Source organism: Camellia sinensis, chromosome 4 (assembly GCF_055761805.1).
Source record: "Camellia sinensis isolate YWXY chromosome 4, ASM5576180v1, whole genome shotgun sequence".
NCBI classification, from domain to species: domain Eukaryota; kingdom Viridiplantae; phylum Streptophyta; class Magnoliopsida; order Ericales; family Theaceae; genus Camellia; species Camellia sinensis.
Genome location: NC_138964.1, coordinates 119,503,525 through 119,575,613, shown reverse-complemented (window position 1 = coordinate 119,575,613; position 72,089 = coordinate 119,503,525). Strand labels below are relative to the sequence as shown.

The window sequence follows — 72,089 nt, the reverse complement described above, 5'->3', positions numbered from 1 at the left end:
ATGCTAACATGATGGACTAAAATAGCATGCAATATTGGCTAGCAAGCATGCTTTACATGGCATGTATATGAAGCAAATAAGAACTCATCAAACCAGTCAAAAACAGTGAATAAAGCATGCCAAAATATGCCCAAATAATCACTGAAATGCAGCCAATGCATGTAAAAATGAGGGGCTTCTTTGGAAGGCCATGCAAGGGGTTGTTAAGCACATATAAGATAGACACTTAGCATGACCAAACAGCTCTAGAAATGAGTTATGAAAGCCCTAAAACTCACAAAATTGGCCCTGAAATTAGTCTAGGAAACATACCAAGAAAGGCCCCCTCAAAAGGCCTTGAATGAAATTGTTCTACACATGCACTATAGACATAAAATATGATCAAAAGGGCCCCGGACAGACCTAAGGTGGACCTTAAAACCCACAAAATTGGACCCAAAAAGTGACTTCAATGCATGCAAAATAGGGTCCCTTTGGAAGGCCCAAAAGATCCCCAAACAAAACAAGGAGAGAGGGGGTCACCCCCCTCTAATTTTGGCCCTAAAAAATGCATCAAAGCCACTGAAAATCCACTGGGTTTCAATGACTAAGAGGCCAAACCATGGCCAATGCAAGTGCTCTAATGCATAGCCTTAATCATGAAGGAATGAAGCATGCATAGGGAAAGATGACCCCAAACAGAGAATAGACCTTAATCAAACATAAAGATGATATCAAAATAAGATTTTTTTCAGTTTAGGCTGAGGTCTAAAATGGCTCACAAATAAGGCTAATGTATCATGCAAAAACATCCCTAAAAGAGAGATTGAACAAACAGGACAAAAAAAGGCCTCAAACAGCAAAGATCCCTTCAACAAAGTTGAAGAGGGGCTCAAAACAAGATAATTTACAGTTTATGGAAAATCTCGAATATGCTCACAAGTAAGGCTAAAATATGATGCAAAAATAGCCCTAAAAGAGAGATAAAGGGGAAGGGGCAGTAGATGGCCTCAAACAGTAAAGAGCCCTTCAACAAAGTTGAAGAGGGGCTCAAAATAAGGTACTTCACAGTTTGGCTCGAAGCCTAGAAATGCTCAAAAATAGGGCTAATATGTCATGCAAAATAAGCCACAAAAGAGGGATAAAGCACAAAGGGGGAGTAGAAGACTTCAAACAGAGAAAAGTCCTTAATCAAACATAAAGATGAGCTCAAAATAAGACTATTTTTAGTTCAGGCCGAAACCCAAAAAAAGTAAGCAAAAGGGGCTAAGAATATAGAATAAATGTCACGACCCGAACCCGCCCCCATGGGTTAAGGACGTAACCGGCCAGTAATCCTAAGATTACCTACGGCCTCAAACCAAACCAAGCGTATTTTAACAGAGTTAATGGGGGCCAAACGGAAGCAATTTAAAACTTTGTCCATAGAGCTGTGCTTACATGGCACATCAAAACAAACCATACATATGTACGTTAATAACTCACAACAGAAACATAGTGATATAGGTTCTGTACAGACAAGATCATCCAAAACTAAGTCAACCCATAAAAACTATAAGCAGACATATACAAAACTTCGCCAACCTGACAAAATGCAAATACACAACAAAAAGGCGAAGGCGGGTCTCATGCGTGAGACACAAGGGCTGACTCTCTCAAAACCTTAGTGGTTCCATACAGACTTCTCTGAGGCTGGGTCTGGACTTCTCTTGGCTCACCTACAAACACATGAATGAGCGTGAGCGAAAGCCCAGTGAATAATATCAAATCAAATACAGAAGTTACATAACGATGTAGATCAACATGTTCCAAACGGCCTTAGGCCCAATTCATATTTCCATTTAACAGATATATAACTATACGAAATTCAAACCAAGTGACTGTAGTTCTAAACATTCTGGCCCTTGGCCCATTTAAATTTCCATTCATGTCAAAACGGCCTTCGGCCCATTCATTTATGTCAAAACGGCCTTCGGCCCGTTCATTTATGTCAAAATGGCCTTCGGCCCGTTCGTTTACGTCAAAACGGCCTTCGGCCCATACATTCGTGTCAAAACGGCCTTCGGCCCACTCATTCATGTCAAAACGACCTTAGGTCCATTTATTTCTATCAAAACGACCTTCGGTCCATTTATTCATATCGAAACGACCTTCGGTCCATTCGTTCACGTCGAAACGACCTTAGGTCCATTCATATATGTCAAACAACCTTCGGTCCACTCATTCATTTCAAAACGGCCTTTGGCCCACTCATTCATTTCAAAACGGCCTTTGGCCCACTCATTCATTTCAAACGTCCTTTGGCCCACTCATTCATTTCAAAACGGCCTTTGGCCCATTTATGCTTATCGAAACGACCTTGGGTCCATTTATGCGTTCATATCAGACTTACGTCCACAATCCCACAATCCCAGTTAGCAATTCATAAAGCTTCAAAGGGAGTAAACAATTGGACATTTACAAGCATTCAAATATCGATATTACTCACAGTGATCGGCTTGTGGATTTGCCCTGGAGCTTGACCCTACACGTTTCATGAACACAAAAGGGTCATTAACAGTTCAATCCGTTCTGTAAATCACATATTCCTCTTTAGGCTTTATTATTATCTCATTAACTCATTTACAATGCTTAACATATGCCTAAGAGTGCTTGCAAGTGAAAGAGAACGGAAAACAGAACACAAAATGCAAAAACATGATTTCAGAAAATAGGGTCCCCGCTCGAGCGTGGACCTTCCCGCTCGAGCGGACCCTTAGGTCTGCAAAAGTACTGGTTGCCTTCAATTCCAGCTCGAGCGTGAACTCGGCCGCTCGAGCGTACTGCCTGTCTACATAGCTCCTCGCTCGAGCGTCAACTTCCCCGCTCGAGCGGGAACCATGTCTGCAGAAAATGCTGGAAGCTCGATTTCTTCGCTCGAGCGTCACTCAACCCGCTCGAGCGGACATAAAAAATCTGGGTTTTCCAGATTGAGTTCTTGAGCTTCATCTCGACATTCAAAGGCTCTAAATGCATGATTTCGGCCCAAACTTCACATAATCATGTATTAACATGGTACAAACATAGAATTACAACATATTGAAGCTCAATCTCATAATTTATTTACATGCATGGCTCATTTTCCACCAACTCATTACCAATGTAACCATTTCATGCATTCAAAGCTCATATCTTCTCAATTTGTACATGCATGTGATGGATTAGCCATATTCTCAACTTAGATAACACAAATGGTGACCAAGACATGAGTTTCCTTTAATATTTCACATGGGTTATACACATTTGTGCTCAAACATGCAAATTTCGAAGTATTTCTTACATGCATGCACATATTAAGCTTCAATTCAACAACACAACTCAACTTCATTACAATCTTGTTCTTGATCATCAAGATAGCTTGGACATGCACAAAATTACAATTATAATCCAAGAATCACTCACCTAGGAGCTTGATCCTCACAATCTATGGTTAATTCTTGAGCTAGCCTTCAAGACTCCAAAGCTTCAAGAGCAAACTCAGATGATTTCCCCCTTTCTCTCTCAATTTCGGGTCTCTCACTCTCTCTAGAGAGTTTAATCAGCCAAAGCCACATAAGGGAAGGAATTGAGGGTGTAGTGCCCTTTTACATCAAACCCCACTATTCCAAAATAATAATAATAAACAATTAGGCACTAAATTATCAATTTAATCAACTTAATCTGACCCGAATCAATTTCTAATTAAATTTCACTGTAGGCTCTAAAAATTATGCCAACTACAATGGCGTAATCGATTTCGGGTTCTGTGGCCAATAAGGCCTTCAATTTAATTCCTGAAGCGGTAAAATCAAACAGATATTCCTACGGTGAACAGATAGAAATTCAAAATCACATATTTTCACATAATGGCATACAAAACCAGGCTAAACACATAACCATAAACAACTTAAGGACCAATTAGCATAATACAGAACAGGAATGTCACAATAAAATAGTGCAAAAAAAGGGAGAATAGGAGCTTACCCTTGTAGCCCAACTTTCCAGCAGCCTTTGGTCCAAGGAAATGAGCTTTCAACCTCTACAAATGACTTCCAAGGGGCTGGAATAGATGATGGTGGTGTGGACCAAGGAAGTTAGGGTTTTGGAACTTGGAATAGTAGTAATGGAGGTGGGAGGTGATGAGCCTTAAGCAAAAGTGTCTAACCCTTGCAAAATGAGGTGGGGGGTTGGCTATATAGAGGGAGAGAAGTAAGGCTTCTTAGAGAAGCCAAGAGAGGGGGTCAAAGCTTCTTAAAGAAGCTTTAACCAAAAAGGTCAAGCTTCCTCAAGAAGCTTGACAAAAGAGTCAAGCTTCTCCAAGAAGTTAAGCAAGGGGGGCAAAACCAATTAAAAAGGATCAAAAAGAGGCTCAAAATCTTGGACAGTGGGTCTAGGGCTTCACAGCTGGCACAGCTGTGTTGCACTTGAGAAGAGCAAAAAGCAGAAAGCTGGCCGACCAGCTAAGGTGGCCGGCCGGCCACTCCTTATGGTCGGCCGACCAGGAGTCAAAAGGGTCAAGCAAAATTTCTGGTCGGCCTACCCAGAAAGGTGGCCTCCCAGATGAGTAGAACACAGCCCTGTGGTGAAAAACCAGAAAATGTGGCTCAAAAGTGAGAAAAACCAGCTTTCTGTCAGAAAAATCGGCTTTTGGAGAGAAAAAAAGAGAAAACTGGCTTTTCAGGGGAAGAGGTGGCCGGCCACCATCCTACCACCTCCCTAACAGTGAAAATAGGGTCTCTACCAAAAACGGATGCAAAACGAAGGTTCGGGGGCCAAACCGCGCGGTTCGGGGCCCCGAAAACAGGCTGTTAGGCACCGGAAGTGGCGTATGACCACGAAGCTGGTATCCTAGGCCACAGTGTCCCTCTAAAGGGAGGAAATAAGATGTGTGCCAAAAATTGGAATAAACAGAGGTAGTTAAGCGGTCCCGAACTGAGGCACACGGCCGACGGCTCCGAAAACCGGAAACCGGGCTCCAAACGGGAAAAATGGCCTACGACCACGAAGCGTAGTCTACGGCCACTAAGAGATGGTCTACGAGACCTCTCCCTCCCTTCAGGAAGAGAAAACAGAGAAAACAGGATTCAGTTCGCAAACCGAGGCAAAGCACAAAAGAGCACCAAAGTCCGGAGGCAAGGCTCGTAGCCGAGACTTCGCAACCTCAGAACGAGCACAATATGCAACATCACCGAGTGCTCAATTGGTGACGTCTGAGTCTTAAGGTCGGTCAAAAATGGGGTGTTTACAGTTGCCCCTCTTTGACAGAACTCGGAAGTCATACGTGACGGGAGTGAATGTCAAAGCCTAGAGACGACCCATTTTTGACAAGGCCGAAGACTTAGACAAACAGGCAAGATAACACAGATGTGCCCGCAGGCATGCCCGCAAGTAGGGGGCGAAATGCAAAAGACATGCACAACGCCGAACATAACTCATGATCATGCAAAGCAAGCTGTAATGAAGCAAATATACGCAATAAATGCAACAGTTTTAAGCAAGAATACAAAGCAAACTACATTACATGCAGAAAGGATATAAGAAGATTATGCAATCTTAGCGAGCATGTGCGATAGATACACAAAAATGGACGAGGTGTGATAGATACACAGAGTGAGTAAGCATGTGCGATAGACATACAAAGCGAGTGTAATGATAGATACACTAAAGTGAACATGTGATGGATACACAGAGCGCGCATGTGATGGATACACAAAGCGAACATGTGTGATGGATACACGAAGTGAACGTGTGATAGATACACAAAGTGAGCATGTGTGATGGATACATGAAGTGAACGTGTGACAGATACACAAAGTGTGATAGATGCACTGAGTGAATAAGTGTGATAGATACACTAAAGGTGAACACAAAGTGTGATAGATGCACTTAGTGAACAGAGTATGATTGATATACTAAACGTGAGCACGAAGTGTGATAGATGCACTAAGTGAACAGAGTATGATTGATATACTAAACGTGAACACGAAGTGTGATAGATGCACTAAGTGAACAGAGTATGATTGATATACTAAATGTGAACACGAAGTGTGATAGATGCACTAAGTGAACAGAGTATGATAGATACACTAAAGGTGAACACAAAGTGTGACAGATGCACCAAGTGAACAGAGTATGATTGATACACTAAAGGTGAACACAAAGTGTGACAGATGCACCAAGTGAACAGAGTATGATTGATATACTAAATGTGAACACGAAGTGTGACAGATGCACTAAGTGAACAGAGTATGATGGATACACTAAAGGTGAACACAAAGTGTGATAAATGCACTTAGTGAACAGGTGTGATGGATACACTAAAGGTGAACACAAAGTGTAATAGATGCACTTAGTGAACAAAGTATGATTGATATACTAAATGTGAATACGAAGTGTGATAGATGCACCTAGTGAACAAGTGTGATGGATACACTAAAGATGAACACAAAGTGTGATAGATGCACTTAGTGAACAGGTGTGATGGATACACTAAAGGTGAACACAAAATGTGATAGATGCATTATGTGAACAGAGTATGATAGATACACTGAATGTGAAGTGTGATTGATACACAAAACGAGAATGTGCGTGATAGATACGGAAAATGAGAATGTGTGTGATAGAAACACAAAATGAGAATATGTGCGATAGATACACTAAGTAAATGAGAGTGTGATTGATACACTAACTGAATGAAGTGTGATTGATACACTAAGCGAACGAAGAAAGTGTGATAGATACACTAAGGGTGAATGAGGTGTGATTGATACACTAACGAAATGAAGTGTGATTGATACACTAACTGAATGAAGTGTGATTGATACACCAAAGAAATGAAGTGTGATTGATACATTAATTGAATGAAGTGTGATTGATACACTAAGTAAATGAGAGTGTGATTGATACACTAACTGAATGAAGTGTGATTGATACACTAAATAAAGGATCTCAAACAGAACTTCTTTGAATGAACCGTACATACAATATCGTGCATGAATGAGAAAGAAACTGGATAAGTACAATGCATAATGTTTAAGGAACGCAATAAACAAGCGTAGCGGCGCTTTAGAAAGCACCTCATGGGGTGAGTGGCGATGAACCGCTCTACTCTGATGGGGATCTCCCTTCATGCTCTTCGAACACTTACCTTCAACTCACAGTACAAAGGCTCTGAAATACTGACAAGGGTTCTTCACGTAGAACACTTTGGATGCTGCCTTTCTTCTTGATCATATTCACAACTTTCCTTATTCTCCAACAGGGTGACAGACTAGGTTGGTTCGGTATCCAGAATTGAGGTGCATACACGCTATCTCAACCTATGGGGCTTCCATACAGATTTCAAGCCGAGGACATGCCTCTGGATATTTAAACCAGACTTTAGTCTCGGAAATCCCGAACCTTTGCATTCTAGGCAACAGCCATTCGAACTCTAGTTTCCACCGTCGCAGTTGGTCTCCTAGGAACTCATTGCAAACACGGCCAAGATGTCCCTGGCAGGGAATGGTACACGAGGAGAGCACTTTTGATCGCTATTCTGGCTTGAGGCAGACTTGATCTTGAGCTTGAGGTAGAGGCACATTCATACTTCGGAGCATTGGCAAGACCTGAAGAGGTACACACGGAATGTAATCTCGGAACTTACTGAAGTTAAAACAAACTCAGATGCTCGACATTTCCTCTTTTCTTTGTTTTGTAGTCCGAAACCCATGTAGCTTCAGATAGGTCCTGGTTTTACTGTTCTCACGTGACCTGGGTTGAACCCTACGGTTTTTGAAAGAATAAAATCTTGTTTTGCACAAATGCGGAGAACGGCACGGCACTCTGAGCACAAAACGATTTTTTTGAAAGTGAGAGGAGTTCTCAATTGGGTATCGAGCCTACAACTGACCACAGCCAAAATGACTCAACAACGAAAAACAAAAGGTAAACAACCTAAACACAAACACAGATACTTGAAACGACTCAAAACAAGAATCGAAACAAACAAAAAACAAGAGACACGACACACAGACGTGTTACAAAGATGAGAGACCTCTCAGTTCGCGAGGGGCTAGTTTCTTCGGGTATTGCTTCCCACCCTTTCTCATTTGTGATTCTCACATCACTCTGGCACTCAATCTCTATTTTTCTGAAAAAGCCCTTTTCTTACTTTTTCTCTCATCGCACATCTCTCTATTCTTCAATCTCTCATTTTTCATCCCTCCCCTAGGTGGTTGAAGAATGAACAGGAAGTTACGGGCTCATGCCCCTAGCATTTTGCTAGATCCTCTTTCTTCTGCTCACAACAGTGAGTTTCTCCCACAGAGGGGTTATGCTACAACAGGATGTGTAGCAAATCTGCAGCTAACATCGGTTGATGATGCTCTGTTGGGGAGTTTGGACGTGGTTAGACCTGTCCAAATGAGGGAGTGGGATATTTTGATCCATTCCAGTTCGTGCTTTGCACTTGGCTTGATACCTCATTGCTTGGAGGATGTGAGAGCTTTCTGCCCTTTTGTGGTCAGCTTCAGTGGTCCCCCTTTCTGGCAAATAGAGTGCCCTTTCCAGCAAGTGTGTTGACAATGGGGAAAAGACAGAACACCTGACTCAACTGTGCCCCTAGTTCATCATTTTGACCATTTTTTGTTTTTGGCTTTCTGTTAAAACAATTTTGACCAACATGAGAGTTAGATTAACATGCTTGTTCAATTTTCTGATTTAAAATCATGCAAGTCAGGCTATGAGTATTGAAAATTTTCCTTTTTTGGGTCCAAGAAGTGGTCTAGTTTTGAAAAATGAAATACTTTTCGAGAAAATTAGTCAACCTCAGTAAAAATTCTCAAAAACTATTTTTGCAAACGGCCACTGCTCAACGAGCACAGAACCTACTCTTGAGATGCACGACCTCGGACCCATAAACAATGGAAAATTGCCCCTTGTCTGAAAGATATTACATGGCAACGGAAAGTTGCCCATTGTTTGAATATCACTACGGCACACTGTATGGCTATGGAAAGTTGCCCTTTGTTTGGATAGCATCGCAGCGCATTGTAATCAGTCCTCAGAGTGATGATCACAACCGAACTCTCGGACACAGAGAAGGAAAAGATGATCAAAACCAATACATGGACATAATCGAATTTGAAGTGTTTTATGGCTGGACTTCGGGATGAAGTTGCCTACGTATCCCAAGGATGGGAATCAAGCCTTACGTAGTTCGGGGTTAAGGTACACTCGGGTATTAACCTCTCTTTTTGCGCTCTAACTTTTGCCAAGGGCGCCCTTCCGGGTTTTCAACCTTGCGAGCTTTGTTCTTCTTTTTTCATCTTTTCTTTTTATTTTCTTCATTTTTCTTCTTTTTTGTTCTTTTTCTTCTTTTCTTGCTCTAACTTTTGCCTGGGTCACCCTTCCGGGTTTTCGGCCCAGCGAACCTCTCAAGGGTAAAGGTGTAGCTTTGTTCATGTCAAATGGTTTTGAGATCCTGAAGTCATCTGAATCCAGGAGAATGATTGCTGTTCGCTGACGATGCAGGAGTCCACCCAATGGGGGGGCTGAATTTGCTCCTAGTGTTGTGGGTAGGAACTCAGTTATCCTTCAGCAATACCTTCTTCTTTCCTCCCTTCTGGGATTTGGCATTCTTGCCAATCTTCATTGATTTGCGGAATGATCCATCTTCGGCTCTTCGAGCACAATCGGACATTTTGTGCCCCTAGTTCGAGGGGTGCTTCAAATCTGGCCACACAGGCCTCATATTGTAATTGACCGTTGAACATTCTGAATCCAAGTTTAGGGTTAGAAAGTGAGGGGTCGAGTCTCGAGGCTGAGAGCGATCCTAAGCTGCACAATCTCAAGAGCGATTCCACACAGGTCTTCGCAGGACCGCGCAAAACATTTTTTTGAAATCTTTTAAGAAAGCGACTAGTCGCTCGTGCTGAAGACAATGTAGAACCAATCTGGATCAAGCCAGGATCCTTCTCAGTACTCACATTAACAAGCATGATCTCATTCGTTAAGGGCTTAGCATACCTCTCTTTCTCTCAATTGATCAAATTTTTGCAAAACCCGAGAAATTCCTTCCCTTTTGTTTTCACCGCAGTGTTAGAAAACGTTTTGAAAAGCTTAGGTCAATACAATGATTTCAAGGCACAGAAGAGCAGGCAAAAAGTACTGTTGTTTCATTCAAACTTTCTGGCACAACCGACACGAGGCAGAAGCAAACACAAGAGTGTGAAAATCACTGCTGTTTCATTCAGAATCTGTTGGCATTACTGGCCCCTAATGCAGAAACAGACTCAAAAGAAAACAAAAAGACAAACACAAAACAAGCAAGTGATGTCCGAGGTAACACCCTCGAAATCACCCGACTCTAACAAAACAGGACTGACTCGATACAACAAGACAGACCCAACTGACTCAATATAAAAAGACTAACTATATACAAAACAACAAGACTGACCCAATACCCAAGTCAAAAAGTACAAAAACTAGCATTCACAAATGCTCAAAACAGTGCGTGCCATGCGCTACATCGGGAGTAAACTAAGCGCCGCCCGTAGGTGGTTCATCCCTTGATCGCATCACATTATCCTCCACAAGTTCACTGATCAAGTGTCGATAGACTTTGCTGAGCTGGTGCGGCGATGACCTTGTTGTCAAACAGATCTTGTACATCGTAGCGATGACAAAAGCAACTGTCGGTGTCATGACCGGTTTGTTGATGGTAGGCACAGTATTTAGTTTGGTCATGCTTTGCAGGGATAGGATCTGGTAGGGGCCGTTGTTCAAACGGTTTCAAATGTCCTTTTCGGATTAAGACCTCTAGAGCCTTTGACAAAGGCATGTAAAGTGGGGTAAAAACCCTCTTGACTCGAGATAGATATTTGGTTTTTTGTGAGCTACTTCCGGACGCACCGGTGAATGGGGTAGCTGTTTTTGATGCGGTGGTGGTAACCATGCGCACTTCAGAAGATCGTGCAGCTGTATCACCACTGGTGATTGCATTTGAACTGCGGGAAAACGCCCTCCTAGGCTGCTCTTTCTCCTGGTCAAGAAGGCCCTGCTTCATAACGTCCTCGATCTGTACTCCCATCCCATGTAAATTTGAAAAGGTAGGAAAAGGAAGAACGATCATCTTCTGCATAAGCTTGGGCTGAAGGTTGCGCACAATCATTCATATTTGATCCTTGTCAGTGGGCCTAAGGGTCATCATTGAGGCCTTGGCCCTCCAGCGGGCAACAAAATCAGAAAAACTCTCCTTAGGCTCTTGTCTTGTTGTCTCAAGATCACGAGTTGTAATCTCGATTTGCCTGTTATAAGAGTACTGTGCAACGAAGGCCTCGGCCATCTCATCCCAGTTCCGTTTGACATCATTTTCTAATTTTGCATACCAGATAGCGGCCACACCCGACAGGGTCCGACCGAATAAAGAAAGCTTCTGTAGTCTGGTGAGGTCCATCGGCCTTAATATGTCTGAAAATAGTCGTAAGTGCACCATGGGATCCCCGGACCCGTCAAAGCGGTCGATATGTGGCATTTTAAAGCGGTCTGGCAGCGTCACGACCGCATCGGTATATCCATCCTCAATGTCCGGGATGGACTTGACGCCCTGAGATTTCTTGAATAGCTTTTCAAGCTTACTCACCTTCAATGCTGTGGGGTCCACCTCGAACTTAAAGGGAGAATCCGGCAGGTTGGTGGGTGTTTTGGATAATTAGGGTAGGATTGGGGGCAGAGCTGGTCCTGTCGGAACATCTGTATCTCCCTGGACATTTGGTGCCTCCTCGGGTGCTGGAACTCCTGGTGGAGGAGGGGCTTGGTGCGAAGCAAATGCTCCGGTTTGCTGTTGCAGCCTGGTGATTAACTCAGCATGCTGGGCCATGATCGCAGCCTGCTGTTTGGTAAATTCCGTCTGGTGAGCAGCGTCTTGCTGCATGAGTTTCATACTTTCTTGAAGTTGACGCATCATTTCCTCAATCCCTGCCATGTTCTGCTGTTCCGGCTGACTGACTGGTATATCTATCTCTATGATAAAAACTGAGGCCTCAGCCTGACTGTTCACTGGTGGGGTGAATAAGGGCTACTGATCTGGTAATCGCTGAACCGGTGATCTGTGCCTAACTGGCCCTTTTACCCTGCCTCTGGCAAAGGAATACTGATTTCCCTTAAACTGAATCTCTGACCTGACAAAGTCTATCAGCACAAATCCAATGAACCTCGGGGGATATTGGAGCCTTCTGAAGCTATGGTTCCAAAACTACCTAGCAAAAGAGAAAACATGCAGCATCTCAACCCATTTCACCTGAACAGATATGAGCATAGTTGAATGAGTGTGCTCTCTACTGAATTCTGTCCAAAATTCTGCCGGTGAACTGATATCCTCAGGTAAAACTGATTCCCAGATACTGATGCCCTCAGGCCTGATACCCAGACTTGCAAACTGTTACATGCATTCCTGTAGGGACACACCTGTTAAAATCTACCATCACCTACTCCACCTACTACACCTACCACCACCTACTACCACCTACTACACACCTACCACTACCACCTACTCCACCTACTCCACTACATCTCCTATATAAGGAACCCCTCACCATTTGTAATAAATAACATACAACAATCAATAATACATACAATTTATTCTCTCTCTATCAATTTATTTTTTACATGGTATCAGAGCAAGGTTAAGAAGGTAGTAATTCTGCTTCACCGGCGGGCTCCTATATAAGGAACCCCTCACCATTTGTAATAAATAACAAACATCTATCAATAATACAATTCTCTATTTCTTTTTATACATTCAATTTTAACATGGTATCAGAGCAAGGTTAAGAAGCTAGTAATTCTGCTTCACCGGCGGGCGGCAGCCTCGCCTTGGCCGCCCGCCGGACCTCTACACATGCCTTCACTCCCTCTCTCTCTCTCTCTCTGCAAGTTCAACCAACCTCCATGGCTCTTCTAGCTCGAAACTCACATCGAATGGCCCTAGTCGCATCACAGAGATCAGCAACGATCCAGAAAGTTTGGAGCCGAGACACAGAAAGTTTGGCTTCCAGTCCCATGAGCACTTGCTTCACCCCCTGCAATAACTGTGGAGGCAACACCAGTTTTTCCCTCACCCTCAACACAAATGGGTGCATCATCTTGGGCTTCGTTTCCCAATTTGTTTGGGTCGTCTTCTTTTCCTGCGATTTCAGCACCTGCATTCTCGTTTGCAAGTTCTGTATCCAATGCGGGTTCGTCTTCATCAAGCTTCAGTTACATAAACACTCCTGCCAGTTCACATCCTGGTTTTTCACTGTCCACAGAAACATCAGCGCCTGCCTCATCAGGACAACCACAATCTACTGCTGTTGCGCCTCTATTTGGATCTCCTTTTCCCATAGATGGAAGTTGTTCCGCAACATTTCTGGAAGCCAATTTGGGCGACAAAGAGGAAGCGGATGATGGAATGGTGGTGGGTACTACCATTATTCATACTCTGTGCAGGGATAGGCAAATTGTCTGAAAGGCTGTCTAGCTCTTAATAGTCATTCAAAGGCTGCCAATGTTATACAGTGGTCAACAACACAGCCACGCAACCACACCCGGCTTTTTCTTTTTTTTCTTTTTTTTTAAAATCCACTTTCAACCCCACAATCTTTTTTTAATCAACCCACTATCTCTCTCTCTGGTCCCTTTTTCTCTCTCTCTACTCAAGGATCCACCACTTTGTCAACTTTCCAACCTCTTCCTTCACCTTTTGCACTCCACTCACCAATTATCTACCGATTGAGGGGACAAAACATATATATCTTTTATTATTATAATATATTACCCACACTATTATCCTTCACTCACCCTATATCTACTGATTCATCAATATATATATATAATGATTTTTCACAAACCTTTATTTTATTTTATTTTATTTTTTCACTCTTTCTTTTTCATCAATATTTCAATATTCTACAACTCAGTTGGTGAGCATCATCCTTTTTCCATTCTCTTATTATTTTATTTTATTTTTATTCCACTACAAAAAACAAAAAAACAAAAAAACAAAAAAAAGAAAAAAAATCCATTCACAACCAACTCGTTTTCATTCCACAAACTTGTCATTTCTTCTTGCCGGGATCAACCCCGATCACCATTTTACACCAAAAAAAAAAAAAAAAAACAAAAACAAAAACAAAAACAAAAAAAAAAAAAAAACAAACAAACAACCAAAAACACATCCACAGGCGGGATTTTTATTCTCTACTCTGCCGCCGGTCTTTTCTTCTTGCCTCCGTCCTGGACGGCCCTTGACGGTGTTGCCTCCGTGTTTCCCACTACACTGGGCACGATCACTACTCCCTGCTCCTCCACTACAGCATATGGCGGACCTCCAAATCGGAACATAACGGTGGCCTTCCGCTTCAGCTCCTTATTTTCCGCCTTTAACACACTTATCTCTGCTCGCGCATCCTTATACATGCGTTGGAGCAGAGCCAGCTGGGCATTTAACTGCTACACCTCATTTGTCCTACTCTGCAGCCGGTGCGACAGGTTTGTGACCGCAGTCACGCATGACTTCAAAGTATACTGATTGGCCTCAATATCCGTTTGCACCGCCATTTTTTGCTCCACAGACCGCATCGGAAAGTTCAACGGAGCAAAACCAGAGGTGTTTGGTTGAGGTTCACTGGCCACCGCCCCAGTTATTTCTCTTGTGGACTCGTTCAGTTCTGGAAAGAGCGTGAGCAGACCATGGGAAGAAGATGCCATGTTCTGGGTAGCTGGACGGGAAGAAGAGGCCATGTTATGGGTTGCTGAGTGTTTCAGAGAAGGGTGGTTACAGAGTGTTACAGAGTATCTCTCTCAAGACAACGAAGAGTTTCTCAGAGGTTTTTCGCCAGTTTTTTGTCTTAGCCTCTGCCTCAGCCTCAGCATTCGTCTTGGTTAAATAGCCAAGGCAGACACGCGCATCGCGCGCCACTTGACGCCAGACGACAAAACGGGCGCGCAAGCCAATGTGGTGACGCGCCTCGCCATCATGTCCGGCACATCTTTTTATGACTTGGGATCGCCTTTTGATGGCACGCCTTTTTTATGGATTGGGCACGCCTTTTGATGGCACGCCTTTTGAAAAATTGGGCACACCTTTTGAGGGTGCGACTTTTTAGGGGTCCGACAAGACTCTGTAAACTGTCCCGACATTGATTCCGGTTAGCTCCTTCATGGGTCCGACAAGACTCTGTAAACTGTCCCAACATTGATTCCGGTTAGCTCCTTCATGGGTCCAACAAGACTCTGTAAACTGTCCCGACATTGATTCCGGTTAGTTTCTACAAGGGTCCAGCAAGACTCCGTAAACTGTCACAACAACTGTCACAACATTGTCTGCTACAACGGTCCGACATGACCCCATAAACTGTCTTCTACATCGGTCCGACACGAGCCAGTGTCTTCTACATCGGTCTGCCATAACCATACAGTCTTCTACAACGGTCTAACACGACCATACAGTGTCTCCTATCCATTTTTTATTTTTCAGATTATTTTCTTCTTTTGTTACTCTCTCCAAACTCAAGTTGGTTAGTTCCTATCCCCCTTGAGTTTGCGGGGGGCTGTTAAAATCTACCATCACCTACTCCATCTACTACACCTACCACCACCTACTACCACCTACTACACACCTACCACTACCACCTACTCCACTACATCTCCTATATAAGGAACCCCTCACCATTTGTAATAAATAACAAACATCTATCAATAATACAATTCTCTATTTCTTTTTATACATTCAATTTTAACAACACCCTAAAAGCACATAGCAAGCAAAGAGAGCCAAAACACCCCTATGTTGGGGGTAGGGTTTCCCTGTCCTATTTTGTCAAGAGCTAGGGTTTCACTACGCACGCAGCGATTTCAAACAACCTATCATCGGTTAAGCAACCTGTCCTAGTTTGGAATGGTCACTATGGATTCCGAATATGCACTAGGTCGAATGGTCAAAAAGGTGCCCCGGTAAAAACCGGGGTTTGTGTTCCCATACTGGCAGAGCCCGCAACCGGTCAGCCTTACGGCATGCTTTGACAAAGCAAGCCTCCGGCAAACCGTTCAGGAATAGCAGATGGCAAACACGGTGTCCTAGGCGCACCAATGCAAATGCAATGCAAAGAAACACATAAGTGTAGTCAAAACAAGATATCATGAGTTCGAGTCAAGTTCTCTAATTCCCCAGCGGAGTCGCCAGAAACTGTAGACGCGCCATTGGGCCTCACTACAGTTCAAGACTCAATGTCACGGTCCTGTATCTAATCTCGCAGAGTGCAATGCAAGACCGATGAAATCATCAAAGAGTCCAAATCTGGCAAATCGTTTTTGAAAAATAGATTTTTTTGAAAGAAGTGCCAAACATGGACTGCTTTACCAGATATAGAGTCGCCACCTAAATATTTTATTTTGAAAAATTTAGGAAACCCTGACTTGTTGCCTAAGGCCACGTGTCCTTTATCACCAAAGTTGCCTCGGCTCGGGAACTTGGGTACGATTGGGGAAGGTCACTTCATGAGCGCCGCTGCTTGCCTAATCAAAGATCGACCTCTACTAACCATGATATCTAGTTTTGAAAACATTATGTATTCTTATTCCGGTTATTAGCCTAGATTTACTATGTGATGCGCACAACATACAAGTATAGACTGGGTCGCCTAAATTGGAACAAAACATTTCATGTTTGTTTATTTGAAAATGGTTTGCTACTCGCAAGTAGGCTTAAAATGCAGATTTTGCCACCCTCAGGTGGGCTTAGAAAACAAGATGATTTGCCACTATCTAGTGGGCTTAAAACTCGCATTTAATGAATTGTTCCAATTCAGATAACTCAACATTCACCCACAGGCATTCAGGCATGTATATCATATAAGCACATAGCCTCATGGTAAGCATGCTATCATGGCAGTCACTCACACACATGCAAGGATGCTAAAGCATAAGTACTTACCGAGTACTCCAAGCCAAAACAGAAGCTATATTAGAAATCCATGCATGGTCCTAACTATGCTGAAATGCCTAATGCAACACATGCAAAATGCAACTAAGATAGGCTCGGCTATTCTAAACATGGCATATGAAATGTTACAGCTAACACGTATTTAGCTTGAAATTGAAATACAAATGCAGTTAGTATGATGCGCCAAGCCCGGTGCATGCAAGACAGATGAATGAATGCAAACGTGCTATCATACTATATGCTAATTGAAACATGCCCTAATCTAACCATCATAAGCTGGTAAATAAAAGGGAGAAAGACGTGGGGTTGGAAGACATACATCACACGCACGCACACTTATTACAACATTGCCCTCGCTCGGAGGGTCCGAATAAATAATATACAGTCCGAATAAATAAAACAGTCTAAATAAATACAAAACCCTAATTAATTAACAAATTAATCTAGGAAAGCAGGTAAATTGGCACGCAAATCCATGGACAGCCTCAGCTCTGTTCCAAATGATGAATGATGCATGCTTGAGTTGCCTTGCGCGGAAATTCATTACGATGCCCCAGTTTGCCTCTGTTTGCAATTGTTCTTGGAATATTGCGCAACGCTCCAGAAGGCTGCTGATTTCTGATTTACTGCAACAGAGAGCAACAAAGGGGCATGGCAAAGTATTTTCACATATGTATGCATGACTACTCTTCATGGAGTGTAGTCCTCGATCCTCGTGTCACCAATCACGCATATCGATGCATGATGGCCGAGGAGTCAAATTGCACGACTCAATATGAAATGAATGCACATGAAAACACAACAAGGCCTAAACTCCATCATGGGTAATCCGGAGTGTCAGCGACAGGGAATTGAGACACGTTCCGTCACTCGGAGTACGAAACGTACCTCGTTTCCCGTGCTTGGGCTAACTCCTATCCCAAACACGATGCAAATGAGATGGCATACACAATGCGACTAACATACAACCTAGCATACACAATGCTATGAAATGGCATACACAATTCTCGATGTAACATGGCATACGCAATGCTCTAACATGCAACCTAGCATGCGCAATGCTATGAATTGAAATGGCATACACAATGCACAATGGAATTACACCAATCATGAGGGGACCTTAGCCACACTCACATCAGTGGCCATAAGATGAAAATGAAATGACCGAAATGCGTGCACACATGCACGCAAACCGAGGACCGAACCTAAGGCATAAAGTACCACTTTACCAAAGCATGGCAAGGATGAAGCATGGCATTCAAGCATGTAATTTTTAGCACTGAAACATAATGCTAAATGGTCTCGAAACATGGAAATATGGCACCCGATGCATGGGATAAGCCCCAAAACTCAAAACTAGTCCAATACATTGAACCACAAGTATACAAAGAAAGCATTATTTGATCATGAAGTCTAAAGACAGAGCCAAGGCAGTCCCAAAACATGCATATTTCCAGTTTAAAGCATGGCCAAAGATGCTAACATGATGGATTAAAATAGCATGCAATATTGGCTAGCAAGCATGCTTTACATGGCATGTATATGAAGCAAATAAGAACACATCAAACCAGCCAAAAACAGTGAATAAAACATGCCAAAATATGCCTAAATATTCACTGAAATGCAGCTAATGCATGTAAAAATGAGGGGCTTCTTTGGAAGGCTATTCAAGGGGTTGTTAAGCACATATAAGATAGACACTTAGCATGACCAAACCAGCTCTGGAAATGAGTTATGAAAGCCCTAAAACTCACAAAATTGGCCCTGAAATCAGTCTAGGAAACATGCCAAGAAAGGCCCCCTCAAAAGGCCTTGAATGGAATTGTTCTACACATGCACTATAGACATAAAATATAATCAAAAGGGCCCCGGACAGACCTAAGGCAGACCTTAAAACCCACAAAATTGGACCCAAAAAGTGACTTCAATGCATGCAAAATAGGGTCCCTTTGGAAGGCCCAAAAGATCCCCAAACAAAACAAGGAGAGAGGGGGTCACCCCCCTCTAATTTTGGCCCTCAAAAATGCATCAAAGCCACTGAAAATCCACTAGATTTCAGTGACTAAGAGGCCAAACCATGGCCAATGCAAGTGCTCTAATGCATAGCCTTAATCATGAAGGAATGAAGCATGCATAGGGGAAGATGACCCCAAACAGAGAATAGACCTTAATCAAACATAAAGATGATATCAAAACAAGATTTTTTTTTCAGTTTAGGTCGAGATCCAAAATGGCTCACAAATAAGGCTAATGTATCATGCAAAAACAGCCCTAAAAGAGAGATTGAACAAACAGGGCAGCAAAAGGCCTCAAACAGCAAAGAGCCCTTCAAAAAAGTTGAAGAGGGGCTCAAAAAACGATACTTTACAGTTTATAGAAAATCTCGAATATGCTCACAAGTAAGGCTAAAATATGATGCAAAAATAGTCCTAAAAGAGAGATAAAGGGGAAGGGGTAGTAGATGGCCTCAAACAGTAAAGAGCCCTTCAACAAAGTTGAAGAGGGGCTCAAAATAAGGTACTTCACAGTTTGGCTCGAAGCCCAAAAATGCTCAAAAATAGGGCTAATATGTCATGCAAAATAAGCCTCAAAAGAGGGATAAAGCACAAAGGGGGAGTAGAAGACTTCAAACAGAGAAAAGTCCTTAATCAAACATGAAGATGAGCTCAAAATAAGACTGTTTTTAGTTTAGGCTGAAGCCCAAAAAAATTAAGCAAAAGGGGCTAAAAATATAGAATAAAATAGTGCAAAAAAAAAGAGAATAGGTGCTTACCCTTGTAGCCCAACTTTCCAGCAGCCTTTGGTCCAAGGAAATGAGCTTTCAACCTCTGCAAATGACTTCCAAGGGGCTGGAATGGATGATGGTGGTGTGGTTCTATGGATTGTAGTGTAAATGGACCAAGGAAGTTAGGGTTTTGGAACTTGGAATAGTAGCAATGGAGGTGAGAGGTGATGAGCCTTAAGCAAAAGTGTCTAACCCTTGCAAAATGAGGTGGGGGGTTGGTTATATAGAGGGAGAGAAGTAAGGCTTCTTGGAGAAGCCAAGAGAGGGGGTCAAAGCTTCTCATAGAAGTTTTAACCAAAAAGGTCAAGCTTCTTGGTCAAGCTTCCTCAAGAAGCTTGACAAAAGAGTCAAGCTTCTCCAAGAAGTTAAGCAAGGGGCAAAACCAATTTAAAAGGATCAAAAAGAGGCTCAAAATCTCAGACAATGGGTCTAGGGCTTCACAGCTGGCACAGCTGTGTTGCACTTGAGAAGAGCAAAAAGCAGAAAGCTGGCCGACCAGCTAAGATGGCCGACCGGCCACTCCCTATGGTCGGCCGACCAGGGGTCAAAAGGGTCAAGCAAAATTTCTGGTTGGCCTACCCAGAAAGGTGGCCTCCTAGATGAGTAGAACACAGCCCTGTGGTGAAAAACCAAAAAATGTGGCTCAAAAGTGAGAAAAACCAGTTTTCTGTCAGAAAAATCGGCTTTTGGAGAGAGAAAAAGAGAAAACTGGCTTTTCAGGGGAAGTGGTGGCCAGCCACCATCCTACCACCTCCCTAACAGTGAAAATAGGGTCTCTACCAAAAACGGACAAAAACGGATGCAAAACGAAGGTTCGGGGGCCAAAACAAGCGGTTCTAGGCCCCGAAAACAGGCTGTTAGGCACCGGAAGTGGCGTATGACCACGAAGGTGGTCTCCTGGGCCACAGTGTCCCTCTAAAGGGAGGAAATAAGATGGTGCCAAAAATCGGAGTAAACGGAGGTAGTTAAGCGGTCCCGAACCGAGGCACACGGCTGATGGCTCCGAAAACCGGAAACCGAGCTCCAAACGGGAAAAATGGCCTACGACCACGAAGCGTAGTCTACGGCCACTGAGAGATGGTCTACGAGACCTCTCCCTCCCTTCGGGAAGAGAAAACAGAGAAAATAGGACCCAGTTCGCAAACCGAGGCAAAGCACAATAGAGCCCCAAAGTCTAGAGGCAAGGCTCGTAGCCGAGACTCCGCAACCTCAGAACGAGCACAATATGCAACATCACCGAGCGCTCAATTGGTGACGTCTGAGTCTTAAGGTCGGTCAAAAATGGGGTATCTACAGCTCCGTCCACTGCTTGGGCTGTTTGGAGGGTCGGTCCAATGTAGCAACTTCTTTGTCTGAGCCTTGCCTTATTTTTCTGAGTTCTGCCCGCTGAGCCGAGTGGGATGGTCCTCAACAAGCAAGTCCGCTAGAAATAACTCTAATTTCTCCAACAGGGGGGGCGAGGTTACCTTGTGCCCGAGGTTGCTGTGGAGGGCGATCATAACCTTGGTTAGGTTGTGCTAGTTGCCGGGGAGGGATGCGCCGGTGGTTGTTTCTGATGGGTTCGGTCATTTGCCTCTGCTGAGAGCGAGTTTCCATGAATCGACTGAGACCTCCCTGACGTATCAAGCCCTCGACCTGATCTTTGAGGTTAACACATTCCTCGATATTATGGCCGTGGTCCTGGTGCAAATGGCAGTATTTGGACTGGTCTCGCCGATTGAAAGGAGACCGTGACGGTTGGGGCCATTATAGAGGGTAGTCTCGTTGGATCTGATTGAGGACTTGTTCCATGGGGGAATTGAGGGGTGTGTACTGTTCGAACCGGCCGGGCGGTCGGGTTGGTGCCGACCGATCGGCTCGGGGGGGTTGGTCGGTATACTGAGGTGTTTGGTTATTGTGCTGGGTGTTTCTGGCTTCTGAGTATTTTCTCTTCTCTCTGGGGTCGGGTTTTTGGCTATAGGATCTTGGTGAGCGGCTAGGGAATCTTCAGCGTTCATGTATTTTTGGGTTTTGGAAAGTATGGTTGCCATGGAGGTCGAGGGGTTTTTGGAGAGGGAGAAAAGGAAATCAGATGATCATAGGCCGGCCATGAATGGCGTGAGGATGACCTTGTCATCGTTTTTTGCCACCTATAGGGCTTCGGTGTTGAAGCGGGTGACAAAGTTACGCAGGGACTCCCCCTCAGTCTGACGGATGTTGAGGAGCTGGGTTGCCGGACGCCGCTGGCGCTGGGCTCCAATGAAATGGCTGAGAAATGAGTCACTAAGGTGCTGGAAAGTGGAAACAGAGTCTGCTGGTAGTTGACTAAACCAGAGTCGAGCCGACCCCTTAAGTGTTATGGGGAAAGCTCGACACAAGATTTCATCGGGAAATGTATGGAGGATCATGAGGGTTCTGTAGGTCTCCAAGTGATCAACTGGGTCCGATGTACCGTCGAAAGAGTCGATCATGGGCATTTTAAACTTGGGGGGTAGAGGTTTGTCCCTGATGGAGGCAACGAATGAGGAGTTGGCTGTGGTAGATGGTTTATGCTGTATGTTCTGCATGACTCCTTGGAGCTGGAGCTTCATGGCTCGGAGTTCTGTATCCCAAAGAGGAATGTTGTCACCATCGGAAGGCAACGGGGCCTGGACGCTACTGGTCTCTCTTTTAGGGGTTGGTGCCGGGACCGATGGATGCGGGGCTTGGGGTGGCGGATTTATATCTGGGGGAGGGGGTCGCAAGCCTTCCAAGTTGGGTGGATAAGGCTGTTGGATAGTATGGCTCAGGGCTCGTTCTTGGTTGGGTGGAATATTTGGAGGTGGTGGAGGAGGCATGGAAAAGTTTCTTTGGAGTAGAACATTAATCAAAGCTTAGTTTTGCTCGCCCAGGCGATTGATATTGTTGGTGAGCTCGGTAAAATACTGCGGTGGGTTGTTAGAATTGGGAAGGTTGGCTTGGTGGTCGACAACATTGTGGTGAGAAGCCATGGATCTAGTTGTGACCATCCACCTTCGCAGGTGGTAAGAAGGGGTTATTGGGAAAGGGTTTCCGGCGACAATAAGCACAACTGCCGCGTGGAGCAAAAGGTTCCCACAGATGGCGCCAACTGATGATACAACGTGTTCTAATTGGAACAGGTCGGACTGATCCACGCTTCCCGAACCAGTGTTCGAGATACCAAGCACGCAGTGGAACTTACACAAGAGTTCAACGGGGAACGGGGAGTCCCCCAGCAAACCCTCCGACAAGCAAGTTAGAAAGAGAGTGGAATGTAGAGAGATTAGAGATAGAAAGCTTAACCTTCTTCTTGTCTTCGACGTCTGCTTATATCCTTTGGTCATCATTTCGTTGTCCCTTCCGACCTGCCATCTTGGCCGAAAGTTTATGCTCTAACTTGCCTTGTTCATGGTGAGGCCGTTCTGTCTCGACGAGGAGGGGTTATCGCAATAAATACTGTAAGGGGCCTCATTAATGGCTTATGTACAGTGCAATAACTTTGCAAGATCTTTGTCTGCTTATGTGGCCTGTCCTTTACCTGCCACGTGTCTAAGTGTCATTTGTTCTTGATGCCATGTTAAGCTCTAGCAACGCTGGGCTTCATTAGTTGAATTATCTATTGGGCCCTAAGTAGTGGGCTTGGGTTGTTCATAGTGGGGCTATAGCCTTTATGGGCTTACCCATGTCAATAATGATACATTAATATAAAGAAAAAATGAAATATTACTAAAAATAATTAAAATGAATAATAATAAAGAATAATATATGAATAATGATAATAATAATAATAAATTGGAAAAATTGATACATTAATATAAATTGATGAATATATGTAAATTGAATTATTACTAAAAATAATTAAAATGATACATTAATATAAATTGATGACTATATGTAAATTGATAAATTAATATAAATTGATACATTAATATAAAGAATAATAATGATACATTAACATAAATTAATAATGATACATTAATATAAAGAATAATAATGGTACATTAATATAAAGAAAAAATGAAATATTACTAAAAATAATTAAAAATAATAATAATAATAATAATAATAATAATAATAATAATAATAATAATAATAATAATAATAATAATAATAATAATAATAATAATAATAAATTGGAAAAATTGATACATTAATATAAATTGATAAATTGATGAAAAATTGATGAATATATGAAAATAATATGTAATGAAATCACAACATTAATATAAATTAGAACATGAATATTAATTTTAATGAATTAATATATTTAAAAAAATTAACAAAGAAAGAAGAGAAGAAGAAAAAAATTAAAAAAGAAAAGAAAATAAGGTGAAAAAGAAAAGAAAAGAAAATAAAATGAAAATCAAAAAGAAAAAAAATGTATTATAAATGAAATCACAAATTTTATATCCTATAAGGGCAAAAATAACAATTACAGCAAAAAACTATTTTACAGCTTATTTACCAAACACTACTCTGCTGCTTAAATTCATAATCTCACAACTGCACCAAACAGGTTAGCAGCTTATGTTCATAGTTGTAAGTTATAATCTGTTAAACTATAATCTATAATCGCTTTCCCATAGTTCTACCAAACGGGGCCAATATTTACAAATGTGTATATATGGGGATTGTTGGCGCGGCCAAGGGGATGAGTAACAAGTTATTTTTGCCTTTCTTTTCTGACTAATTTGTAATGAGGTTATTAAATGTCAAGTGTGACTCTAGCTTAGAATTTGTTTGTTGGTCACAAATCTTATTTGAATCACATCACCTCTGTACAATATCACTTCAACCTCAACTCACATTTTATATTTTTTTCGTAAAAAGTCAAAAAGTATACTAATCTAACACTTCTCAAATAACAACTTAATAATTCTCAAAATTTTAAACATAGAGTTGGGCAAAGTTATAAATAATTTTTAGGAAAAACTGCAAGTCAATGTAGGATTTTGAAAAGCAAAAATTCAAATTTGTAGTAAATCATACTAGTGGCGTAGTTAGGAAACTAAATCAGAAGGGGCACTTCTTGATTATAACTTTAATTTTTTTTTCCATAATCAACAATAAGAAGATAATAATAATTTTGAATTAATATTAAGTAAAAAAACTTAAATAAATTATTACAAAAGTATTTTATATAAAATTTTATAATTAACTTCGAGTAAAATCGAAAAGAAAGTATTGCGTGTAACTAGTGTATCATGAATAATGTAAAAACAGACATATATTTAAGTCTTAAAATAAATTATATAACGGTAAGATAAATCAAAATTTTACAAAATTTGAGTAAAAGTTTCATATAGTAGTAATATCACGTCATTATTGACATATGATATCATCAATCAATAATAAAACAACATATGAAGGGTGAACTCCACATGCAAATATAACTAACACTCTAGTAATTTATATATATAGTGAGATTAATTATATTTGCATATTAATAATGATGAATATTACCTTTATATTGAGATTTTTTTATAAAATTTTCATACATAAAAATATAATTTGTTGTAGTCACTTCATTTTCAATAAAACAATCACTATTATTTTCATAAATTTAAAAATACGCTTGACATTTTATTCTAAATATTATTTTTGTTTAAAATTTTATTTATATACATATGTAAAAATAGAAAAAAAGAAAAAAAAAATCAAAAATCCAGCGGGCACGTGACCCCCCTAATCCTCATGTGGTTCCGCCACTGAATCATACCAACTATAATAATTAAAATAATATTTTTTTTTCATGGATTTATAGATATTTTTTGAAAATATGATTGATTTGTAATTTTTCCTAATTTTTATAACTTTAACTGTAGTAATCTCATGAAATTTTACGGCCACTGTAGCTAGGGCCACAAACTAATCGAGAAGCTCGCTAGCTCGGTTCGATTTGGTTCGTTAAGGATTCATTTGATTTAATTCATTAAGTAAACTAGATTTAGACTTGTTTAATAAACGAACTGAGTTCAAATTTAAATAAACTAGACTCATTTATTTTATTATTTCAATAAAATAAACATATTATTCATGTATTAAATAATAAATTTATAAATTAAATAAAATATAAAATATATTATTTACATATTCAACTAACGTAAAAAGTAGTAAAAAAAAATTTAATTATCGAGTTTTAAGCCAATCTCGAATTTGATAAATATTAACGAACTAAACAAGTTAAATTTAAACCTTACAAAACTCGGCTCGACTGTTGTTTTAGAATACAGACACGTGGTATTCTTTGATATTGTGATTATGTTGGATGATTGAGAAATATAAGAGACATGATAAATGATGATTGGTAGTATGGACTCGTGGTATTACTTTAGTGTGGTGATTGGTGAAAAAGATATGTAAGTCAGATATTGTATTTAGTGAATGAGAAATATAAAGAATATAATGAATAATAATTAGTTAGGAAGTATAGATATGTGTTACTCTTGAGTATTCTATAATTTGCCCTAAATGTATCCATGTATTGGGCCAATTCCAGTACTAAATGTATACATGGCACTCCAATTCCAGCCCAAAGATTCAACTGGGCCCACTGTGTGACCCAAGCCAACAACAATTCATTGGTTAATTCGTCATAAAGTGAGTGTTTGGTGTAGTTAAAAACAAATTATTTTTCTTTCCGGAGCACCAAAATAAATAAATAAATAAATAACGAATTATACTAACCGTTCCGGTAGTTTGGGGTTCGTATCACTTTGGTTCTTAACTTTTCAATTGTAACATATTTGATTTTGAATTTTGAATCTTATACCAAATAAGGATAATTAAAGATACCATTGATCAATTTCAAGGCCAAAATTGTTAATTTGATAAAACATAAACTAATTTGATAAAAATAAATGTCAAAAAGATATTTTTGAATTTTTAAAAATTATTTATACTCACCAAAGATAAAATTATGTAAAATTGAATCTTTTACACATTTATTTATTTTTTTTACCAAATTAATTTTTATTTTGTGTTTGGATGATGATCATGTAATGGGTGCTTGTTTTTATTTTCATTAAATTAGCTTCTATTTTTCTAAATGTCAAATATGGCGACAACTTTAATATCATTATTAAACCAATCCATTAAATCAAAAATTCCAAAAGTAAAAATATTTCATATATTAAATACTATATATTGATTACACATTAAAAACCTAACAACTACCCATTACATGATTATCATCCAAACACACAATAAAAATTAATTTGGTAAAAATAAATAAATAAATGTGTTAATGATTTATTAATTTTATATAATTTTATTTTTTGATTGGTAAAAATAATTTTTAAAAAGTTAAAAATATTTTTTTAACATTTATTTTTGTCAAATTCGTTTATATTTGATTAAATTAATGATTTTGCCATTGAAATTGGGTAATGATATCTTCAGTTGTCCTTATTTGGAACAAGATTCAAAATTTAGGGTCAAATTTGTCACAATTGAAAAGTCAGGAACCAAAGTGACACAACCCCCAAATTATAGGGACTATTAGTGTAATTCGTCCAAAAAACAATAACTTACTTCAACTTTTAGCTTAATTTAAGTTAAAATGGTGTGTTTGGTGTAATTTACAAGGTAGCAACTTATAACTTATAATTTACAAGGTAGCAACTTATAACTTATTACAACTTAAATGTGAGGGAAATTTTTTTTTTTGGACAAATCACACTAACGGTTCCTATAGTTTGCGACTTGTGACACATTTGACTTTAAATTTTGAATCTTATTCCAAATAAGGACAATTGAAGATATCATTACTCAATTTCAAGGGCAAAGTTGTCAATTTGATAAAATATAAACTAATTTGAAAAAAATAAATGTAAAAAAAATATTTTTGAATTTTTAAAAATTATTTCTACCCGCAAAAGATAAAATTATATAAAATTGATAAATATTTAACACATTTATTTATTTATTTATTTACTAAATCAATTTTTATTATGTGTTTGGATAATGATCATGTAATGTGTGGTTATTTTTATTTTCATTAAATTAGTTTCTATTTTTTCAAAAGTCAAATATGGTGACAACTTCGATATTATTATTACGCCAATCCATTAAATGAAAAAAAATCTAAAACTAAAAACATTTCATATATTAAATATATCGATTACACATTTAAAGTCTAACAACCACCCATTACATGATCATCATCTAAACACATAATAAAAATTGATTTGGTAAAATAAATAAATAAATAAGTAAATGATTTATCAATTTTATATAATTTTATCTTTGGTGGGTAGAAATAATTTTTTAAAATTTAAAAATATTTTTTTAACATTTATTTTTGTCAAATTAGTTTATATTTTATCAAATTGACGATTTTGAACTTAAAATTGAGTAATGTTATCTTCAATTGTCCTTATTTGAAACAAGATTCAAAATTTAGAGTCAAATGTGTCATAATTAAAAAGTCATGTAGAGAAAAGTGATACGAGCCCCAAATTATGGAGACTGTTAAGGTAATTCGCCCAAAAAATTTTTGATTTAAAAAAGCATCTTAATGAGTAATTCTATTTTCACACACTATTTACACTCTGTGAACATCTTTCTCAATGAACACACTTAATGAATTTGTTTATTTTTTGTTTTACTCATTCCACAAACAAAATACTCCAAATATGCCCATAACATATAATGTATACAAAAATTCCAACACATTATGTACACGCACCACATAAACACATAAAACATAAAACTCCCATCACACCCCTAAGCCTAAGTCAAAACCTAAACTGTTCTCTATACACATGACATTTTTTCAGCACACTAGCAATTTTCCAACCGTATTTACTAAGGTATGCAAAATAATAATAATAATAATAATAAAAATTTTAAATCAATAATTTTTTTTGTATTATTTTATTATTATTTTTCAAAAACTAATACTTTGTTTAGTTTTATGTTTTCAAAAATATTTTTGTTAATTTTAAAATCTTATTTTTTGTTTTTAAACTTTTTACATATTTAATCAACCTTTTACTTTTTAGAATCACTTAATTTAGATACAATTAAAAAGAAAATTATTTGCCAAAAATCTTTAAAAAAAATATGTACTGAATTTTTATATTTTTGTATACTTTTTAAATGTATCTAAATTAAGTGAATCCAAAAATAATAATTACAATATTAAAAATGTTCACTAAAACAAAAGAATACATATTGAAATTTTCAAAATTTATTTTTCAAAACTCAAAACCAAACTGAGTGTAAGTTATTGTTATACTATTTTCATTATTCGTTCTGGATGAACTAGCAACGAGATGGAAATAATTCGGTATTAGTTATCCAAATACATTAAACAAATTCGACAATCAACAATTGAATCAAACAATAGTTTTTGATTCTGTACTTGCAAACAAAACATAAATTTTCGACATATAACAATTTTTTAAGTTGGTTTTCAAATATACAAAATGTTTTCAAAAGTTAATTTTCGTATAGGTGCAACATTTTCAAAACTGATTTTTAGAATGATAATTGCAAGAATGGAAAAAAAAAAAAAAAAAAAACTTCTGAACCAAAAACTCACCTATTCGTTGCCTAATTTTTATTAACAATTATTTTTTTCTATATCTAAACATTCATTATTTTATAATCCTCCATCATTCAAATCAATAATAATGGTGGGGTGTAATAAAACAATGTTCTAAGCAATGGATAAAGAGTGAAAATTTGAGCAATTTCGGTCAAATCAATGACAAACAATGAAGGAATAGTAAAGTGAACAAAGATCAATGGAGGGAGTGAGAAAGAAACAAAAAATTAAAAAGTTTGATGCATGTATTTTTTGAAAACAAAATGTGTACTAAGAATTTCCATATAAAAGATGTGTACTAAAAAAATTTAGTTTTAAGGATTGATGTGTGTATTGATATCCATATTGGTCATTTTGTTTAGTGGTAAAATTATAAAAAAAAAATTAATTCATTGAGTGTGTGTACAAAAAGTAAAAGATGTGTGGAAATAGAATTATCCCATCTTAAGAGGTAATTCTACTTACACATCATTATTTATCTTAGTATACACCATTTACTTAGTTTACACCATACATAAATTAAAACTTTTAATTTTATCTCTATACACATCAATAATTTTTAGATAATACTAAACCACCCTCATCTTCCCTAACAAATCTTAACCCTAAACCTGCTAAAGCCACAATTTCAGTGGCTCCTTATGTTTAAATCACAAATAGCTATAAATCGATAATGAAGTTGAATAGTACAATGCTCTGTGCTTTCCTTATCCTGCAACATTCATCATACAACAATAAGAAATTTACCAATACACTTTATGGTCCTCGAAAACTACAAATACACCATAAAATAAAATAAAAAATGCTTTTCTGAACTTCTCTTGCTACCATTTTTTGATTCTTATCAAAAGTAATTTGAATATTTAAAGTAGGATGCTTAACGTTAACAGTTAGGAAAGCCTTTGAGCATATTCCTTTCCTTCTATCAATCTTTCAAAGGTTAGGGTTGAGTTGGGAGGGAGGGAGGGAGGGAGGGAGGAGTGTGTTGGTAATTTGATTGAAGGATAGAAATGTAATAAAAAAATTTAGAGAAAAGATATAGGAGTGATTCTACTTACACCACAAAATCATCTCCTTACACCCTTAAAAATTTTAATTTTATTTTTTTTTACAATTTTTATAATACCATTTCTATTCTTATCCCTACCATTCACTCTTCTCCTTACACCCAAACCTTTCAAACCCTAATTTCTTCGCATCCACCCCATCACCACCACCTCCACCTCCACCAGCCCACCACCATGACCGCCACCCAAGGCACGAAAACAGCAAAACAACACCTTACAAACATCACCCATGTTATCAAGATACACAGAACAATCTCAACTCCACTAACAAGCAACAATCACTGATGGAGGCTCTGCTACAAATAAATCGAGACATACACATAAATCATCCAAAATCATCACTATCAACATAAGGTCTTGTATAGAATGGTTTGTTGTTCCAAATTCAACTTCATTATATAGATCAAATTCGTAATGTTACAGTGCTTTTGAAATAATATGCAATCTGACCTAATGAACTTTGATAAACAATCTGACCTAGGAAACTGAAGAAATTCAAGGACTAATAAACAATACCACTAATAATACTTGTCAATAGATCAACACAAATGAACTTTGATTTGAGAAATCATGAGCGAGATCAAATTAGGATAACAGAATGATGTGTCTCTCTCTTTTCATGCTCTATCAACGATGGAAAAAGGCGACATGCTGGGTCACAATGGCGAAGGTGAGGGCAGGACGTTGAGCGATGAGGAGGTGGTTCTATTCATGGTTGAGCGGCGAGTAGTGGGGCTGTGTTGTGACAACGAAGATGACGAATAGGGTCGTGATGGCGGTGGGGTTGGGTTGGGTTGCTGGTGGAGGGCGACAGCGGCGAGAGGGCTTACATGGTGGTTGGCGACGGCGGCAATTGCAAATAGCGGCAATGCTGTTTCCATTGGAGATGAAGAAACTAGGGTTTGAATGGTTTGGGTGTAAGGAGAAGAGTGAAGGGAGGGATGAGGGTAAGAATGACATTATAAAAATTGTAAAAAAATAAAATTAAAATTAAAATTTTTAAGGATGTAAGGAGATAATTTTGTGGTGTAAGTAGAATCACCCAAGATGTAGACTGAGTAAATCAAGTGTGTGGAAATAAAATTTCTCCATTTTAAGGGGTGTTGATTGTGCGGATAATTGAAATTAAAGAAGTCAAAATACTTAAATGCCCTTTAACGTTACAAAGTATTATCATTAGATCAGGTTTATAAACTCCCTATTCTACTCTCTCTCTTCATTGTACATTTGAGAACATAGAGAAGCTCTAGAGAGAACCCACAGAACCCTCACGTTTTTGCCCAAATCGAACCTCAACCTGCGAAGATCCGAAGCCAATCGGAGGCACCATATATCTTCGATGAAATTTGGATGACTAAACTCCACCCCATCTTCGATGAATAGTAAGTTTTGACCTTCTTTTTGTGCACAACCAGTTATATATATATACACATATATGTATGTATGTATGTATGTTTACACTGTGAGGTTGCTCATCGTCTTGCTTGTTTGGCAAAGATAGGTCTAGTTTTGTCCACTTGGGTAGAAGAAGTGTCAGAGTCTATTCTTCCTCTTGTATTGATGGAAGCTTTCGAAGCTCTTTAGTATTTCATAATCCCACAATTGAAAAAAAAAAATTGTTTAGGGTTTTATTTACTTCTTCTCTTTTTCAATGAAACCCTAAACTCACTAATTTGTGGTTTTAAGTTATGATTTATGAAATTAGGGAAAACCATTTGAGTTTTAAGATTTTGTTTTTTTGGTTTACAAATATCACCGATTTTTTGGATTTATTTTATTTATGAGTTTTATTTGTAACATTAATTTGTGATTTACATATAGATTAAGTTTTAGGGAAACACATGATTATGTTTTTAGTTTTAGGGAGACACATATTATTATTCTCCTCTAAGACAGATTTTTATTTCCAATTTTATTTTTAGTCTCTTTGTCTGCAAATTCATGGTTGTTTTTGGTGTCTTTCTTCTGTAAATACTTTAATGTGCTTTGATTTCTTAACTAAAAGATGAAAATAGAATTAATAATCCAATTGGTGTTCAATAGTTGTCAGCCAAATTGAGACGAGTTATGTGATAAAATTGAAAATATCATTGTGGATAAAAGCATATTGATCTGCATTACTCTGCTCATGACCTCATGCATGAGGATTGATGTTTGTTTGTTTGCTAGGGATTGCTGGTTTAGGCATCTGCTTGGTTTCTTACCTTACAATTATTTTAGTTTGGTCCTTGTTTGTTTTCCTTGTTTAGTTCTTATTAGAGGTATAAAAATGGCTCGCGGCCCGAGGTGGGCCTAGCTTGGTTAGGCCCAATTAGGCCTGGTCCCGAGCCCAGCCCGGGACCCTGAGCCTGAGTTGTCATTTTGAAGCCCAGCCCGACCCATGACTCGGCCTATCGTCTAGCTCAAGGCCCACTCAAAACCCAACCCGAGGCTTGGCCTACCTGAGGCCAAGTGTTATTTTTAGTGGAAAAGAATAAAATTTTGGTGGAAAAAATAGAAAAAAAAATGTTCAGGCCCGCTGCCTTGCCCAAGGCATGAATACCCCCTAGGCCTAATTTTCTGGCTCATGGATCGGCCGAACCCGAATTTTGGCTGAAGCCCAAGGTTAACATATATAGAGAAAATTCATAATAAATCTAATCTAAGAAGGGTGTAAGGCATTAGGTCCGGTGAATATTTTTTGTTGGTGAGAAATTCACATTTTGTGAAATAGTTTGGTGAGAAGTCCTAAAAGACATTTAAAAGCTTTGTTTGGCGTGTTGTAGCTTGCTTTTCGTGCTCCTTTCAGATACGATTAACCCTACAATTCAGACTCCCGTGGTCCTGAATCTGATTTCACAAGTGCAATATGAAAAGATAAACACAAATGAGTCCAAATCCGAAAAAACTTTTGGAAAATCAATTTTGAATAAAAAATGCCAAAAATAGACTGCACTGCTAGATTTCAAAGTCACCATCTAAATATTTTTGGAAAATTTAAGAAACCCGAGACTTGTGCCAAAGGCCACTTATCCGTCATTACCAAAGTGTCTCGACTCGGGAACTTAGGTATGAGAGGGGAAGGTCATGAATTTAGCACCCCACTCACCCGATCAAAGATCGGCCTCTACTAATCATGATGTGATTTTTATTTACATTATATGCTCTTGTTCCAATTATTAGGCTATTTTTACTATGTGATGCACACAAGTATAGACCAATTCACAAAATTTGGAATGCTTTGATTTCATGTTTGTTTTGAAAAGTGTTTTGAATATGTGCTACTTGAAAGGATGGGCTCATTTACATTAATCAAATTATCCTAACTTAAGTGAAAAGGCCTTCATCTACGGGCATTCAAACAGGTATATCACTTAAGCACTTAACCTCATGGGAAATATGCTTGATATGGCAACACGAACATACATACAATATGCTAAAGTAAGAAATACTTACCTAGTACTCTGAGGTAAGTCAAAAGAAATAAAACAATTAGAAAAATGAATTCTCTAATATGCAAGTGACTAATGAAACACATACAAAATGCAACTATCGGATTCGGCTTCCTAACATGGCATGTGAGTCAATTCAAAGCATGCGCAAAGCACGTATTCAATTAAGGAATTTGAAATTAACATTGATTAGTATGACGAGCTGAAACCTTATGTATGCAAAACGAATGGATGCAAGTCATGGAAAATGCTAAAGAAAATATGATGTTACATGCAATCCACCATAAGAAAGTAAATAAAAGGGAGAAAGAAATAGGGGTTGGAAGACATAAACACATTATTACATATTTTGCCCTTGCGCAGGACGGTCCGAATGAATGCCCTAATTAACTAATTATTACAACATCAAATTAATTAACTAAATTAACTAGGTATTACAAATTTCAAGGAATTAACTAATTAATTACAACATATTAATTAATCTAAGACCTATTTAAGCTAATAAACTCAAATGGGAGCCGAAGAACTACACGTGCAAACGAGAACATCCTCTCGGAAATGCCTCTGTATTGCTGTCCAGAACTGTTTTGTTTGCAGTCAGAAAATAATTTTGTTTTTCCTCCAGCTTCTACTCTATTTTACAAGGAAAAAGACACTGCTTGGCTGAAATGAGGTGGCCGGCTGGCTAGGGAAAGTGGTTGGCTGGATTAAAAGGGTGGCTGATCGGCCACTAATTTTCATACTGCCCTGCTGCAACAGAATGGAAACAGAGCAAAAACAGAGTGTTTCGAGGGAATGTTTATCCTCTCTGCCTCTCCTTATCATAAAACAGATCAAGGGAGGGGTAGAATCGGTTCACAAATCATCAAAAGTTGCAATGTTGTTGCATGATGATCTATGAATCGACTGGACAAAGTTTCAATAAATGAAAATAAAAGACAAACAAAACCTTCTCCCTATCGTGGAGTTACCTCTCCCTATCATGGAGTTACCTCTCTAGGAAAGTGGTAGACCTTGATTCTTGAAGCATTATCATCACGAAGAGTATGAAATGATTCGAGACTCAATGAGTTCAATTAACGTCCGATTAAACACAAACCACTTTTATTACTCTTGTTGCCATTTTAGTCCAATTGATTAGCCTCTTTTTAAATTACATTTCCATTCTTTAATCATTTAGTCCAAAATTGAGAATGAAGTCCACTAAATGGAGGGAAGTGTCAAACAAGAAATTGTTTTGGACATGAGAGAGATGTAATGCCTCAGTAATGAACCTTCGAAGAGATTAAACCATTAAGCACGGAAGGGTTCTTTCTCATGCTTAAACAACACTCGTTTGAAATGACTCTCAAACAAATAAAACCAAGAAAGGACGGAAAATGCAGAGATGATTATTCCAAAGTTATGAAAAGCATAAAATAAATGATATCAACTCAAACAGGTTTGTGTCTAAGGCCTAAACCACCAAACCTATGAAGACCACTACAGTACAAGCCTACTATATAAAGCACAAATGAAATAAACACATTAAAACAGTCCTAAAATGAGTGAAGACAGTGTCGGAATTGGGTTGAAAAAGCTAAAAAAAGTAAGCTAAAATATGAGAGAAATAAAGCTAGTAAACAAGCCAAAGGAGGGTTGGCTAACCCCTGCACTTTTGGGACTTCAAAACCACATTTTTAGTGTCTGAAAAACAGTGGTAAAACGTTGGAAAAAGTTGAAAAAGAAATGGGAAATGCAAGGGCAAAAACTTAGAGAACAAGGTTCAAAGAAGGGTGGTTAACCCCTCCACCTTTGATAGCTTTAAGCCCCAAGTTTCAGCCTATAAAAATTGTCCAAAAACAGTTCAAATACAACAAGAAAAGAAAATGAAGAAGTAGTGTAAAAATAGTCAAAGTTGTACCTCTTGAAGATGAGTAACTCCTTTGTTCACAAACCACAAAGCTTACACTCTCAAGGGCTGAGATTTTAGCTCAAGAACCTCAGCAAGGAGCCTCAAATATTTGGTTTAAGAAGTGTAGGTAGAGTGTATGTAGGTTGCAAGATAGAGAGAGAGAGTGTGTGCTATGCAAGTATTGGAGCTTTTGGAATTTTTTCTAACCTAAAATTAAGAGGGTTGGTCTTGTATTTATAGAAAAACAGCCTCTCAAGTCAGAAATATTAATATAGAGACAGTTGGTGCAAGGCATGCACATGGGGGGAGGGGACAGTTGGCATCAATTGGCATCAAAATATCTGTCTTTCCGGACACCTGACCGGTCAGCCAAGTAGGGACCCGCCGACCCCAAAAACCTACTCTCAAGCCCGACTTCAAACGGGCATATGTCCCTCATATGGACTTCGGTTTAGGTGATTCTTGAGTCTAAATTGAAGCCCCCGAATTTTACTTTCCAATGGTGAGCCTCACATCTAAATTCGAAGTGTGCAAAGAGATATTCTTAATTTAGTGAAGGCTGCTCATTTCTTTTTTAACGGATTGATGCCCAACTTCAAACGGCCATATCTCCCTCATCCGGATTCAGGTTTAGGTGATTCTTGAATTCAAATTGAAGTCCCAAAAGTCTACTTTCCAATGGTGGTGGCCTTACATCTAAATTATAAGTGTACAAAGATATATGCCTAATTTAGTGAAGGCTACTCATTTCTCTTTTAATGGTTTGATGCTCAACCTTTCCCCCAACTAGTTTTTTTCCAACCCTTCCTATTTCCTTCAAATCCAAACCTATGAATAAGATGTTTTTAAAGATTTTTCAAAAAATTCACCTCTCTTTCACTTATTTCTACTTTGTCCTTACTCGGTTTACCGAAAAGTGAAATATTTTAATCGAAATGCGAGCCTTGGAACATCGTAGAAACATTTAGAAAAATATTTTGAAAAAGATGGTTTTAAGTTCTAAAATAGTTTTGGCCAAAATGGGGTGTAAGGTTGGGATTAGAAGCTTAAAAATTGAAGCCTTTTGCTGAAGAACTTGAACAATTGTACAGCGTCACTTTTCATCATCGAGTGTCCAACCTGAGGCACCCAAGTCTTAAGGGCGGTCAAAAATGGGGTGTCTATAGTTGCTCCTTTTTGACAAAGTTCGATGTCATGAAATGACGTGAGTGAATGTTAAAGCCCGAAGACGACTCATTTTGACAAGGCCATAAGACTTGGTCAAACAAACAAAATGCAGATGCAGTTGGTTGAACCCAAGGATTGCCTACGTATCTTTTTGCAAGGAATCAAACCAGCATAGTTCTGAGGCAGAATGCAAAATTATACATGATGTAACGAAATAATCAAACCACAAGTAGTGTAAAACACACAAATACCATAAAGGAATGTAGATGCAAATCAAATTACGTTTTATATAGAAAAATAAGTGGGCATGAGCCAAACAACACCTAGCACAGGCTAAGTGCTTACATCCTCAATACTGGTCTTAGTGCAGCATGGATGCTTACACATAATAGAACCATGTTTTAACATGAAAAGGGTGCGAACACATGCAAAACTATGCATTTCGCAGAAAGGGTACAAGTAATTAGGTGGTATGATATAAGTGAGGAATGATCTGCTGGGGGAAAGATAATGATCCTAAATGCTGAATGCAACAAGACAAAATATGATGCAATGGGTGCAATGGATGCAATGAATAAGGGGCGCAGGCCGAACCACATCTTACCTAGAAAAGGCATGGACACAAACAAACCACGTCTAATACAGAAAAGGTGCCAAAACCCTCAGACCACAATTCTTGGTGGAATAGGCACGTACACATGCAAAGCTATGCTTTAACGAGCGAAATGTATGAGCACATGCCAAACTAAGCGTAACATGAAAAGGATACTGGTAATAAAATGGTATGATATAATGGATGTAATGGATAGTAGAGTAGATGTATGTGATAAATGCTATATGCAATGCGATAGAGGATAATGGATAGGATGTAACAGCTAGGAAGTGGCTTTAGAAAGCACCTTACAGGGGTAATTGGTGATGACTCACCTTATGCTATTAGGAATCTTCCTCTTCTTCTTGGTTTTAAGACTTCTTCTTGCATCTTGCGCTTTCAAACCACGGGTACTACTTTTCTCTCTGGCTATGTTTGCACCTTTTTCAATTCTCCAACAAGGTGATAGACTAGGTTGGTTTAGTATCCAGAATTGAGGCGCACACAAGCTACCTCAACCTATGGGGTTGCCATACAAATTTCAAGTCGAGGATACATTCGTGGGTATTTAAACCAGACTTTAGTCTCAGAAATTTCAAACCTTTGCGTTCTAGGTATCGCCATTCGAACTCTAGTTTCCACCGTCTTAGTTAGTTTCCTAGGAACTCACTACAAACACAGTCAGGTGGCTATATCAGACCGCCTAAGTCGTTTGGGCACGACAAACACCAAAGGAATTGCACCTTTAGAGGATTTAAGGTCTTCTAGACCCAGTCAGTGCACAAGACAGTGCGTGGTGAATAAATGCACAAAACAGTGCTGTGTAAGAGAATGCACAACACAAAAAAAAAAGTGCTGTGTAGGTGCACAAGACAATGTGGTATAGGTGAATGCACAAAACAATATGATACAAGGTGAATGCACAAAACAGTGCAATGCAAGGTGTACAAAATAGTGCGATGTAAGGTGAATGCACAAAATAATGCGATGCAAGGTGCACAAAACAGCACGATACAAGGTGAACAAAACAGTGAGATACAAGGTGCACAAAATAGTGCGATACAAGGTAAATGTACAAAATAGCGCGATGCAAGGTGCACAAAACAATGCGATACAAGGTGCACAAAATAGCGTGATGTAGGTGCATAGGATAATGTGATACATGGTGCACAAAACAGTGTTATCGAGGTGCACAAAATAGTACGATACAAGGTGCACAAAACAATACGATGCAGGTGCACAAAACAGTGAGATGCGAGGTGAAGATGTATGTTATACAGAGGGAAATGAGCAGTACATAGAGTAGTGCATCATGTACCTTATGAAATGAGTGTAGGGCAACTTGTCACAACTTATTGAAATGAAATTGAATAACACTGCAGAAAGTAACTTAACGAAACTCTATTATTACAAGTACAGAACAAACTTAAGAGCAAGAGCAACCGATCACGTAGTTCAACTCAACTAGAGTGTACGAGCATACATGCATAAGCCAAAGCACATGTATTAATCAAATAAAAGATGGCAATCCCAAGAGAGTTTTGAAGTGGTCGGAGACAACTTTTGAAAGCTGAATCATATCATAATCATCATAGGGGTGAGCTACCCTAACCCAAGGGAAAGTGCCTAACAAGTGGCTTTAGCGGATGGAGAGAAAAGTTAGATCCATGCCCCTTGTTCAATTGATGACCCGATCAGATGTATTGAAAATTGCCCCTAGTGTCCAGTCATTGGCCACCATTGGGTTCATGCCCCTTGTTGGATGGGTGGCACGATTAGATTTACTGAAAATTTCCCCTAGTGTCCAGTCATTGGCCAGCGTTTTCAACATTATGCATGTACGATGGGGATCATCAGATCTTGGAACAGTTGTCAACCCATTAGAATCATGCTTCTCTTTTGCTCCAAGCATGTTAAAAATCCACTCCACTCCTCTCCAAGGTAGTAATGGATTCCTTATATACACTGATCATGAATGCGTTACCCCTTGTACGGGCACTCTCAGTTTGTTTATGAATTCCACATATGGACTTGTTTTTGAGTTCGGAGCGAATACTTGTGTATGGAATTTTGACCATGCCACTCTGTTGAACTTTTGAGTAACAGACACTCTAGGGTGACTCGATGAAGAGTGCTTTTGAGTGACAAACACGCTATGATGACTCGATGAAGAGCTTTTGAGCGACAGACACGTTATGGTGACTCGATGAATAACATAGACTGAAACAAACACCAGGCATGACACAACACAACTCATAACTGACCCAAAAGCAGAAAAAGACTCAAGGCAATTGATCATTCATAGTGCCCCTAGTATTACTTACATTCCCTTCAATTTCGTAAAACCAAGTTTCGATTCCTTTTTGTTCAAGTTAGAGATTCTACTAATAAGTTCAAGTATTGAAAATTGCTCCATTTGTTGATTCAAGATAGTTCTTTCTTACCCAACGCAAGTATGTGATATGCACAGCAATTGGTGTAGCTCATGGATTGGTACAAAGCTGATGATGTGAATTGGGCAAGATGATTTGGTCGAGATGGATGAAATGGACGTGGTTGAGATCGAACTTCAGGATGAAGTTGCCTACGTATTCCAAGAATGGGAATCAGGTCAACGTAATTCATGATTGAGGTTCATTTGAGTGTTGACACTCTCCTTTTGCGCTCTAACTTTTACCGAAGTCGCCCCTTCGAGATTTTCAACCTTGCGAGCTCTATTTTTTTTTTCTCATTTTCCATGCTTTAACTTTTGCTTAGGTTGCCCTTTCTGGTTTTCGGCCTAGTGAGCCACTCAAGGATAGCGTTACAACATTTGCAGTGAATTTGATCAATAGTCATCCTTGGCCTAACACTGAAACTGACTTCACCTTAATTTGAGCTTGGTTCTCCATTCTCTTATGCATGTCTTTTTCTTTTTTTTTTTTTACTCCATTTTCAGGTTTTGTTCTTCTTGCAATATGGTACTTCCTCGCATTAGCTTCTTCGAATTCAGACAAAAGTTCCCTTCCTCACAGTTGATTGGATTTCATTCCAGTGGATACCCCTGGCTTGATGGTTGACTCCTCTTTCTTTTTCATTTTTTCTTTTTCTTTTCTTTCTTTTTTTGTGTTTCTTTTTTCTTGATTTCTTTCTTTCTCTTTTTGGTTTCTTTTATCCATTTCTCTTTGAAGTAATGAAAACACCAGGGGGGGAGAAATTCTATGATTGTGAGGTCTGAAAGCCGTCTTGTACTTGCAAGTTTAAAAGATGCCTTGTACTTGCCACAATGATCGCCTAACAGTGAAGAGAATCCCCAGGACAATGTAAAATACCACGCACAATTCTGAACCTATCTTTGCAAGTTTGCAAAAGAAATAACTTAAAATTCTGAAATCATGAAGGACTTTGTGCCGATAAATCAAAATTCACTCAAACCATTAGGAGGATCCTTCTCAACACTCGAGCTTATTAACAGAATCTCATTCAAAAAACAAATTCAATGTTTTTTTTTTTCTATTTTTAAAAGGTCACATATGCATTACTGTAGGCACAACAAAATGATTAAAAACTTGACTCCTGCTTTCTTATTTATTAAAACAATAAAACAAAGACCTGAGGGTACACGGGAGTGACTCAAAGGAAAAACTCGGCTGACGCAACGACGCAAGAAAAGACAAAAGAAAGAAAATAAAACTCACAGTATAACTATTTATAGGACAGAACTCAAAACAAAATCAACATCCTTGAGACAGAAAGGGGCTTTCACTTTTCAAGTCCATCTGCAAATTTCAAAAATAACTTCAAGTAGCCCACGGGAGGGTCCAAACTTGCTTTCAATTCAGCAATAACATCCACACCCAACAGGATTGATTTTAGGCTTTCAAAATGGGTCTCACAGATTGAGCCTCATAATTACCCCGATTGTCCCCACACATCCTTTTGACCATGTTGGCTAGGGCTAAGGTTAGTTGTTGGCAAGCCATGGATGGAATTTATGTTATGGGGTGGTTATCTAGTACTGTCAGGGAGAGGTTTATTGATAGCTTTGGGATTTTCAGGTGGGATGATGACCTTATTGTCAACCAAGTCTTGAATTTTATGGCGAATGCGAAAGCAACGGTCAGTATTATGACTGTACTGCTGATGGAATTTATAATATTGGGTAGGGTCATGTCTAGGTGGAAGAGGATTAGGGAGAGGTCGAGGATTGGGCGGTTTAAGATACCTTTTCTCCATCAGTACCTTCAATGCATTGGTTGGGCTCATATGAAGATGGGCGAAGGTTCGGTTTTGGAAGTAGGGAGCACTAGTTTTGGAAATATTGGCAAATGGATTGGCGGGTGTTGGTTGGGTATTCGTGGGCTTGGGATTGGAATTAGGATGGATATTTTTGTTAAAGCATCCCTTTTTATGGCTTACCCTCTGATTCAAAATACTCTCAACCTCAGTGATAAAAGTGTTATCCACAGTCTTTGCAACAATTGAGAGCACTTGCTGCTTGGTCAACCCTGTGACCTTCAAAGTCTCAATAGCCCACTGAAGATGTGCATAGAGATCAATACTTGTCTCCGCCTTGTTCTTGCCACTTGTTTCTGCTTAGCCAAGGGATTGGGTGGCTATATCAAAGCGAGGCCCATTTGTTGTTGATCTGTCATCACCCAGACTGGAGATAGTTTCGGGTTGGCCCTTTTCAACTGTAGCTCGCCTTAAGATTGGGGAGCTTTTTGATGGGATCAAAACCCTAAATGTTAAATCTGCCACTGTTTCTTGAAGGTCTTCAATCATTCCCAACATCTCTGCAGTAGTGGGTTCAGTCATTTGACGCTCTTGGCGTATCCGAATCGGATTGGGTGTATCCATCATGCATAAGTTGGTACTTTCAACAATGAACACCTTTGGCATGGGCAGATGGGTTGGGGTGATGTATATGCAGGGGTTAAAGGTAGGTGGTAGTGTATGGATGAGGTTAAAGTAAAGAGGAGGTACTTGGTTATGGATGAGAAGTAGGTTGGTTGTAACATTGGGTTCTTGGGGTGGAGCTATTGTCTGGTTGTCAATGAGATTCTGAACCTCATGACGAAGGCGGTAGCAATGATCGGTGCCATGACCGCCCTACTGATAGTACGCATAGTATTTGGTGGGGTTATGTCTAGCAGGGAGTGGGTTAGGAAGAGGTTGGGGATAAAGGGGTTTGAGATACCCTCTTTCCATTAGGAATTTTAGTGTACTGGTTAGGCTCATATGGAAGGGGGTGAAAGTTTTGTCTTGAGCTCGGGTTGGGCTAGTTGTTTGTGGGTTGGATCTGGCAAAAGGGTCGACAATGTTGGGATTGGTTGTGACGGTATTAATTTCAATGGGTTTGGGAATAGTGCTACCACTAACATTGGTACTCCCGGAAAACACCCTTTTTGTTGGTTCACTTGTTCTAGGAATAATCCCTTTGTTAAATGCTCTCTCAATCTGAACCACTAATTCATGCAAAATTTTGAAAATGAACAGTGGAGCGACTATTAACTTTTGTAACATATTAGGCTCAAGGTTCTGCACCACTATCCACACTTGGTTCCTCTTAGAAGGTCGATTTGTCATTTGTGATGCCTTTGCTCTCCACCGTGCAACAAATTCCACAAAAGGTTCTTCAGGATTCTGGTGGGTTGCTTTCTTGAGTGGTCATTTTAATTTGGGTATTATAAGAATACTGATTGACAAACGCCTCAGCCAACTCTTCCCAGTTTTGCTTCACTTTATCCTCTAACTTGGTGTACCAAGTGGCTGCTACACCTGATAGGGTTCTTCAATACAGGGAGAGTTTTTGAGGCTTAGTTAGATCCATCGGTTTTAGGACGTCCAATAAAAGCCGGATATGTACCATAGGATCTCCAGACTCGTCGAAACAATCAATGTGTGGCATTTTGAATCTGTCTGGGTGCCTTACGACAGCCTCTATGTACCCATCCTCAATGTCGGGAATGGAGTTAAGTCACTGTGCCTTTTTGAATTGCTTCTCAAGGTTAGCAATTTTTAACAAGATCGGGTTGAGATCATTAATATTAAAGGGAAAAAGCCCCTCATTAGGCTGCACTAGCCAACCCTTCTCGAGGATCTGGACCCGGCAAATCTTCAGTTGGCGGAGGTGGGTCGAAGTTCGGCTGTGAGCCCTAGACTAGATGTATGGTAGATGCCCCATATAGGTGTTGCATTTCAACAATGGTCTCATCCTACATGGCAATTCCCTAGTTTAGGGCTGTTTTTATGGCCATAACTCTTTTGGACTCTATGTCATCATGGGTCTGTTGAGTTGGATGGGTGTAACCTAAGAGCTGACTAAAAAAGATTTTGACCCGGTTATACTTGATGTATCTGAATTGGATTAGTCTAAACAGGTTTGACTGGATTAGGCTTTTTAGAATTGGTCTTTTGGCATTGAACGGATCTTTTTTGAGTTGGCCTTTGGGAATCAGATGGACTGGACCTTTGTTGAGTGGGTTTTTTTTTCTGAGATTAGATAGACTGTGATGGGTTAAGGTGGGTACTACTCATTCTCTAGCTCAGACAAACCTAGTATTAAAAACAAATACCTCATCAGATCAGGATATCGGGTATGCCAATCAAAGCAAAGCAAGATACAATTTTTGGCCCTGGTTCTGGTCTTGCTGAAAATTCACCCATTTCAAACTCAAACCCTTGGATTTTGACCCAAATTTTGATTTTGATATGACCAATTTGAAAGGAGTTGCCTCAAGATTAGGACTCTCCAAGGATTGCATCACACATTGTGAAAGATTTCACATTTTGCACAAAAGCATTCAAACACCCCTATGAGGGGTTAAGGTTTCCTTGTCCTAGTTTTTGGAGTGATCTACAGCTTTATTACTCAAACAAGTAGCTTCATAAAATCCTGCATACAGGTGAGTATCCTGTCCTATGTTGGAACAGTCACTATGGCTTTACTACAGTTAGGCTAATTGGTCAAAAGAGATACCTTGGCAAGACTACCCAATATACCTCTCATATCTAACACCGAGAAGTGAAAGAAGGATCAAGCAGTACGATGGTAATCCAGATCCGAGGGTTGTGTTTTCGACATGGCAGAGCCCACGACCGGTCAACCTTTTGGCAAGTTTTTGGACAAGCCTCCAGCAAACCGTCCAAGAATAGCAGATGGAAAACACAGCGACTTACAGTAACAATGCAAATGCAATGCAAATAACATATATATGTAAATAAAACGTAACATCATGAAGTTCAAGTCAAGTTCTCTAAATCTCCAGTAGAGTCGCTAGAAACTGTAGCTTGCTTTTCATGCTCCTTTCGAATACGATTAACCCTACAGTTTGAACTCCTGTAGTCCTGAATCTGATTTCACAAGTGCAATGAGAAATAGATAAACACAAATGAGTCCAAATCCGCAAATCTTTTGAAAAATCAATTTTGAATAAAAAATGTCAAAAATGAACTACATTGCCAGATTTCAGAGTCGCCACCTAAATATTTTTGAAAAATTTAGGAAACTCGAGACACGTGCCAAAAGCCACTTATCTGTCATCACCAAAGTGTCTCGGCTCGGGAACTTAGGTATGAGAAGGAAATGTCATGAATTGAGTACCCCACTCACCCAATCAAAGATTGGCCTCTACTAATCATGATGTGATTTTTATTTACATTATATGCTCTTGTTCCGATTATTAGGCTATTTTTACTATGTGATACACACAAGTATAGACCAATTCCCAAAATTTGGAATGCTTTGATTTCATATTTGTTTTGAAAAGTGTTTTGAATATGTGCTACTTGAAAAAGTCGGCTCACTTACATTTATCAAATTATCCCAACTAAAGTGAAAAGGCCTTCATCCATCGGCATTCAAACAGGCATACCACTTAAGCACTTAGCCTCATGGTAAACATGCTTGATATGACAACACAAACATACATGCTATATGCTAAAGCAAGAAATGCTTACCTAGTACTCCAAGGCAAGCCAAAAGAAATAAAACAATTAGAAAAATGCATGCTCTAATATGCAAGTGATTAATGCAACACATATAAAATGAAACTATCGGATTCGGCTTCCTAACATGGCATGTGAGTCAATTCAAGGCATGGGTAAAGCACGTATTCAATTAAGGAATTTGAAATTAACACTGATTAGTATGATGAGCCAAAACCTTATGTATGCAAAACGAATGGATGCAAGTCATGGAAAATACTAAAGAAAATATGATACTACATGTAGTCTCCCATAAGCAAGTAAATAAAAGGGAGAAAGAAATGGGAGTTGGAAGACATACACGCATTATTACATATTTTGCCCTCGCGCAAGACGGTCCGAAGGAATGTTCTAATTAACTAATTATTACAACACCAAATTAATTAACTAAATTAACTAGCTATTACAAATTTAAAGGAATTAACTAATTAATTACAACATATTAATTAATCGAAGAGCTATTTAAGATAATAAACTCGAACGGGAGCTGAAGAACCACACATGCAAATGAGAACATCCTCTCGGAAACGGCTCTGTTTTGTTGCCAAAATTGTTCTGTCTGTAGTCAGAACATAATTCTATTTTTGCTCCAGCTTCTGTTCTATTTTGCAAGGAAAAAGACATTGCTTGGCTGAAATGAGACGGTCGGCTAGCCAGGGAAAGTGGTCGGCCGGATTCAAAGGGTAGTCGGCCGGCCACTAATTTTGATACTACTTTGTTGCAATAGAATAGAAACAGAGCAAAAACAAAGTGTTTCTTCCAGGGAATGTTTATCCTCTCTGCCTCTCCCTATCATGAAACAGATCAAGGGAGGGGTTGAATCCGGTTCACAAATCATCAAGGGTCGCAAGGTTGTTGCGTGACGATCTATGAATCGACGGGACAAAGTTTCAATAAATGAAAATAAAAGACCAATAAAACCTCCTCTCTATCATGGAGTTACCTCTCTAGGGAAGTGGTAGACCTTGATTCTTGAAGCATTATCATCATGAAGAGTATGAAATGATTCGAGACTTAATGAGTTCAATTATCGTTCGATTGAACACAAACCACTTTTATTACTCTTGTTACCATTTTAGTTCAATTGATTAGCCTCTTTTTAAATTACCTTTCCATTATTTAATCATTTAGTTCAAAAATGAGAATGAAGTCCACTAAATGGAGGAAAGTGTCAAACAAGAAGTTGTTTTGGATATGAGAGAGATGTAATGCCCAGCACGGAAGGGTTCTTTCTCATGCTTAAACAACACTCGTTTGAAATGACTCTCAAACAAATAAAACCAAGAAATGACGGAGAGTGCAGAGATGATTATTGCAAGTGTGAACAGAAGTATGAAAAGCATAAAATAAATGCTATCAACTCAAACAGGTTTGTGTCTAAGGCCTAAACCACCAAACCTATGAGGACCACTACACTACAAGCTTACTATATAAAGCACAAATGAAATAAACACATTAAAACAGTTCTAAAATGAGTGAAGACAGTGTCGGAATTAGGTTGAAAAAGCTAAAAAAAGTAAGCTAAAATATGAGAGAAATAACGCTAGTAAACAAGCCAAAGGAGGGGTGCCTAACCCCTCCACTTTTGGGACTTCAAAACCACATTTTTAGTCTCTAAAAAATAGTGGTAAAACGTTGGAAAAAAGTTGAGAAAGAAATGGGAAACACAATGGCAAAAGCTTAGAGAACAAGGTTCAAAGAAGAGTAGTTAACCCCTCCAGCTTTGATAGCCACAAGTTTCAGCCCATAAAAATAGTCCAAAAATAGTTCAAAAAAAGAAAGAAAAGAGAAGGAAGAAACAGTGTAAAGATACTCAAAGTTATACCTCTTGAAGAGGAGTAACTCATTTGTTCACAAACTACAAAGCTTACACTCTCTAGGACTGAGATTCTAGTTCAAGAACCTCAGCAAGGAGCCTCAAATATTTGGTTTAGAAAGTGTAGGTAGAGTGTATGTAGGTTGCAAGATAGAGAGAGAGAGAGAGTGCTATTTAAGTATTGGAGCTTTTGGAATTTTTTGTAACCTAAAATCAAGAGGGTTGGTCTTGTATTTATAGAAAAACAACCTCTCAGGTCAGAAATATTTGTATATGGATAGTTGGTGCAAGGCATGCACATGGGGGAGAATAGTTGGCATCAACTGGCATCAAAATATCTACCTTCCGGGACACCTGGCCAGCCGGCCAAGTAGGGGACGGCCGGCCACTAAAAGCTGGCTGACCGTTCACAAAAATCTGCTCTTAATCCCAACTTTAAACGGGCATATCTCCCTTATTCAGACTCGATTTTAGGTGGTTCTTGCATCTAAATTGAAGGCCCAGAAGTTTAATTTTCAATAGTGGTGGCCTCACATCTAAATTCTAAGTGCAAAAAAAGATATACCTAATTTAGTGAAGGCTGCTCATTTTTTTCTTAACAGATTGATGCCCAATTTCCAACGACCATATCTCCCTCATCCGGACTCGGGTTTAGATGATTATTGAGTCCAAATTGAAACCCCAGAAATCTAATTTCCAATGATGGTAGTCTCACATCTAAATTATAAGTGTACAAAGAGATATGACTAGTTTTGTAAAGGCTGCTCATTTCTCTCTTAACGGTTTGATGCTCAACCTTCCCCCAACTAGTTTTCTTCCAACCTCTCCTATTTCCTTTAACTCCGTAACTATAAATAAGATGTTTTTAAAGATTTTTCAAAGAGTTTACCTGCCTTTCACTTATTTCCACTTTGTCCTTACTCGGTTTACTGAAAAGTGCAATATTTTAAATGAAATACTAGTCTCGAAACATCGTAGAACCATTTGAAAAAATATTTTAAAAAAGATGGTTTTAAAGTCTAAAATTGTTTTGGTCAAAATGAGGTGTAAGGTTAGGATTAAAAGCTCAAAAATCGAAGCCTTTTGCTGAAGAACTTGAACAATTGTACGACGTCACTTTTCATTATCGAGTGTCCAACCTGAGGTGCCTAAGTTTTAAGGGCGGTCAAAAATGGAGTGTCTAAATGTGTGCTATATAAGCACACTTTTTTATCTTTTTTGGGTCACATCTTTTTACCCCTTGACTTTTTTTTATCTGTTTGACTTTTCGTTGACTATCTGTTCAAATTTATATCTATATGTTCAACAAAAAAAAAAAAATTATATCTATTCGAATTTATATCCATCTATTCAATTTTTTTAACTATTTGTTTAATTTTTTTTCCCCTTATATTCAATTTTTTCCTAAATTCTATTTATCTATTCAATTTTTCCTAAATTCTATTTATTTATTCAATTTTATATCTATTTGTTCATTTTTTTCTCATAAATTCTATCTACCTGCTGAATTTTTCCCTAAATTTTATCTATCTATTTAATTTTTTTCCTATCTGTCAAAAATCTGTGTCAACTTTTTTGTTTATCTATTGCAATCATCATCATCAATATCATTTTTTTTCTTTTCAATTATGTCTCATATATACACACACTCAGAGATATACATACACACACCAACACCTATCTGTTGCAATCCAAACCAAACCCTATTTGTTCTATTTTTTTTTTCTTCTCTCTATTCAAATCTTTATTCTAATTCATCCTTATCTATTCAACACAAAAATTAAAATAAAAACAAAAACAAAAACAAAAACAAAAACAAAAACTTTATCTGTTTCATTAACAACAACAACAACAACCGCAAAAAAAAAAAAAAAAAAATGTTTGGATCTAAAATTTTGATACGATAAAAAACCCCTTGTTCAATATTTGATATATTCACTCATTCACCCAGATCTAAGCGAAGAAAAAAAAGAATTAAACAATAAAAAATAGATCTAAGCCAGAAAAAAAAGAAAAGAAAAAAAATTCTATCTGTTTATCATCATCATCATCATCATCATCATCATCATTAACAACAACAACATCAAATAATAATAATAATAATAATAATAATAATAATAAACAAATTTTGTTGAATGAAACCCTCAGATCTTGGATGGTCCAAGTATACACACACATACACACACATATATATATAGCTCATGAATATACGTACATACATTTCATGAGCTATATATGTATATGTGTGTGTGTGTGTGTATGTAGAGAGAGAGAAAGAGAGAGTAGCGATCAGCGGCCTCTCTAGCCGATTTCTTCAAACCCTAGAACCATGGCATGGCATTGTCACTGGCGAGGTAAAAGTAGATCTTAGTCTCAATGGCAGAGTAGATCTTAATCACGACGATGTTGGGATGCTTCAGCTTTTTTATTATTGAGATCTCATGAACTAGTCCTATAGCTCGGCCAAAGGCAAAACCGACTGAAGATGGGGGTCTGCGGTGGTGGAGGAAGCGTCATCGGCAGTCGAAATGATGTGCTTGAGATGCTTCTTCAATGGCTTGTAACAGAGGAACTTTGTATTAGATTACACCATATAGATTGGCAATTCTAGAGAGATCGCAACCACTGTTGTTGCCGTTCTTCATTGTCGCCATTGCCGCATCCTTATTTTTCTTCTTCTGCTTTCGTGTCTCTTGACTTCTTCAAGTTGGTGGCGCTGTTAGGGTTTTGCGAGAGGAGAAAGAGAGAGAAGACGGAGAGAAAGAGGTAGAGAGAGAGATGCGGGTTTAGAAAAAATAAAATAAAAATACGTGGTACTATATATGTACGTGTGTATTTTAGTCATTTTGTTTGGACATGTTTTTATGGGCAGAATATTTTAGAGCGTAAATTTTTAACCAAACAAAATTTAAATTTAAATTTATCAATTGAGTGATATACTACTATTAAAACAATCAAGGTTACTTAACCAATATTTACGTAGAAGTCCCTGTTTGATTACTTTTCAACAAGTGATTTTAATTTTCTTAAATTTATCAAATTTTGTACAAATCTTATATTTTTATCCAATCAATGATATGTCTATTAACTTGAATATTATTTTTCTTGATAGAATGAGTACCCAAGTAGAATCACAGTCCCAAAATAAGAAGAACAAGGGCAAATTCTTCCAGGGTGACAATGGATGGTAGAATTATAAGAGGGAAATCGAAAAAGATGTTATGAAAATTTTCGAATGCATAGAGATTTGTTCTACCAATTGTAGAGCAAACTAGGAAAATTGCTCATTGTTGATAGTTGATGCACCTTTTGCTAGGGCCTAGTCCCTTTATTATCCCTTCTTCTTCTTCTTCTTCTTCCCTTTTTTTTTTCTTTGTACCAAAAAATAGAAAACCCGTTGAAATGGAATTGTAATGAAATGTACCAATATAGGTACTAATTATTAACTTTTGTTTATAAAAGAACTTTGCAAAATTTAAAATTGAAGAAAAGAAAAAAAAATTTATAAGTTTTACATCTTATAAGGGAAAAAATGACAATTACACAGCAACAAGTTATTTTACAATTTATTCAACCAAACACTAGTCTGCTACTTAAATCCATAATCTCATAGTTGCATCAAACAAGCTAACAACTTTTGTTTAAAATTATGATTTATAATCTATTAAGTTATAATATATAATCACTTGCTCACAACTGCACCAAACTGTCCCAAAATTTTGTTGAAATACTTCTCTTAAAACTTTTGTGGACTTCATGATCAGATGCAAAAGCAAAAAGCAAATGCAAAAGCAAAAACAAAACAAAACTAAAGAATTTTGTCTTTTTTTTTTTTTTTTGGTTGCTAAATTGGTTTCGTTTAGGAAGAACTTTTTCACTATTTTGACTTTTTTGTTTTTTTTTTTCAGAGAAAAAATAAAAATAATTATGATATGAATGTGACATTTTATTTTATTGACTTATTTAACCTATTTTATTTTTTTGTATTTTTTTAGTCCTAACTTAAACTCAACCTACTTGCCAAATGAGGAGGTAGAAGTTAAAATTTTCTTTTAGCTTATGGAGCCATTTGAGATGGAAATATTTTGTAGCATTTATATATTGAGACTATTTAGTACACTTTATTTGAAAGGAGGCTTACGTGTAGGTCCTAATAGGTGAATTTATTATCAAATAGATTTTATGATAATTAATGGTATTTTTCATCAAATACTGTTAAAAAGACACAAATTATTAATTTTCAACAACAATTTAAAAATTGTTAGAAAAAATGTCATTAATTATAAGTTTTAATGACGGTTTAAAAAAATCATACCAAAAAAGTCACTAATTTTTAATTTTTAGTGACAGTTCTAAAAATTTGTCATAAAAAAGTCATTAATTTTAAATTTTAGCGACAATTTATAAAAATCGTGAAAAAAAATGTTACTAATTATCAATTTTTAGCAACATATGCAAAAATTTGTCAAAAAAAATTATTTTTAGCGACGATATTATTAGGACTTATTTTCAATAGGATTTGATAAAAATTAATTCGAAACTATTAGGATTTATTGGTAGTGTAACCATATTTGTTGTTTATAATTTTTTTTTATTTTTTTATTTTGGAGTTTGTGTCCAACTATTTAATGTAATTTCTATTTGTAACTTATTAAGTCAAAATAGTTTAAATGAATTGAAAAAAGTTCATTTTTAAAAGTTAAGTGATAAGTGCTTTTTATTTCTATTTTTAAAGGGGGATTTGGTCAAAGTCTCATAATAAAATTTTAATTCATTAAAGATAAGTACAAAAAGTTTTCTTAAAAAAATATATTTTACTTTGTCATTACTCAATTATGCACCTCCTCCTTAGAGACTTTATGAAGCAAAATAAATTAAACTATCACAATTATCAATTTTTAGTAACATATGCAAAAAATTATTTCAAAAAAATTATTTTTAGCGACGATGTTATTAGGACTTATTTTTAATAAAACTTGATAAAAAATTAATTCTAAACTATTATGATCTATTAGTGTGGCCATATTTGTTGCTTATACCTTTTTTTTTATATTTTTTTATTTTGGAGTTTGTGTTCAACTATTTAATGTAATTTCTATTTATAACTTATTAAGTCAAAATAGCTTAAACAAATTGAAAAAAGTTCATTTTTTAAAGTGAAGTGATAAGTGTTTTTTATTTCTATTTTTAAAAGGGGATTTGGTCAAAGCCTTCTCATAATAAAATTTTAACTCATTAAAGATAAGTATAAAAAGTTTTCTTAAAAAAATATATTTTATTTTGTCATTACTCAATTATGCGCCTCTTCCTTAGAGATTTTATGAAGCAAAATAAATTAAACTGTCATTTTTACCAAATAAAAGTTCAATAGAAAATTTTTAATTAAATCTCCCATTTTTAAATTATAAGTCTACAATTTATAATAAACTACAATGAACGGCATCAGACATAATGGATGAATTCAAATTATGGGGAAAGCTTATGCGCTTCTTTGTTGTCAATTCCACAGTGCCTGTAAGTGCTAGTAACTAATTTTAATAATTGTAAACACTACTACTCATTTATCAAAATATTTTGGTAATTTAAGGAAACACTTGCAAGACCACCTACTTTGAGCCCAATAATAATATGGGACTCATTTATAAAGTTAGTAAGACAAGTCACTCACCACCAACCTCTCTTTATTTTTTTTATCGGTAAAATAAATTTTTTTATTGATGAACAAAAGACTCATTACATCAAGAAAGAAAAAGAAATAGTGTAACAAATATCATAGCGACACATACCAATCCCAATTAAGGCCTTGTTTGGTATGTACTAAAAAAGTCAAAAAGTCACTATCCTATTTAAGTCATATCATCTTATTTAAATCACATCACCTCTCCGCCACATCACTTCAAACTCAATACATATTTCATAAAAAGTTAAAAAGTACACTTACTTAAATCATCCCAAACAAGTTGACACTAATATGTCCGTCCAATTCCTTACTAACATGTTATCCACGGTTGACGAGCAACCAACCAAAGTCAAGAAAAAAAAAAAAAAAACATCAATAAACATATCAAATAACACCAAAATCAGCACCCAAAACAGCAATTAACAGCACCAAAATCAGCGCCGAAAACAACTCTGCACCACCAAAAATCAACAGCAGCAACTGGCAGCAGCAACAACTAGCAGGGATAGCTCTGCAGCAGCACTAGCAGATGCACTCCAAACTCTGTTTTGAAAGCCTCCTCTGATCATCTTCCATAAATATAATTTCATATTATTTTAACTTAGCTAATCAAAACAGTATTAATAATACAGTCTTTTGTTTTTTTACATTAAAAATTAATGAAATTCAATTTATTACTGAAAAAAACAAACAAATTAATTAATTATTTTTTGGGTCTTTTTGAACGTTCTCACGTTTTATGATATTTTTTTAGGAAGGCATGGAACTGGTTTAGTTTAGTTAGATTCCTGTATACGGAGAGGTCAGTGAGTTAATCATCGCCAAAAATATGGATTGATAGGGCCTTGTTTTATTTGTTTGTTTCTTTTCCATTATTGGGTCTTTCTTGTATTATGTAGACTGTAGTAGATGTTGGGTTTGTGTCTTCTTGGGTCAACAAAATTCACAGCCGTTGTGAGCTATAAGAGATTCTTGCAGTTTCCTTCTTGAATTGGACTTTATTGGTACCACAAGATTCTGAGCACCTTGGAGGATGAGATCAATGGCTTCCAACAAGCTGCAAAACAACAATGAAACATAGATAATGCTTAATTTTGATTTGTATAATATATACATTCAAATTGACTTATTTCTTATACCATTTCTTTAATTAGAGATTTTATTGAAAGTATAAATAACAAAATCAATATTTCCATCACATGTGTAGCAAAATCAAAACAGAGAAGAGCTCAGAATGCAAATAGAATTGAAAACAAGCTAGCTTACTCCTAACAGTCAACAAGGCAATACATACCTACGTCATCAACAAGAATATGTCTGGATGGGTGGGGGTGGGGGTGGTGTTGTGTGTGTCCACTGTATAATTTAGTCTAGAATAATGTAAAATTGTATAATTTTTTTTATTTGAAATAATTTAATTTTCTTATTTTATTAGTTTTGATTTAATAGCTTATTTCATCAATTTTTTGATTCTCCCATATGATGCCAGAACAAGCCTCGTAATCTTTTACGACCTATATAGAACCTTTTAAACTCTTCTCTCTGTAATATGGATCCTTAGTTACTTCCATCTTTCCTTGGTCACTAACTACTATTCTGGCAAGTTCTTAGTTCATTTCTTTCTCTAATAACAATCATCATAAGTAAACCAAAAGACCACTTTCATGGTTTCTTGAGATAATTATATGACAACTGTTAACTTGACAACCACTTTCATGTAACGTTAAGATTTACAAAGCAAAAATGAGGACACCATTGACATTGCTCTAATGTTTTGACGACAACAATAGTGGTGATACTTTATGAGCCCCTATATATCGATCTATAATTTCTGGCAATTAAACCTACATGGTTGAAACTTAAAAGTTATAGCATGGAAGTTTCTTGGTTTTCACCCAATTTGAAATTTTGATATGAACTTGAAGCAAGCTATCCCAGATAATTAAACATAACTTGCATTAACCATGAATTTCTATATTTTATCAGGAAATTGAAAAGAAATCCATAAAGAATAAGAGGATGCCTTTTCATTCAGTCCACAGCAATAATGCTATCTGATTTTATGTTTAATTGTCAATAAAATCTTTGGCATCTTTTTAGCTATGAAATAGAGTGAAAGGGTAAATGCTTTCTTTGCACTGTCTTGACTAAATTTCTGTTAACCGTGATTATTGAATATTTTCACTGTTACCAGTTTGTTGCCTTGTATGAGGGATGTTTTCTATGTTACCATGTTGCTATTACCATGTTTCCTACATATGCTCTGCTAGTAGTGCAAAACAAAGAGGCAAGTGAGAAAGGTGAAAGATGGGTTGTTCTTTCAACTGGGTGTACTTATTAAACATGGGGAATCAAGGTCATTGATGCAGTCATTCATCATTTACCAGTTTGTTAGTCGTTGAATTAATAGCCTTGTTAATGTCAATTATAGTGTCAAGTAGTTGTAAAGGCATTGTTACCAAAGCAGATTAATTATAGTGTTAACTCCCTATGTAATAAAATGGTTTATCTCAATTATTGAAGTGAAAATTTAGATTAATTTGTTACCAAAGCAGTTAGTTTAGCTAGGGACACTTGGGCTGGGCAGCTATGAACCAAGATTTTGGATACTCCACCTTCAGACTGGATGATGAATAAGTTGTACTTTATATGAAAAATATGGGTCCTGTTTAATTTGCATATTAAAGCTTTCCTTAATATTTGGGAACTAGTTAATCAACTTCATTATTTCAAAAAGACAGATTTCTTTGTCAATTAATACTGCTGAACAAATTATACACAAAAAAATGCTGAGGAATTTGTACCTGGGTCACAATTGTCCACTGCAAATCCGGCGGAAGTTGAACAAAATCATCGAATTTGGTCCCGATTAGTATAGGAATTGCCGTCTACAAACAAAAATTAAAGCAAAAAAATTAAAAATTTTATATGAAAATATGTTCATACTCTTTTAAGAATGAATAGTATCCAAATAATGAAATTCTGCAACTTCATTCTTTTCAATACAAAAATAGAGATTGCTGTCGATATCATCCATAACACACTTATTAATGATCAAATTATTGACATAAATCTTTTTCTCCCCCACAATTGCATTAAACAAGTACTTTTTCTATTGTATTTTTTTATTTTTTATTTTCTTTTGAGGAATATATGATTGGATCATTAATAATCTTAAATGTTTGGCACTTCACTAGTAAAGACCCTATCAACAAAATAAAGTTCTACGTTTTGAGTGCAGGTTCACCACCCTCTTTACTTTCGGTGACTTTAGTCAATAATTTGATCATTAATAAGCAAACATAATGGTTTTAGTAGTTTGTAATCATGTTGCATTAATGAATATGTGATTGATCATCGCAAGGTCAGTTCAGAATCAGAAATCATCATGTTATTGTCAAGCAACTCAAAATAAAATATCAACGAAATATTAATAGAAGAAATTGGTAATTACACAATTTAGGTTTAAATCACCTTAACAGTTGCACATCCTCGTCATTTAAGAAGGGATGAGTCAGAGACTCTGCATGACTCAACAAGAAACCTATACACACATGTCAGTCATTAGAAACATAAAAACACATTTAATTTTGCACATCAACTAATAATGAGATACTAATATTTACGTAGATTCTTGATAACTATGCGAGCTTTTTCAGCATCCGAAGCTGATGATTCAGGTAGCTCCCCTCGTAAGCACTCAAGAAACTTGTTAAGGAAGACATCCTTCTCCTCTGTGAGATGAAACAGATATTACACGTAATGATCAAGAAAACTACGATACAATTCTTATAGCAGTTGGCACCAAAAAATTGTTAGTAAAAACACCAACCTTTACAGATCTTTGGTGCAAAACAATGGAGATTTGCTATTATTTTCACCAATAATGATACTCTCTGATGCGCATAGGAAGCCCGAGGCATGATACTAGGAATGAGAGTGAATCCTGAACTCATTACATTCAGTAAATCTGACGATGACAATGAATCCAAAACACACCCAGATGCCACATGTGAGTCAAACTCCACTGTAGCATCTTCTTCCGGAAAAGGAAGGTCAGATGAACACCAACTAGACAAGAACTCTTGATGGGGGACTGAAAAAATTGCAGTCAAAACTTCTGTTTGAAGAGATATGAAATGAATTAGCAGCAAACCTCAGCATAGAAAAGATTTTAAAAAGCATACAATGTTAGACATTCATATGTAAATCCCATAAACAGGACATAACTTTCAACCAGAAATGCAGTAATTCACATTCTTGTAAAATATGTGATTTCCCATGGCTAAAAGAGAATAAAGACATCAATGAAGAGAACTACAATAACAAATAAGAAACTAGCAAAAGGGAATCACAGCAAGTATATGAATTAGACGGACTCATGACAAGCTACAGGCATTAGTAAAAAGCTTACAAAGTATGTTGTGATGTAAAAGCGAAAATTTGAGTCATCAGAGAAGATATCTGTCAGGCGCATTGCATTCAGTTGCAAAAGGCCTATTGGGTAATTTTTGTCAGAGCAAGCATTAAGTTGTTTGGGATCTCTAGCAAACATAGTCTTCAGTAACTCAAGAACCTACACAATAACATTTGTATTAAAATCAACAAGGTTGTCAGATAAGCAGGTTCCATGGAAAAAAGAGATGATATCAAAAAATAAAGTAGGTTGATCATGATAAAGAAACTAATTGGATGATTAATGGCATCATAATTGACCAACCTCTAATGCAACAGATTTTGCCAAATTCATGCTTTGAGGGGTGCTGGCAATCTCATCCAGGTAAGATATGCTTTCTGCTTCACACAGATGCAACAGCTGTAGAAATAGGAGTTGTGGTTGGTAAGTGAATGGAGTTCATTCAAAAAAGTATCACATAGTAAAAGTTAGATGAATTTTCAATTAGCCTAAGCCTCCAGTCATGCCAATCACTTGCACTTACAATTGTTAAAATTTTAGACTTTAGCCTAGACACAGCAGCCACAACTGAGGATGATTCTCTAAACAATGGAGTGATTTTTAGGTTTAAAATAGCTTGAACAAGCAAAAGATTACCACCTTTTCCACAGAGTTCCTGAAATAGTAGCAAAAGCAGACATTCATTAAAGGACAATAATGAGAGACTTTAATTTAGAAAGGCCGCAAGTTTAACATCATGGCATGATACCAAGGGGGTCGGGATTAAAACTGGAAGACCAACAACACTGGAATTCATTGCAAAATCAAGTGCAAATGTTCCCATAGATCATAAAGTTTCTACCAATGGCATACAAGACAAGTGGAATTGTAGTTAATAATCAAACATAAACAAAATTGCTACTGCATCTTTGCAAGCAATAGGAATTTGATCAAGTGACCTATTGTCTCCTACATCCAAATTAAAATTACAAATAAACAAACAAGTGACTGCCTTCACATGGAAATTTTATATGCCGTTGCTCAGAAATAAAAATAATAATTAATTAATTAAAAGATTAATATAGCCAACCTTCATTGATGGAATGATTTAATCGAGCATACACTAGAATAGAACCTGATGCTATAAAATATGCATGAATCAATCAAGTCTATATAAAAGAAATTACTGACTTATGATACTGAACTGGCGCAGACCCCCACCAATGATTCTTGATACTCATTTCTTCTTTGTGGCACTATTATTTAGGGAAAAGAAATTATAAAGTCAAAACCAAAATAAAGCATCAGTAAAATAGCATATCAACCTGCAAGATCACCAACTAGCACTGAACATAGAAATTCATAAAAAGAACTCAATAGTCTTCACAGTTATTTGGGAAAGGAAAAGAAAAAATGAAAAAAAGAAGGATAAAAGTACCCATGGATTGATATCTGAGGATCTTTGTAAGCAGCTGCAGTACTATTGTCGCTTGTTGAAGCTGGAATGGAACCCTCTCCACCAGAATGCTTTTGACCAAAAGTGTCCAATATATCTAATTCAGGAAGTGTGATACCCAATAATACCTGTGGAAAAAGTCTGTTATAACACACAAAATGAAATACAATTTGTGTTTATGGTGAAATGGTATCAAATGAAGCCTGTCAAGCTCACAAGACTAACCATCATATTTTTATGTGGCAAATGACATAATCAAGTGGGCATGATTTTTAATATGCAACATGCTTAGACAACCATGAATACTCAACCAGTACATACACCTACTGAGCCAACCTCTCCACAGAGTGTAGTGTCATAAGAAAAAAGAACAGTTAATTTAGACATCAAAACATTAGTATGTTAAAAAAGTTAAATGAATATAAACAATTATAAAATTTTCATGAACATTATTGAAGGAAGCAATATAAACATTGAACATAGTTTAATGAACAATATAAACATAGTTTAACTTTTTTAAGATTTTCATGCTAAGTTAAATGAACAATATAAACATAGTTTAACTTTTTTAACATTTTTTGGATCATGAAAATGAAGCTTATCAAGAAAATGAAGCTTATCAAGAAAGCATTTGCAATAAAAACATTGGCAATAAAAACATTGGCAAATTTAAAAACATTTGCAATAAACATTGGCAAATGACATAATCAATAGATTTTCATGCTAAGTTAAATGAACAATATAAACATTGGCAAATGACATAATCAAGTGGGCATGATCACTACCATGTTTCCTCTGGATCATGAAAATGAAGCTTATCAAGAAAGCATTTGCAATAAAAACAACAAAAACTTTAGAACAAATATCTCTAGGTCCATCATGAAACAAAGAAAAAGTCTGGAGTTCCAGACTTAGCCACTTAAATATTTTTTTGGTGGAAGATTTTATGTAGTATAAGATTTATATATGGAAAATTTGATTTTGGCAGAATTCTACTCAATTCAAACCCGATAATTCACCAAAATAATTATCCTAGAAATCCCAGAATTGACATGCCAAACAAACTAGTAGTTAATCAGTTAGTAGAGAAACTCTTTTGTTGTGATCTGTTTTGCAACTACAAAACAGAGTAAAACTGGAGATCAACTTACAACTAATTTCATTCTCTTACATGTACTAAAAGTAAATATAAATAGGTGAGAGGAGCATGAAACAAAGGTTTGTAATCTGTAATTCAAATCATCAAGTTTCTCTTATAAAATATATTATATATATGCAAGCATCTAGATTTCAGGACAAGTACCTCATTATCAATAGGTTTTTCTGGTTTCACAATTTATGGTGTACCTAAAAGTTGAAAAGGTAAGAAATTAGGTTGATCTGAAAATTAGTAAGCATTTGGCTACTGTGAAAACCTGAACTAAATAAAATAAATAAAAATTTACAACTTGGGTTTACCTTCAAAGCTTTTGTCGAGACTACCGGCTCCTTTGAAGAGTTGATCAATGTATGGCCTGCAGTACAGAACCCCTCAAAGGAATTGTAGTTGCCAAGCTGCAAAATAAAAGGCATTGTTCCACCAATATACAAACATAAATTATGTTCTACCAATATACAAACATAGATTGAAAAAATTGAAAATAGTGAGATTGAAAAACAAAAAGATCAAAGTGAATGAGATTCTATTGAAAAGAGAGCAGACCAAAAATAGCAAGTGAAAAGATTAAAAAGAGTAAAACTCGACTGAAGAGAGGCCGGATCGAAGATCTGATGGAGCAATAGGGAGAGAGAGAGAGAGAGAGAGAGAGAGAGAGAGAGAGAGGACCTGAGGGATAGTAGCGACGGGAGGACCAGACCTGAGGAGGAGCTTCAACAGGCAGAGGGCATCCAACGCCATCAATTAGCAAAATTTACCAACCTCTCAATACAAAATAGGCGATTCAGAACAGTCTAATCCACACCTGTTCGAGTGTTCGAGCTTTCCTTGGAACAGAAAAGCCTATCATTTCATCGGCTGGTTTCCACTTGCTCCGACTCAATCGGTCTCGGTCCCGGTCCCTGTCTTGATCCCGATGATTTTGATCCTTCTTCACTCCTCGGTCTCGCAACCCCGCTGATTTGTGCAACTCAACCGAACCATCTTCCTCTGCAAAGTCATTAGAATCAGAATCAAGAAAAACAAAACCATCAAGAAATTTCAACAAAATGAATGCAAGAATCAGTGGATTTAGAATTAGATCTGAACAAGTGATCGGAATCAACCTTGGTGCATCTCTCAAGGACCATGAGGAGACAGAGAAAACCCTAGATCTAGGATGAAGAGAGAAAAAGATAGAGAGAAATGGAGAGAGAAAACAAAATGACGGAAAGAGAAATGGGAACAGAGGGAGACGGAGCACCGTTTAAAGGGGACACGCGTGTCTTAATTTCACTTTTTTATCTTCCACAGCGTTTTTCAAATAAACGTTGTCTAAAAAACGTGGTTGTAAACCAATTTTGTTGTAGTGAGTTGAATAGTAATCGATCTTTTTTGTTTTTAAAATGTCACAAAGATAAGATGACATCTTCATTAGCAACGAATGCTGAAAACGTTTGTGTTTTAGCAATGTTTTTCTGGTTTATTGTGGCGTTTTAAAAGTGCCACTAATTCTAAAATTTATTGTAGTCGTTAAATTTTGGTTTAAAAACTTAACGAGTTTAAAATTATATTCAAGTTTAACTTTTTTTTTTTTTTTTTCTTTTATATTATAAGAAGTTGATTTCAAATAAGTTTTTAATGAGTCAAACTAGAGTAACTTGATTTTTTTATAAAACATATAAACTTATAGAATTGAGTAGTAGGTTATTCAAGATTGACTTAAAAACTTAACAAGTTTAAAATTGGCTTTAAATGTGACTTGTTTACAAATTGAGCTGAACTTGAACGAATTTTTAATGAATCGAACACGAGTCAAAATTCAAGTAAGTTAATTTGTTTAACGGCCTTACTTGTGTGTATCTATTTTTTGTTAGAATTTCTTACATTATTGACTATTTAGTTTGACATAATTATTCTAATATTTATAAAATAATATTTTTTACTGATTAAAAATATTAAATTTGAATTACAATTAATAATTTGCAGTGTTAAATAGATGAGCCACTACAACAATCCTGGGAGGAGCCAATCTTAGAGGTTGACAATGAGGCTATATCTCGAGCTGTGGGTCCACTCCCTTCCCTAATTTATGAACTTAAGCAATTGCACACACGTCATTATTATAAGTACATAATTATGTCTTTATATAATATTTTTATTTTAAAATAAAGTACTCACAAGTATTTAAAATTGCTAAAATACCACTATAGTACAATTTTATATAAATTTTAGGAATAATTGCTGAAAAGGGCACACTCATGGCGCCATATATTATTTGGTTTAAGATTTTTATTTATTTTTATTTTTATTTTTTGGTGATAGAGACATGTTAAATGAAATTGTTTGGTGAGAAGAACATATTATTTATTTATTTATTTATTATTATTATTATTTGTTTTCAATTGGACCACACTGTCGAACAAGTCACTGGCAGAAAGTTCACTAGATAAGTCACCGATGGCAACGGTTGACAGTGGCTGGTGGTAGTGGTAATAATATGGATAAATAGGTAGATTAGGTGGACAAATAGGTGACACACGAACCAATAATGGGATGACACGTAGACAGATAGGTAAGTACAAAATAATCTTTCAAATTATAATTATTTTTTTAGCCCCAAAAACACAGAGTTCGGGCCTATTAGTTTAAAAATTTATAAATGAACCTATGGCCTAAGACCCAAAATTTTATGTATAAAAATTGGTCATTATGGTATATACATCCTTTACGAGGGTGTGTACTACAAGTGTCATAACTAAGGCTTGGTTTGACATATTCAGAAAAATTTAAAAAGTTAAAAAGTCATTATTTTATTTAAGTCACATCATTTTATTTAAGTCACATCACCTCTCTACTACATCACTTCAAATCCAATCCATATTTCATAAAAAGTCAAAAAGTGTACTTATTTAGAACATCCCAAACAATCTTATTTTTCTTTCATAATAAAAAAAAAGAAAAAAAAAAAGAATTATAATCAAATACCACATAAGATATAATTAATTTTTTTCAAATCATAGCTAACATTATAATAGGTTATAATAAATATGACAAACGTCATTGGAGTATATGGTATACACCCCATTTGGGAAGTGTTATAGAATTTCCCATAATTAAATTATTTTTCAAACTGCTTTCATATGTTGTAGCTTCAAAATCCAAGGAATAGAAGGAGAACAAAACCCCCAACATTTGGAATTTCAAAGCTAAAAAGGGAATAACAACAACAAGAGTGTCTGTCAACAAAGAATAAATTAAACCTATTTGAAGAACGGTTATGCTACAGACCCCACTGGGGTCTACCCCCACTGACCCCCAGTGGGAGGTGGCAGCCCCTCATTTGTCCAAACACAAAAAAAAAAAAAAAAAAAAAATAGTTTTTTTTTTAACCAATGGGAAGCCACCATTCATGACCCCCAGTGACCCCCACTGGGGGTCTGAGGCATTTTTCTTTGAAGAAAGTGTTTGTTTTGAATATATATATATATATATATATATATATATATATATATATATATATAATGCCCAGTGCAACAAAGCACGGGAACAACAAAAGCGTGATTATGAAGTCTTATGTTAAATTATCAGAGCATTAACATAGGTTTAATCATCTCCTAAAAGTACTTCGTTTTTATTAAACAAAACATTAGTTATAAATTTGATTCATCTCCCAACACTTTGCTTACGTCAATCCAAAGCATGCTTCTTGGCCCCCACATTTTTTTTTTTTTTTTTTTTTTTTGGTTTCATATGAACGGGCTTCTTTGTAACTTAGTGAATTTGTTCAAGAACATTTGAAGTCACTTAGACCACTTCTTTGACTTCTAAATAATGGATGTGACCAGCAATGCTGGTTGAAGACAAAAGGTTTTGAGTAAATTAAAATGGTAGTCTATATATTTTGTTATTTGCATCATTTTAATTTAAATAATTTTAATTAGGGAAATATTATGGTACACATCCTTTAAGGGATGTGTATCATATATACCTTATAATTAAAAAAGAGAATGATATAATTTTATACTTTTATGAGTTAATAACTAAAAAGAAATATCATAAACTAAGCACAACGTAAAGTATAATTAAAGAATTTATGAGTCATAACTAATATAATATCATAACTAAAGAAGAAAATAGTGTAATTAGGGATGCATATGGTATCCCCTTTTCAACGGTGTGTATATTATAATTTTCCTTTTATTTAACTCAATTTTGACTTTTAATATTCGATTTTATGTTAATTTGGTCCAAATGATATCGCCGTTGAGGTTTTTGATAAAAAATTATCATTGAATTGATTGATGTTAGATCATTGAATTAAACAAGTTTATAATTTTGCTTGGAAAAGTATGACACATTCTGTTAATGGACGCATTTGCATAAAAAAAATTCTTACAATTAATCAATTGAAGTAATTTGTGACAAATTAAAAAAATTAAGCCAGTTAAGATCATTTGGTTGAGTTCTAAATGATGATGTGACCAACAATGTTACCATGTTTCTAAATGAAGGATGTGACCAACAATGTTACCATGTTCAAAGATGCCTGAAAAATAGTCAAAAGATAAGTGTGAACCAAACCACTCCCCCCTCATTTTTCTAGTCACCTTTTATAGTTAGAAACTCCCTAATTTTTTTTAAGGACGTAAAATTATAGGAGATGAAATACCTAAGTGCATATGGTGACAAAAACACATTTAATAATTAATTTTGATGAAAAAAAAAAACTATAAGTTATTATATCTTTTTGATTTATTTGTTGTTTATTCCTTGCTTACGTCTGTAGGAAGCATGCTTTCCAAATGAGTAACTCGAGGTTCTATAAACAAATGAATGAATTATCATGCCTACTTATCTCAAACTAAATTAAATAAAACTAAACTAAAGCTATGCCCATGCATAGATTATTAAATGCATGTACAACACCCCAATTGTGTTTTTTTCATTCAGTTTCCTTTGTGTTAGACCATTCATTGAAAGATTGACACCTTTATGCTGTATTTCGTCGATGAATTTGATGAAGGATTTGAAAAAAAAAATGAAAAAGGTAGGTGAAATGTGAATAAAACATATCTATATTTCACCTAATTTCACACATTTTTTTCTTTTCCTTTTCCAAATTCATTCCCAAATCCCCCAAACAAACACAACATTATGGTTTGTTTAATTAAGTGACTTACATAATCCCATTCCCATTTCATCACAACAATGATGCTAACTTATTATTATCATTATCTATATTCTAAAAGTCAGAAAACTTGAATTTCAAGAACTCAATTTGATTGAGTTTGTAAAACTTGTTTTTGTTTGTTTGTTTGTTTGTTTTTTTTTTTAAACTAGCTTGGCAAAATTAAACACAATTTATGATGTTTCAAAATTATATAAATTACTTTTGCCTCATATAAGAAAATTTTAGTTTTTGATTTTTTTTTAGAAAATATATAATGAACACTCAACTAACAATGCAACTCGGGATTGAACACACCCAAAAGGAAAGGAAATAGAAAAACGAATTGGACAACTTTTTAGTTAACACTCTGCAGATTTTTTAGAACAATTTGCTACTAGTATTTTTATTTATTTACTTTTACAAGGTTATTTGTTAAAAACCTTGAAAAGCATGAGTGTAATGGATCGTATTTTGGCTAAGGGGTTGTTTGGGATGACCTAAATAAGTATACCTTTTGTCTTTTTACGAAAAGATGTGCAGAAAAGTAGAGAAATGATGTGATGAAAAAAAGATAAAAAGATAAAAAGTGTGTACTTATTTAAGATAGCGAAACTTAGCCTAAGTTTGACACAACATAAAAAAGTTAAAAAGTTAAAAAGTCAAAAAGTCACTATCCTATTTAAATCACATCATCCTATTTAAATCAAATTACCTCTTTACCACATCACTTCAAACTCAACCCATATTTCATAAAAAGTAAAAAAATACACTTATTTAAATCATTCCAAACAAATACGAGTAACAAACCTCCATTGATTGATTATATTTAATGTTTTATTATGTATGAAATACGTCGGGGTGACTCCTATTTACCCACAACAATTTTCATATATTACACTTTTGTGTTCTCAAAATTGTAACTAAAAACATTAATTCCTCTCAATTGAAGCTTTGACAAGAATATAAGAATAATGTTATTAAATAATAATAAAATTTAAATACACTCATTTAATTCCAATTTACGGTTCAAACGAATTATGAAAAAACATGCGTACATCTAGAGAGCATGATTGTTGGCTAGATTAAGGCCTCGTTTGGCAAGTATCTCTTTTAGTTAAAAAGTCAAAAAGTTACTAAAAAAATCAAAAAACCAACAACTCATACCAAAAAATCAAAGATTATTTTTTTTCTCTACTTTTTGCACATCTTTTCGAAAAAAGCCAAAAAATAAGCCAAAACATACTAGTTTTTTTCACATCACATTTTAGCCAAAAAATTAAAAAATTACTTAAAAAGTCTATTCCTAAACGAGACCTTAGTATGAGTATTAGTTTAGAAAGGTAAGATAAATTTTATTTATTTAACACTAGTGTAGTATACTAAATCTATAAGATTATATAAAAATTCTTTTATATTCAAAATAACTTTGTTTTTTTATGTAAAATAAGGGCCAAAATAATTTTCTCACCTCTAAGTCTATATAATTGAATTAGCAATACCACATTCCCTTATTGGAATAAAATTTTGTTGTGTATTTTTATGCTATGTTTCGTCTGGAAATTTCGGAAGGAATTTGAAAATGAAAAAGAAAAATGTGTATGAAATTATGTGAAATGTAAGTATATTTTATTTATATTTCACTTATTTATTTTATTTTTTTTTTCAAATCTCCCAATCAAACACATGTATAAATTTTCTCAAATCCATTTGGTAGAGGTGGATTCTCGAGCATCGTCCAGACCCATACTATTTATTTTATCCAACACCTTATATCACTGAAATAAATTTGATCAATTTAATAATTATAACATAAGCAAATTATCGTGTTTGTGATAAGGGATATGATTGAGACCCCCTCAAACTTTCACCCCACCACCCCGACACATACGTGGGGGTTAGAGATTGGAAGAGAAGAAAAAAAAAAAAAATTGACCAATCAAAAGTAGAGGTCATGGGGTGACCCCCAAAAGGGGTCTGAATATTTTTCCTTGTGGTAAAAAGGAATTTACCTCCATTTTTAGGCCTTGTTTGGTATAATTTTAAAAAGTTGAAAAATTAAAAGTTATTATCTTATTTAAATCATATCACCTCTTTATTACATCATTTCAAACTCAACGCATACCTAATCCATATTTTATAAAAAATCAAAAAAATATATTTATTTAAATCATCCCAAATCACATCTTAATAACCCTCTTGAGACAAAAAGTTGAGGGTGTCACAGCATATTCACTAGTTTTGGGTACGGGTCGAAGTAGTAGGCAAAGCTGTGAAGAGAGGGCAATGTTTGCCGGGGGCTCAAACAAACCCTCCCAAACTTCAAGGCCAGCAGCATGGTGAGCTGCAAAAAGGCCAAAAAAGAAAACAAAAATTTTCTCGAGAAAAAAAAAACAGTGAGAGAGAGAGAGAGAGAGGAGTCAGAGAAAAAGTGAAAGAAAAGTGAGAGTGGAGTGTATGTTTGGCAGCATGTAGAAAAGGAAAAGAAAAGAAAAAGAAAAAGGAAGGCTAGAGACAGAGAGATTGAGACTGAGAATACCGGCTGCAGTGAGTGTCGGGTGGGAGTGGAGAAAGGAAAACGCCGCACCTGCAGAAAAAGCAGACAGCACGCGGGAAGGTGGCGGAGGAGTACGGGCAACAGCACCACCCCTCACCACCACTACTTACTACCCACCACCACCACCGCCTTAACTCACCCATCCTCCACTTTCTGTTTTGTTTTCTGGGTAGGACTCTGTAGGTCTGGTCCCGTTGATACCCCACATTCACCTCGATCCCTTCCACACTGCACACGCCCCCTCTCCCATTTTAGATTAGTATATTTCTCTCCCCCCCCCCCCCCCCCCCCCCTCTCTCTCTCTCTCACTACAAAGTCGTATAAACTACTACCCCCATATAGCAATAGGGAAATGATAATAGAAATTTATTTTTGAGTAATGATATGATACCGAAATCAATATGGGGTTCACATTAGATAAAATTCTTGATTGGAATTTTAGGGCTTCTAATATTTTTTTTGGGTATTTTTTAGGCTTATTTTTTAAATTAAGTAATATAAAAAAAATAATTATTTGATGATTAGAAAATATATAAGAACGATAATTACATGTTTTAATAAACTATCACATTATTGAATTTTAAAAATGAGTCCGACTTTTGAGTTAAAATAGCATTACTCATATCTGAGGTTGAAAACAAGCCGAACCAAATCGAGTTTTTGAGTGTTTAAGTTTATTTAATAAGAATTAGTCAACTTGAGCCAAGTCGAACTTAAATAATCGAGTTTTAGCTGAGCTCAAGCCAACTCGATTACATGAACAAGTAGAGCTCGAGCCTGAAAAAAATTAATTAATTTATTTATTTAACAATATTTATATGTAATTTATGAGCAAAATATATAACAATATTTATATTAATAGTAAATTTGATCAAATATGTAAATTTTACACAAACAATCCTTTTTTTTTATTTGGTCATAGCAATTTGCGCTATGATTAGTGGAGGTAGATTAAATATTAGTCTTTTGTATTGATAATAATCTTTTTTTTTTTTTTTTTTTGAATGACTGTAGATGATAATCTTGATAATATGTAAAAAAATTGGACAGTTCGGTCCGTTAAGTCAGTCACATGCCTTACTCTGATGATAAGATTTGTCTATTTAAAATAAGGAAGATGCTAAAAGCACTTCTTAAGATTGTTGGCGTTGCAAAATGTATAAAAAAAACCATAAATATATATATATATATATATATTTAAATTTGTAAAATGTATATTATAATCTTAAATATTTTAATATTATTTGTTTCTTATTGACAAGTCTTAATACTACTATTAGTAAGAGCATTTGTATTAGGCTGACTATTATGATTTTAGGATAAAATTTATTTAAAAAGTACAAAATCATTCTCCAATAGTCTTACAGTAAATCTGTAAAATTTGTCATTGTTGCTGTTCACAAGTTATACAATAAATTGGCAAGAGATCTTTTCTTTTGAGAGTAAATGGCCGGACAACTGCTGCATAATTATTAAATTTATTTTTAAGGAATATGACATTGCAATATACATAAATAAAATAAAATTAGCAACTTCTTTTACTGCTATGCTTTTTAACAATACAAAATAAATATTTTATAAAATTTAATTTTTAAAATAGAAAGTCTAATATAGGTGTACATACAAAATATGTTAGTAAATAAAATAGAAAAAGTAAATAAAAATAATTTAGCTAAAAATTTATTAAACCTAATACGGATGCTTTAATACCTTAAAATAGTCCTTAAAAAAAAAAAAAAAGACCTTAAAATAAAGACAAGATGGATATTGTTGTGGTGGACCGTGTAGTTCACGCCATATGTAGCACGTGTTTGAGGGTACATTAAAGGCGTACACTATTTGTCATATGCGAACTCACTATTATCTATCTTGAATTTATCAGAATAATACTATGCCTCTGTTTGGCAAGTTGATTTTCACGTTTTTTTGGCTATTTTAGCTACAAAAAATAAAATAGGTTATTTTAATCATAACAAACAAAACATCACATCTAACCTATAATCATTACATACTTCTCTCACAAAAAAAGTCAAAAAAGCCAAAAAGCCAAAAAGTCCTTCCCAAACCAAGCTTTTTAGCCCAGGCTAAAATAGCCAAAAAAGCCAAAAAGCCAAAAAGCCAACCTACTTCCCAAACCAAGCCTATGTGATTAAAATTAAATTGGTATAATATTAAGTCTACAGTCTCGTTTGAGAAATTGTTTATTTTAATAGGTTATTTTAATTTTTGATTATTTTAGTAGGTTAAAATATTTTTGTTTGAAAGAAATGTTAGGTTTTTTTGTAGTTAAATGTGATATTTGTGAGAAAAAAAAGTGAAATGATTATAGATTTAATGTGGGATTTTGCCTTATTGATTATTTTAGTCTATTTTGTCTTTTAATAAATTTTAGGCAAAAAACTAATTTTTGGCTTCCCAAACACCCCCATATAGAATAAATATGAATCACAAGATATTAATTCTAAATAATTTTTGAGTAATTAAGTTCAGATTTGTAATATTACTATTTAAAAGATTGATTATTTGGTAGTTTTAGAATATTATTAACCCTTCAAGGATTAGATTACAATTTGTGTAAATTACACTGACGTTTCCTAAGATTTGATCCAATTACATCCTATTCCCTAACGTTTTGGAAATTACATTTCTACCTTTATAGTTAATAGTCTCATTTCACAAACCTCCTATTTATATAAAAGGTAACAACTTCTACTAGAAAAACATAGGATATTACATTGAAAAAAACAAAAAATAAAGCAAAGGAAAAAAAAATAGAAAAAGTAAAACAAAGTAGAGAAACGAGAGAGTGTATGAGTTTAATATTTTCATTCTGTCTAAATAATTACAATGACTAGGGGTCAATGTAATTTTCCAAACGTCAGAGATAATATGTATTAAAGTCAAATCTCAAGGAGTTTAAGTGTAATTTACCCTTATAATTTTAAGGATTTATTATTTGGTAGTTTTAGAACAATATTATGTAGACTTTGGGTTTGGCCTACTGGTATCTAATAGCCACATCTTTAATGTATGGTGAGGGGAAAGGTTAGGGATTCAAGCTAATAGAATAACGGTGACTTTTTTAGTTATAATTTAATTTCATTAACAAAACTAAAATCCTACAATTTAATTTTACTAATAAAATTAACATCCTACAATCTTGATCAAATATATATATATATATATTATGCACAATTTAATGAAAAATAATAGAGACTCACAATTTTAAAATAATAAATTCACTCACAATAAAGATGATTCGGCAAACAAGTTGAGTCTTATATCATTGACTATATAGTCAAAGTTTTATTTATTTGTTTGTATAGATCTCAAATATTTTTTTCTTTGTCTTGTATAAATCAAATAAAAGTGAAATTGGGACGCCGGACCACCAAATAATTTTCCTTTTTAAAGTGGGTTGGACACAGGGCAGGCCCATCCTATAAATACGACCACCCTGAACTCAGCCTTCCCTCTCTAAAAGGACACGAAGCCTTCAAAAACACTTTCAAACTCATCATCAATCACTCCTGTAAAGCAATCTACTGTAATTAAGTTATTGCTTAAATTTAGCCTACATATGTGTGAAACTGTAGAATAGATTTAGTTGCTTCCTAATTTATTCTAAGATTTCAGTATATATATATGTCCTCAGCCGAACAACAAAAGAACAATTGATTGAGCTCTTCAATTCAATCAATCTATTCATCCTCAGTGCTATTGTTGCTTCTCTTTCTTTCTTCTATTCTATCCAAAAGTTGTTTGTGGGGATTGAAGAACAAAGTAGCCAAGACGGGTCTGCCTCTGTGGATGCTCGGGTTGAGCATGGATCGGTTGCGAGATGACATGAATCGTTTGCTCGCCCTACTCTTTCACCAGGTAACTTTCAACCCTCAATTTTTGTTTTTCATTTTTGTTGCTAAATAGGTGTTTGTTTATATAAATGTGATGATTATAGTATAGTGGTGATTAAGAAAAGTGTTAAAATGTGGTTATTTGGTGGGTTAGGGAGTGTTGGATGAGCAGTTTTTGCAGCTACAACAGCTTCAAGATGAGTCCTCTCCCAACTTTGTCTCTGAGGTTGTCAACATCTACTTCCATGAATCTGAGAAGCTCTTGAGGAATCTCAGAGGCCTACTACTGTAACCACTAATCTCTCTCTCTCTCTCTCTCTCTCTCTCTCTCTCTCTCTCAGACTCACACACACCGTGCACATTGTTAAACCTGTCTTAGCAACTTAACATACTTTTTAATTTTGGTTTACGGGTTTTTCTGCATTTCTATAGTGATTTAGAAAACAGCATAAATTCCAAAAAAAAAAAAAAATGCCTAAAATAAGTAATAATTACCAAATTCTTTCTTGTGTAATTAAAATTATACTAAATTTGAATTTATACCCACAAACTTCATTTTCAAATTACTTTTTCAGACCTTTTAACTTTTTTCTTTTATTTTGAATCAAAACGTGTTTCTTTTCATATCC

The 72,089-nt window shown here is 36.2% G+C and overlaps 2 protein-coding genes and 1 long non-coding RNA gene across 5 annotated transcripts in view; 2 read left to right on the top strand and 1 right to left on the bottom strand.

Annotated features, from left to right (window-relative positions):
• Nucleotides 1-31,562: 31,562 nt before the first annotated feature.
• Nucleotides 31,563-50,658, top strand: LOC145789456 (uncharacterized). The gene is made up of 2 exons (XR_014327431.1): nt 31,563-31,726; nt 50,325-50,658. It is a non-coding gene; the product is annotated as an uncharacterized LOC145789456 (long non-coding RNA).
• A 3,156-nt stretch (nt 50,659-53,814) lies between these two features.
• LOC114291018 (nodulin homeobox-like) lies at nt 53,815-61,160 on the bottom strand. Of its 3 annotated transcripts, XM_082866088.1 has the most exons (9): nt 58,970-59,286; nt 58,480-58,872; nt 57,833-57,964; nt 57,613-57,708; nt 57,307-57,468; nt 56,725-57,012; nt 56,519-56,626; nt 56,367-56,436; nt 53,815-53,949 (listed from the first exon to the last, which is right to left on the bottom strand). In XM_082866088.1, exons 6-9 carry the CDS (start codon nt 56,846-56,848, stop codon nt 53,826-53,828), a joined length of 426 nt encoding a protein of 141 aa, XP_082722214.1. In that variant the 5' UTR covers nt 56,849-57,012; nt 57,307-57,468; nt 57,613-57,708; nt 57,833-57,964; nt 58,480-58,872; nt 58,970-59,286; the 3' UTR covers nt 53,815-53,825. The 3 variants fall into 3 exon arrangements, 2 of the variants coding, with proteins under 2 accessions (XP_082722214.1, XP_082722215.1); XR_014327430.1 differs by lacking the exons at nt 53,815-53,949; nt 56,367-56,436; nt 56,519-56,626; ... (3 more) ...; nt 57,833-57,964; nt 58,970-59,286 and adding exons at nt 60,048-60,091; nt 60,203-60,298; nt 60,570-60,611; nt 60,706-60,890; nt 61,007-61,160 and having other exon boundaries at nt 58,295-58,544; nt 58,727-58,872; XM_082866089.1 differs by lacking the exons at nt 53,815-53,949; nt 56,367-56,436; nt 56,519-56,626; ... (3 more) ...; nt 57,833-57,964; nt 58,970-59,286 and adding exons at nt 60,048-60,091; nt 60,203-60,298; nt 60,570-60,611; nt 60,706-60,890; nt 61,007-61,160 and having other exon boundaries at nt 58,295-58,872.
• Nucleotides 61,161-71,079: 9,919 nt separating this feature from the next.
• Nucleotides 71,080-72,089, top strand: part of HP6 (histidine phosphotransfer protein 6) — a 2,878-nt gene continuing 1,868 nt past the window's right edge. Inside the window, exons 1-2 of the mRNA XM_028212128.2 lie at nt 71,080-71,485; nt 71,615-71,748. Of these exons, the coding sequence (XP_028067929.1) occupies nt 71,417-71,485; nt 71,615-71,748 (203 nt within the window). The 5' untranslated portion in view covers nt 71,080-71,416. The remainder of the gene's footprint in view (nt 71,486-71,614; nt 71,749-72,089) is intronic.

Coding starts and splice junctions, on each gene's coding strand:
- LOC114291018 (XM_082866088.1), bottom strand. CDS start 56,848: ATGAGTTCAGGATTCACTCTCATTCCTAGTATCATGCCTCGGGCTTCC. Junction 56,437..56,518: donor CATAGTTATCAAGAATCTAC/GTAAATATTAGT, acceptor ATGTGTGTATAG/GTTTCTTGTTGAGTCATGCA. Junction 53,950..56,366: donor GAGGATGTGCAACTGTTAAG/GTGATTTAAACC, acceptor GTTGTTTTGCAG/CTTGTTGGAAGCCATTGATC.